At 47.1% G+C, this 71,728-nt stretch overlaps 1 protein-coding gene across 1 annotated transcript; it reads left to right on the top strand.

Moving 5' to 3' along the window:
* Positions 1-1,070: 1,070 nt before the first annotated feature.
* TRMT61A (tRNA methyltransferase 61A) lies at positions 1,071-58,084 on the top strand. The gene is made up of 4 exons (XM_048483308.1): positions 1,071-1,160; positions 4,390-4,742; positions 27,270-27,536; positions 57,553-58,084. Exons 2-4 carry the CDS (start codon positions 4,412-4,414, stop codon positions 57,882-57,884), a joined length of 930 nt encoding a protein of 309 aa, XP_048339265.1. The 5' UTR covers positions 1,071-1,160; positions 4,390-4,411; the 3' UTR covers positions 57,885-58,084.
* Positions 58,085-71,728: the final 13,644 nt, after the last annotated feature.

Consider the following 71,728-nt stretch of genomic DNA (forward strand, 5'->3'; position numbering starts at 1 on the left):
AAGACAGCTCAGGACCTCTCGGTCAGCTTTCTCAACTTGGGTTTCTTGTTAAAAGGAAAAACTTTCAGTTTTCCTTTCTTCCAAGCGTCAGCAAAAGAGAATTTTCTGAAACTGCTTAACCAAAATGTTGATGCAATATTATGAAAACAGTTACATGGCAAGATAGTTATTCACATCTCCAGTTATTCACATCTCCAGGAGGATTTTTGCTCTGCTCAATTGTCATTCATTTGCGTAAGTCCATATTTATGACATTGTTTTAAGTTGCTGTCAACCAGTGTTCTTGCAGACTTTAAAACTAATAAAATGTTTTAGTGGATAACATGTACGTATCTTTACACAGGAATCCCCCCTTTCTTTATTCTGAGAGCCTGTCTGGTTCACTTCACTTCTGTTTTAACTCTGAATTTCAGCTGCGAGATAAATTGTCACAATGGTTAAATGGATGACCAATACAAATTAAAGGTAATTTCTGAGTTCTTTGCACATTAAAGAATTCTTTATGAAGAGCTTGTAACCTAATAATTTCTTGGAAATTATGTATTACCATCATTAGCTGCAGCCCTAGTAAGGGGAGAAAGGCAGGATACAAATGTTGTAAAGATAAATTAGCGTCACCAAACGCAGTGGGACAGACTGTACAATCCTATAGATGTTTCCTAAATGGCATGGGCTCACTCTCATGTTGCAGCCAACTTCCAATAACAGCGGGGACTGGATTGCAGCAAAATGTGTGTGTGTGTGTGTCCCGCAACAAAACAAAATATAGCTGAGTGTAGTAGCAGAATGAGTGCACATTTGTCAGAAAGCGGAAGGGAAAACGCCCCCGGCTTCTTAAAAGAAGGTGTTCTGTTTGCAACTCTGCAAAGAGAGAGAGACTCAAAGGGCTTCAAACGTGTTGTCTGCTCGAGGCTTTAAAGCGACACATCTCAAGGGTGCAAAACCCCCGGGGATGTCATTGATGCGGGAGCACCCAAAGAGCAGCTCTGCAACTGCGGAGCTGCAAAGAGAAGAGGAGGAGGAGGAGGCTGCAAAGCCGGGGAGCTCTTGGGCGGGGAGCGGATTGCGTGCGTCAGCAGCCTGCGACGCCAAGCAGGAAGCCGCAAGAGCACGTGGGAAAGAGCTTCTCTTCCTAGATGCGAATACAAACACTTTCAGAGGTAAGAGAGCGGACCTTCCTGTGAGGGAAGCCGGGCGAAGCTTCCCTTATATCGGACTAGACCCGTCTGGGTCGTCAGCAGTGGCTGCTTTAGCTGGCAGAGGCTCCCCGGGGTCCCGGCTTGGAAACCTTTCACATCCTCCACCTGAGTGGCGGAGGCTTATCTGGTGAACATTCCTGCTGGGCGACCTTGGGCCAGTCACAGTTTTTCCTGAACTCTCAGCCCCACCTGCCTCACAAAGTGTCTTTTGTGGGGAGAGGAAGGGAAAGGAGCTTGTAAGCCACCTTGAGTCTCCTTGCAGGAGAGAAAGGTGGGATATAAATCCAAACTCCTCTTCTTCATCATCCTGTAGTTGCACTGTGAGGCTTCTTACTGGAGACGGCGGGGATCGAACTTTGGGAGGTTCTGCCACCGCCCTCGCGCTTACTCAGCCTCCGACAGTGACTCTGAACAGCTTTTGTTCTTTAATTCCTATCGCCCTGGAAACGGATAATGGAAGTTAATTAACTCGAAGTGAATGCTCACGATGGTTATTAGCTTCTCGGAATTAACTGCACTTGGCTCTTAATTGTTTTCTAATAGAGCATGTGTTGGACGTTAGAGCTTTCCCCTCCAGCGGTTTCTGAAGCAAAGATTGGATTGGCGGTGTGTAGTAAATGCTCGGATCTTTAGGAGCGCTTCATATTCAGAACCACTGTTTGGTTTCTGGGCTTCAGCCCTGGACTGCTGGGAGGATGCAAAGCAGCCCCTGTAAAATGCTTTCTCTTTTGCTGAATGATTTCAGACTTAAACTTCACAACAGCCCTGTAAGGGTGTGATGAGCTGGGAGAGGGAGACGGGCCCACAAAGTTCCATCCTTGGATTTGAACCCTTGTCTCACATGGACTAGCCTGTCCCTGTAGCCTAAGAAGCCCTTCAGTCTGAAAAACCACCTCTGTCTGCCACTCCCTTAACATACTTTAGTATTCCTCTTGTGTGTATGTAATACACACTGTCAAGTCACTTCTGATTTATGGTGATCCGATGAATTAGAGGGGAAGGAAGGTGGCATGGTATAGCCCGAGCCCGTCAGATCGCGGGAGGTAAGTAGGGTCAGTACTTAGAAGATGATGAGTTTGGATTTATATCCCCCCTTTCTTTCTGCAAGGCTACTCAAAGGGGCTTACAATCTCCTTTCCCTTCCCCGCCCACAATAAACACCCTGTGAGGTGGGTGGGGCTGAGAGAGCTCCGAAAAACTGTGACTAGCCCAAGGTCACCCAGCTGGTGTGTGCTGGAGTGCACAAGCGAATCTGGTTCCCCAGATAAGCCTCCACAGCTCAAGCAGCAGAGCAGGGAATCAAACCCGGTTCTCCAGATTAGAGTGCACCTGCTCCTAACCACTACACCACTCTGGCTCACTTAGAAGGAAGACTTTGCAAAGGAAGGCAATGGCAAACCACCTTTGGTTGTCACTTGCCTTGAAAGCTCCTTGCTGGGGCCACCATAGGTTGGCTGCAACTGAACAGCACTATACACAAACACACTCTTTAATTAGCGACCCTGAAGTATCCTTCTATTAACAGCTTTGCTCAGGTCTTGCAAACTGAAGGTCCTGGCCTCGGTTAATGGATTGATACATTTCACTTTTGGGTTTTCCTGTTTTCCAACTGTGCCTCTTACCCCTACGATACAGCTAAGCTTAAAGAGTTTGCTTTCTTTTTAAAAGAGCTGTATTCGGTTCTAGGGCTGTAGGCTTCAGACTTCCACCATGACGCCACCCTGGCTGTCAGTGGGAGAAAGAGAACAGTGGGGCATATGGGCATTTTTTCCATTTTTAATGAGGGATGTGGACCACACGAGCTGCACAGGGGAAAGGTCCCTTCTGTGTGTGGTATTGGATGGAAGTGAGAGAAAAGCTACGTGTCAGGTCTTGGACCAACAATCAATAAGCGGACTCTGGATACAGGATCAGTAGTCTTTTTTTCTAAATAAATTTTATTTTTGCACTTTGGTAATAATCACATACATAAGTAATAGCATCAACAACAAACAATATAAAGTAATCAATCTGATGTATATCTAGGTTAATACAAAAAATTGATGCAATTAAATAAATTCATTCTATAATCTGGCTATATAAAGAGCGACTTCTTCAAAAGAATACATTTATTTATTGAATACTGTAACATTTCTAGCAGTTTATAATCCTTCTGAACCCATTGTTCAGTTTTTATGTCTAATCAGACTGTCTAATATTAAATTAAATTACATCTAATTTCTTGGTTATCCTATTATTATTGTTGAAAATAAACATATACCTTTAGTAATCAATTGGATGAAAATCGATATCTATCTTTCCCTTTAAATATAGTATCCAGGGTTGCCAGACAGGATCAGTAGTCTTTACTGGGTTGGAAACAAGGATTCCTCTTCAGAAAGCCAGTTCTGATAACCCTGGCTGTTACAGTCATATTTATTCCCCTTTCTCTCCCCTGGACTTCCCTCTCCCAACTTTCCAAGGAATGTGAGAAAACAAGGTGTGAAAGACTGTTTTCCCAGACAAGTATCCCGAGGCCAGGACAGCGATAGTCTCCTTCTGGGCCGCACCCGCAGCCTCCCTCCTCCCATCCGGAGTACCAAGCAGGGTCATCCTACTTATCCACATGTCTAAGCGCATAGAGCAGCCATTCTCAACCAGGGTTCCCTGGTACCCTGGGGTGCCGTGAGCATGTCCCAGGGGTACCGCGGCAACACTACCGCCCCCCCTCATTTTTGTGGTGTCTCCCACTGGCGCCAGCAAGGACATGGAGCTGGCCCATGGGGCAAGGCCTGCCACAAGGTCAGCAGCCACCCCCACCCGCACCCTGGGAGGGGAAGGTGGGGTGTGTGGCAAGCAGGGGCAATGGGAGGGGAAGGTGGAGGGTGGCGGCAGGGGTGCCGTGAGATATGAAGAGTGAGGTCAAGGGTACCCTGACCTCGAAAAGGTTGGGAAACACTGGCATAGAAACAGGTCAAACAAAGAAAAGGCCCATTAACATATGACAGATGTGGTTATATTGAAGGTCAGTGATCGAGCCCCCTCCCCAGTGGAAATTATATTCCTCTGTACAGTGTCTTTCTGAACGCCTTTTGTCTGATGCCAGGAGGAGGCAGGCGACACTCCTGACACCGTGCCATGTAGAAATCCTGGTAAGGAGTCAGGGGCATAAGAGGAAAATCCTCAAATGGGTTTTCTTCTTCTTCCTTAGCTGTGATTGGAAGATTATCACCATGAGTTTCATTGAATATGGCGAAACGATTAAAGAAGGCGATACAGCCATCGTCTTCCTGGGCCACGAGTCCATGTTCCCGGTGAAAGTGCAACAGGGCGGTAAAACTCAGACCAAATACGGTGTGATCAGACACTCCACTGACCTGATTGGGAAGCGGTTCGGCTCCAAGGTGACCTGTAGCAAAGGGGGCTGGGTGTATATTCTTCATCCGACGCCAGAACTGTGGACTCTGAATCTCCCCCACCGGACTCAGATTCTGTATTCGACTGACATCTCTTTCATCACCATGATGCTGGAGCTGAAGCCGGGATCTGTGGTGTGTGAATCAGGTAATGTTTCCTTCTGAAGACAAAAAAATAAGCTAAATGGTGCCGAGTAGGTAAAAATATGTTTTATCAGTTAAAATTCCTTATCCATTTCACCCAAGAGGCTTTTGTCATCATTGTGCTGTTGTTGTGGTTCTTTGAACTCAGAGCGCAGCCGTAGCAGCTGCCCGGACTTCTCCCCACCCCCAATTCTGCCTGATCACTGCTGTGGGGCTCAGATCAAATGTGGGGTGTGTCCCTTAGGAATGGACGGTAACCCTCTCCTAAATCTCCCCTTGTTTGAGTGGGTTAAATAGGTGATCTTTATTATTTTATCTATTTGAATTTCACACTCAGCCCCACCTACCTCACAGGGTGTTTGTTGTGAGGGGGGAAGGGCAAGGAGATTGTCAGCCCCTTTGAGTCTCCTGCAGGAGAAAAAGGGGGGATATAAATCCAAATTATTATTATTATTATTATTATTATTATTATTATTATTATTATTATTATTATTATTATTATTATTCATCTTCATCTTCATCTTCGTCTTCTTCTTCAGTAAACACCTGAAAAAACCCTTGCAACAGGTATTAAATATGTAGGCTTAGATCCTCCAGTGGTGGTGAACCTATGGCACTCCAGATGTGTGTATTGGCAGGGGCTGATGGGAATTGTAGTCCATGAACAATTGGCCATACTGGCAGGGGCTGATGGGAATTGTAGTCCATGAACAATTGGCCATGCTGGCAGGGGCTGATAGGAATTGTAGTCCATGAACATCTGGAGTGCCACAGGTTAGCCACCACGGTAGCTGTCTCTCCACTCACAGAAAAGTGGGAAGGTAACTTTTGCCTTTCACTGTAACCCTCTGCTTGATTTTCCACAATTTCCCCATTTGATCCATAGGGTAAGTGATTGCGGGAAGGTCATAGACAACTGATGATGGGGTGGGTGCTTGACAGGTATGGCTTGTTAATCATAATAATTTGTACTATCTGAGATCCAAACCCAAAACAATAAATACAGTCCAGACCACCGGTGGTCTGCCTCTCAATCTCAACTCTGTGTGCCCCGACATGAATAGAAGCAGGGCCTTTTCTGTGATGGCTCCTAGAGTTTGGAATGCCCCTGCCCCTGGGACTCACCAGACACCTACATTCATTTAGGTGCCAAGCTTCTTTGTTACTCAGGCTTTTTGTTAGGGGTTTTATGGTCTACTGTTATTGGATGTGCTGTTGGTGTACGTTGGCTTGTGTTTTTGTGAAGGCTCGTGTTTTATATTGTGGTTTTCAGTTGTACCTTACCTCCAGCAGAACTGAAGAGAGGGCATAGAAATATGCCAAATGAATAAATGATAATTGATTATGTGCTTTGATTGTGTGTTCCTGCATTGCAGGGGGTGGACTTGATGGCCCTTCTGGTCTCTTGCAACTCTATGATTCTATGAAATAAGCTGGTAACAAAAAGCATGCCCAAATTCTAATAAGAACAAGTAGTCACCAAAAGCATTAATACAAAATTTTATTAGCCTAAAACAGCCATCAGGCAATTAAGAAAGATATTTCAATTTTTTTTTAAAAAAAGCTCAGTACTGCAACATAATTACATCAATCAATAAAATGCTTTGTCACCAATGTTGCTAGGGCAGTATCATAGAGCTCATTTAGCCAGCGTGGTATAGTAGTTAAGAGCAGTGGACTCTCATCTGGATAGCAGGTTTGATTCTCCACGTGAACGGCAAACTGTTATCTGGTGAACTGGGTTTGTTTCCTTGCTCCTACACATGAAGCCTCCTGGGTGACCTTGGAGTTCCCTCAGCCCCTCCTACTTTAGAAGGCGTCTGTTGTGGGGAGAGGAAGGGAAGGAGTTTGTTTGTTTGTTTGTTTGTTTGTTTGTTTGTTTGTTTGTTTATTATATTTATATACCGCCCTCCCCGAAGGCTCAGGGCGGTTTCCATCCACAATAAAAGTTTAAAACATCATATATATAATTTATCTAAAATACATAAAATATTAAACTATAGATGGCTTCAGCTCTTCTATTCCCCTTTATGAACCCATGGGAGGCCAGATGTTCTTATGGCTAGTTGACATCATCCCGGCTGGCCAAATGCCTGGCGGAACAGGTCCGTTTTACAGGCCCTGCGGAAACTTTGTAAGTCCCGCAGGGCCCTGATCTCACTTGGTAGCCTGTTCCACCAGGTAGGGGCCAGAGCCGTAAAAGCCCTGGCCCTTGTAGAGGCCAGCAGGATCATGCTTGGGGCCCAGGGATCACCAGTAGGTCCTTCTCTGATGAGCTTGAGGAGGGGCATAGAAGAGGCGATATAGGAGAGAGGCGGTCCCTTAAGATAAGCAGAGGTAGGAGCCCATGAATAGCTTTAAAGGTCAATACAAAAGGAAACTTTAAAAACATGACCCGATTTTCGATCGGCAGCCAGTGTAGTTGGTATAGGACAGTAATCCTACAGTCCCCTAAGGTTATTTGCTCCAGAGAGGAGTCTGGCTGCCGCAAAGCAGTTTGTAGGCTGCTTTGAGACCAGGGGTGTAACAACACAAAGTGGTGCTTGGGGCAGCCATTGAAATTGCACCCACCTGGACACCACTCTGACAGAAAGGCTGAAAGTCAGAAAGGAAGACAGAAAGAAGTGCTGTGCAGGAAGAGGTGAGCAACAACAGCCTTCTTCTGCTTCGGGGGGGGGGGGGTCCACTCTGACAGAAAGGCTGAAGGGGGGGGGGGTCCCCAGCCTCTCTCTGCTCCGACTTGGCCCCCCCTTGCCAGAAATAGGGGGAATCCCCAGGTAGTTTCCTCTGAGGAGAAGGAAGCCATGGAGGGGGGTATCCCCACTCACCTCCCCATCAGAGCAGGGGAAGCGTGCCTCCTCCACTTCATGGGCATCTTGAGGAAGCAGTGAGCTGCAAAGGCAGGCAGGTGTCTGGAGGCCAAAGGGGCAGCAGCCCCAAATCAGGCTGGTGGAGGCATAGGAGGAAGAGGTGCAGGCAGCGCAAACACCCTACCTCCTTGCTCCTGGGCAGGGGGGAGAGAAGTCTCTGAATTCTTCCTGACAGCCGCTTGAAGGTGCTGCCTCACCCAGCCCGTGGCAGAAGGCCAAGTGAAGGGCGGGCGGGCGGGTGGCCAGTGGCCACAGTGACTGCAACCCAAGGACAGGAGTGGCAGAAACTGGTGGGGGAGGGGAGGTGGGCACAGGAGAAGCAGGCAGCTCAAATGCACCAGCTCCTCACTCATGGGAGGGAGGGATGGCCAAATGCACCCCTCACACGATCCCTTCAGTTTGCGCCTGGAGTTTGAACTCCCCATCCTCACTGCACCGTTGTTTGAGACTTTTTACAGGAGATAAAGGTAGGGTATAAATCCAAACTCTTATTCTTCTTGTGCATTCAAGTTTCCAAGTGGTATTTTTGGCTCTCAAGTGTGGGGCTAAGAAAGACACACACCCCCCCCCCAACTGAGAACCTGAACGGCTCTACCTAAGCAATTTGGTCTGGTTTCATGTGTGCGCCGCTTCCTCTGCTACTAAGTCCATGTTCTCTTGCTCTCAAGCAAAAAGCAGGGTTGTTTTGATTCCTTTCCTCCCGATCTGTTTTGTGTAAGTCTTGGCAGGCTTCAGGAGCGTGACCGTGTCTTTCTTGGACTGCTCAAGTGCCATCTGTCATCCTGTTTCCTTATTCGCAGATCAGAAGTGTTTTCCTGTGCGTGTGGGAAAATTTGCGCTGCTGGTAAACAGTTGAGGGGCTGAGTTACGGTAGCTTTGGGGAGCCTGATCTCCCTATTTTTTGTTATTAAGCATTTAGAGCCAACCTTCCCATGGAAAACTGCATACCTAGAGGCAGGTTTCAGTAATTGTTGTAAAAATTGAGGAGACCAGGGTCCCCGGTGTGGTGCCATTGGGCACCATGATGTCCACCAACACCTTTCCTGCCACCCACCAAGTGTTTTTAGAAAGTGGGTGGGGCCAAGTGGTTCTTTGCCCCTGCCTGGTGGAACGCTCTTCCTCCAGCTGTCCGGGCCCTGCGGGATCTTGGTGAGTTCCTCAGGGCCTGTAAAACCGAGCTGTTCCACCGGGCTTTTTGGGGAGGCCGGCCGCTGATTGCCCCCCCTTCTTTATAACATCAGTAGACCCTGCCATCCCCCCCCCCTTTTAAGGGGATTAGGATGTGGGACGCCATCTATTGTGTTTGTAATTAGAACGCTGTGTTTTAACGGGGTTTAGTTTTAAAATGTACAGAGCCACAATTTAATTATTCTTGGCTGCTGTTGATTTTACCTTGTGCTCTGATTGTATACTCTTGTGTTCACCGCCCTGAGCCCTTCAGGGGAGGGCGGTATACAAAAGTAATAAATAAATAACTAAATAAAAATAAGATTTCTGATTGGCCTTTGGAGATTTGCCGGGCTGTGCAGATTCTTTAAAATGTGGCTTTGGAAGCAGCAGCCACAGCACAAGGATCTTCATTGAAGTTCAGCTGTGGCAGCCATTTTGTGGCTGGCTTCATTTCCTGCAGCAGCCATTTTGTGGCATGGCTTTGCCCACCACATTGTGTCAGAATTCCAAATGTGCTCAAAAAAAGTTGAGGACCCCTGGAATAGACAGTGCTGACCTTGAGAGGCCAAAAAGACTTATGAGGCATCATCGTTGATAAGTTCAAGTTACTGTCTCAGAACAAGATGGTAGTACCGTCGGTTGAGGTGCAACAATTGAGAAAATTGTCTACTTCCGCATTAGAGTATTGATAAGAGTTCCAAACCAATATGAGAATTTTCATTCATTTTTACATGCTGCCTTTGTCAAAGCCATTATTATTTTTTTGCATAATTGAACATGGCACTTTATCATTCATCAAACGACTATCAAACAGATGGGGGGAGAGGAGCTTGGTGGGCACTGGGACCCAGGCAGAGCATTGTACAACAAAGAAGGTCAGGCAGAGGAATATGCAACCCACTAACATCTTTTTCTGAGACAGACTATACAAGTCAACATGGTAAAAGTTCCTCAGCAGAGTTTTCCCAAAGCAGTAGTTTCATACCTAATAATGCAAGTGAGAATATGCCAGCAAACGGGGCACAAAAGACTTCCCGAGGGAGAGCTAGAAATACTGTGCTCCCAGCTCCAGAGGGGAGGGTGGTTTGTAACCAGAGACAGAGCCTTTTCAGTGGTGGTGCCTTGCCTGTGGATTTCCCTCCCCACTGAGGCTCACCTTACTTTTCTCTAAGCACCATGTCTAAACAATTCTTTGTCCCTAGACTTTTAACTGGTTTTAGATGGCATCAGGCCAGTTTCTCTCTCAGCCCAACCTACCTCACAGGGTTGTTGTGATGACAAGATGTCGGGGGGGTGGAGCTGTGTTTACAACCCTGAGCTTCTCAGTGGAATGGCTGGATAAAAATGGATAGAGCAGTGATGGTGAACCTTTTCGAGACTGAGTGCCCAAACTGCAACCAAAAACTCACTTATTTATCGCAAAGTGCCAACACAGCAATTTAACCTGAATACCGAGGTATTAGTTTAGAAAAAACCGGTTGGCTCCGAGGCTTACGTTACTCAGGAGTAAGCTTGGTGGTAGTCGGCAGCTTTGCTTTGAAGCAACCGTGCAACGCTTCGAATGGGTGAATCATGACCCTAGGGGGATTTAGAAGCAAGCCCCATTGCCAGCAGCCGAGCTTACTCCCAGGTAAAGGATTGTGCTTTAGTTCTTCCCATGAAAATCAGTGGGGTTTAACAGCACTTAACAGGGTTACCTACACGTCGTGCCCAGAGGCCCAGGCCAGCCTTGATGTGTGTGTGTGACAAACTCTGTACATGTGACAAACTCTGTACATGCGTGCCCACAGAGAGGGCTCTGAGTGCCACCTCTGGCACCCGTGCCATAGGTTCGCCACCACTGGGATTGAGGAAGCTATCAGCTGCAGAAGCCCTTTGATTTTGGTGTGTTTGGGCGGTTTTTAGAAGTTCCATTGGGCCATTGGCTAACATCTCCCTGAAGCCTTTTAGCAAAATTAGCTCAAGGGTGTGTGACTAATGGCCAGGAAAATGGCATTGAGTCAGGTGAAACCAATCAATATTGCAAATGAATTATTGTGTTTTTGTGGCAGGGAATCATAGCACTGAATTTGGCCTAATGCTGATTTCTGGAAAATGCCCTTATCACATTGCTAATATAATCGGCCGGACTTCTAATCTTTCACTACCAAGCCTTAATAGTATTTGCTTTTTATTTGGGAGTGGTTTACTGGCAGACAAACTGAATGTTTTGCTCCAGCTTGGCTTACATGGCTGCTTTTATGTTTTAAATCACTCGGAGGTACATACTGTCAAGCGGGGATCGTTGGTTTGCTCAGTGAAAAGAACCGCATTGGAAATACACACAAGCCCTGTGGGAAGGAGCTCATTTACACATTTTCAGTAGGCTGTATTATAATATGTATGACATGTTTTATTTGCTTGTGTCGCACATGCCAAGTTACAACTGAAGGTCTTGCTGCTTTTCGGCTGTGCCAGCAGACACTATTAGCCCCTAAATTATCAGGTTTTAAGTCAGCCCCTCAAAAATCTTGAGAAGGTGATAGAAGTTGTATGCTTTGAATATGTGCCTGAACAAAAATTACTTAAGTTATGAAATTATTAAAAATATTTTCTGGCCTCATAGAATCACACAGTTGGAAGAGACCCCAAGGGCCACCAAGTCCAACCCCCTACAGTGCAGGAACACACAATCAAAGCACTACTGACAGATGGCCATCGATCCTCTCTTTAAAAACCTCCAACAAAAAACCTCCAACAAAAACCTCCACTGCACTCCGAGGTAGTGCATTCCAGTGTCAGACAGCCCTTACTGTCAGGATGTTTTTCCTGATGTTTAAGAAATTAACACAAGGGTTACTACATCTTTCCTCTGTTCTCAGTCTTCTAAGGAACCCGTTCTTCTGCATGGAGTTGAGACATTGACCAACTGCTATTTCATTTACAAAATTTATAGTCTGCCTTTTTTTGCCAAGGCAGCTAGCATTTAAAACAGAACTCCATAAATATATCATTCGATTTCGATTTCGAATACCTTTAATGGCATATAAATAGTTTATATAAATATATCATAAAACTACCCTGTACAGTAAAAGCACGTAAAACAGTAATTGAAACATGGGGCACAACGGAGGGATCCTTGAGGTAACACCAAACAAAACAAGTCTTCACCCGCTGGCAAAAGACAGTGACAGAAGGTGACAGATGAATATTCTGGGGAAAGGGGGTTCTATAATTTTGGTGCCATAGGCAAAAAAGATGTGCTCTCAGGTTTTGGGGTGGTGGTTGTTTTTGGTGAAATGTTTCCTGTGGTTTTTTTAAATTATTATTGCTTTCACCACAGCTGCCACCACAGCACAAAGCTCTTCACTTTAGGACTGAAGCTAAGGCTCAACAGCCTTGTTGTGCCAGGCTGTGCCTCCAAAGACAGCCATTTTGTGGCTGTGCCCGCCATATTGTGTCAGAATTCCAAAGGTGCTCACAGGGATCCTTGTTCTATAGGATGTGTGTAACGGAGTCCTTATATTCCGGGCGAGGGAGAGATATTATCCCACCGCTAGCCACCAATTGTAACGGGACATGTAGCCTACAATCGAGGTTCCCACTAAACTGACCAGTGGGGTTTCCTTTGCCACCCAAAATATCCCAGACTAGTGTTCAAGGATCTTCCTTTCACTCTGCTGCCACCATTGAAGAGAAGGAACTAGGAACCCCAAAACTGCCGCTGGCTGCCAAATATAATAAAGGATCCCACCTCACATTCGTTCTTGGTTTGAGGGGAATGTCCTTCAGAGTCCCTTAATCAAAAAAAATGGAGGAAACTCAAATTGGTTGAGATTCTAGCCACACAAACAGGCACTCTTCAATCTCTCACACACAAATGCAGGCTGGCACGAGGGTAACTTGAACACAACTAATTAAATTTATTTTAAAAACAAGAGAAAGGCTCCTTAAACTGGCTCAGAGAGGTACTAAAACTTGATTGTTTCAGAGAGGTTCTTTTCACTTAAAAATTACAGAGTTTCAGATGTTACTTAGGTTTCACACAGACACACGCAGGTGTCTCTTCAGGAACGATTTTGCTTTAGATCTACTAAATTTCTTCACAGACAGACACTAGTCCTTTCTGAACTACAACCCACTGAATACACGCACACACAGCCAATGCCCAGTGAGATTCAGGCACACATAGCCTCCCTCTCTCACACTAATCCCAATTTGGCTTCACTGCCTCTGGATCGGGCTTTTCCCAGACTGGTGTTACACAGGGGTAGGGCAGACTCTAGGTCTGGTCAGTATTCACTGTCAAGCCACTGACTGGCGCGTCACTTTGCACCAAACTCAGGGCCTCCTTTCTCAGACAAGCCTCCTCAGCTTGTAGAGTGACTGGACTTCTGTCAGCTAACTCGGCTGAGACAGAAACTATGGCCCCTTCTGCACATGCAGAATAATACTCTTTCAATCTGCTTTCAATGCTCTTTGAAGCTGTGCGGAATAGCAAAATCCATTCGCAAACTGTTGTGAAACTGGATTGAAAACGCATTATTCTACATGTGCGGAAGGGGGCCTTCAGCTTCAGACCTGACAGACCGTTCTCTGTCAAACTCTGGCTCTTCCTGAATCTCTCTCCCAATCTTGACTCAACTCTGACAGGCACTACACCAGTGATGGTGAACCTTTTCGAGACTGAGTGCCCAAACGGCAACAAAAAACCCACTTATTTATCGCAAAGTGCCAACACAGCAATTTAACCTGAATACTAAGGTTTTAGTTTAGAAAAAACAGTTGGCTCCGAGGCGAGCGTTACTCAGGAGTAAGCTTGGTGGTAGTCGGCAGCTTTGCTTTGAAGCAACTGTGCAACGCTTCGAATGGGTGAATCACGACCCTAGCGGGGTTTAGAAGCAAGCCCCATTGCCAGCAACTGAGCTTACTCCCAGGTAAAGGATTGTGCTTTAGTTCTTTCCATGAAAATCAGTGGGGTTTAACAGCACTTAACAGGGTTACCTACACGTCGTGCCCAGAGGCCCAGGCCAGCCTAGATGTGTGTGTGTGGGGGGGGTGATTTTCCACCACCCCTCCCATGTGACGAACTCTGTGCATGCGTGCCCACAGAGAGGGCTCTGAGTGCCACCTCTGGCACCCGTGCCATAGGTTCGCCACCACTGCACTACACTGTCTATTTATGCTGCTAGCACTTTGGCTCCCCCTAACCCTGGCCATAGACAACTGTGCCTCTGCTCGACCAATCAAGTGGGTTCTCTTGTATAGTGGAGCCTTCTGTATAACTCTGGCTGTCACTAAGGCCTTTTCATTAGGCCTTTCACACACACCAGCCCTTCAGTGTGGGCGCATCCGTTACATTGTGCACACAAAGAAACCTTAACACCATAACCTGCAATGCAAGGCTTTCTCTCTGCCCCAACGAACATATCCTATGCTTTTTAAACATCTACCCCACAGAGATCAGGTCTGCTAGAGAAAATGGGAGCTTCAGAGATTTTAGGTAGAGATACAAAATTTCTGGAAATATTGAAGCCACAGAAAAAAACGTTTCCCCCCAGATAGAACCCCCCCCCCCCGAAATCTTGGTGTGAGGAGGGAATAAAATATGCAATGCTTACTATCCTGTCAAACCTAAACTTAATCATTGTTTTAACAGCATAAAATGCATTATCTCTAACATAGGATATAAAGTTGTAATATTTGACATGTTTATGGAATTTAACACTTAAAAATGCCTCAGTTTTCTATGAGCAAAACTGCAAATATACCTGAGAGAGAACTTCAAGCTGATGTACCTTATACTCCCTTAGAACATGTATCTTAACTTTTTCAGTGGGTTTCCTCCCCCCTTTAGATTGCACTGTGAGAGCAGTATATGTCATGCCCCCCTTATTGTCTTTGAACAAAAGATTAAGGGTAAGGTACACCCACAATGATGATAAGAGAAAATTTGTACCCACCAGGCTGAAGATTAAAAAATCACAAAGGATTTTTATAGCATCATAGCAGTGTTGAAAAATTATTTCAAAGCAATTTTGAACAATACAGGTACATAGGAACACAGTAATTATTTTTATCTTTTTTTAACACAATAACAGCAACAGCTAGCCAGAATCTAGATAATTGCTGGCCTCGTGAAACCTTCAAGGCTGTTCTGTAAAACAAAATAAAAAAACATGTTACACAAAACATCACTATATACAAGGAACACCAATTCCAAAACATGAAAATACTTAGAAGCAAAGAACAGGGATTTTTTTCAATGCTCTAACATATAATCTACAGAGAATGATAAGACATTATTTACAATATGTGTAACTTGTTTTTTTATTTTGTTTTACAGAACAGCCTTGAAGGTTTCACGAGGCCAGTAATTATCTAGATTCTGGCTAGCCGTTGCTGTTATTGTGTTAAAAAAAGATAAAAATAATTACTGTGTTCCTATGTACCTGTATTGTTCAAAATTGCTTTGAAATAATGTTTCAACACTGCTCTGATGCTATAAAAATCCTTTGTGATTTTTTAGTCTTCAGCCTGGTGGGTACAAATTTTCTCTTATCATCACCCCTTGTCTTTGAAAGCATTTCACTTGTTCTAAAAGAGAAAATATCTAATGGGCGTGTTCAGTGGTGGGATTCAAATAATTTAACAACCGGTTCCGGTGGTGGGATTCAAATAATGTAACGGCTGGTTGTTTACAAGCACCATTTTAACAACCGGTTCTGCCGAAGTGGGGCGAACCGGCTGAATCCCACCGTTGGCAAGTGTTTTTTCCCAGTTCTCCTCAAAATTCCCAATTTTTCCCTTCAGAATAATTGAGGGGAAAGTAGCCTTTTAAAAACACCTTTTAAAAAGGGATTTTTTTCCCCCAGGCCATAGTTGGCAGCCCAAACATTTAGCGTTCTGGAGGTCATTAAAATTTCCACACTGGTGTTTGTGTCTTTTCAGTTGGTCTTAATGAAAGATATCAGGCGACTTTTGTGTTCGGATTTTCATTCGCACCAGTGCAGCAACCCTCTTTCCCTTTTTTCCCCCCTCAAAAAATCCTGTTAGTTTTAATCCTTGGACTTGCCTTGCGTGGGCAGCATTTGAGCCAGCCGTAGCTCCCAGTCCATTCTGATGTGCATTTCGAGAAGCCGAAGGAAATGGTCATGCTGCTGACCCAGGAGTACATCTGTCAAATTTGATTACAACGGTGGATTATAGATTAAGGGACGGAGCGCTTTATGTGAATTGGGCGGAGAGCTGGAGCAACTGGAAAGGACACGGCAACACAACTAAAAGAGAGCAGCTGTTTATCATACGGGAGGAGATCAGTTAGTCACACACACCTGCCGAACTTGAAAACGCACTATTTAGAAGGCAAACATAGAGTCCGGTCATAGAGGACATGGCACCAGGACAGTTTTGAGACTGCCCAAATTGCAACCCAAACCCCACTTATTTATCGCAAAGTGCCAACTCGGCAATTTAACCTGAATGCTGAGGTTTTAGTTTAGAAAAAAACGGTTGGCTCCCTCTTCCTCCGCCCCACCTGCTCGAGCAGGGGCCAGCCTGCTCTAGCCTCCAGCAAGTCCCGCACACACCGCTCTGTGCCTCTCTAGCATCTCTGCCTCCTCTGCCCCCCCACCCCCACCCCCGGGCAGCAGCCACCCAGAGCACAGGCACCAGGCCCGCCAGCCGAGTCCTCCCTGCTCAGTGGCCCAGGCCAGCCTAGATGTGTGTGTGGGTGTGATTTTCCACCCCCCACATGACTCGCAATCCCTCTGTGTGTGTCAAGTCCCCCCAGAGAGGGGCTCCTGAAGGTCTACGCCTCTGGCACCTCGGTGGACAATTAGTTTCGGCCATCACCGTACTGCGCTAAGGATATTTGGTTGAAGCGAAAGGGTGTCCTCTTGGAAAGATAGGTGGAAAACGGGGAGATCTGTGTGCCCTGCCCTTTTTCATTTTTTATTTATTTGTAAGATCACGTGTGTGGCTGTGGGTAAACGCTTGCAGTATTTTGTAGAAAAATAAGGTGGATTAAGTCATGGTTGGTCTTGGTGGGATGTGCCGGCAGCTGTTTATGTGGCATTTACGTTTTGATGCATCCCACTCCTTTGTTTTTTCCTTCTCTCCTTATCCCACGTCCTACTTGGAGGATGCTTTTCAATTATTTCTGCTTGAAGCCAACTCGTTTGAACTGAGAATGCAGGCGGATTTCCCCCAGCATCCCTTTGCCCCAGGAGTCCTCCGTGATGTTGGGGGATTCCCATGGCCAAGATGGCCCCATGGCACAGGGGCTACAGTGAGGAGAGGGAATCAGGGGACCAGTTCCACAAAGATGGGTGAAAAGAGGGTACCTGTTGGAGGAAATGACCCAGAACTTAGAACACAGGAAGACATCTTATAGCGGGTCAAGCACTTGGTCTGTCCATTTATTTACTTCATTCATAGTCCATCTGTCCCCTTGAAGGGGCTGGCATCATTCTCTTCTCTTCCTATTTTTCCTCACAATAACCCTGTGGGGAGTTTGTGACTGGTCCAAGGTCGCCCAGCAAGCGTCAATGGCAGAGTGGAGCTTAAATCTGAATCTGCCAGATCAGGGGTAGGGAACCTGCGGCTCTCCAGATGTTCAGGAACTACAATTCCCATCAGCCCCTACCAGCATGGCCAATTGGCCATGCTGACAAAGGCTGATGGGAATTGTAGTTCCTGAACATCTGGAGAGCCGCAGGTTCCCTACCCCTGTGCCAGATCCTAGTCTGACCCTCTAACCACTACACAACACTGTCTATCAAGGCCAGTCTTTGCTGCTCCAACTGCCACTGGCACACCATCTAAAACCTGATCCTTTTAACTAGAGATGCTGGGAATTTGGCACCTTCTGAATGCCGGTCAAGTGCTTGACCACTGAGCCACGCCCTAAGAGCTATCCAAGGGCCCCTCCGCACAGCAGAGGCAACTAGAGTTCGACTCGTGTCTTCGGAAATCGTTACCTGAGCTCGACTCCTCTGTTACTCTGCATAGCAGCTGACTCGTGTCTCCGGAGCTGAGTTCAGAGGGCGGGATTACCTCCTTGCGGTCTTCCGCTCCTCATTCCCCATTGCCTGCCATTCTATGTCGGGAAACGTGAGTGCGTGTCCCTTTTTTTCGTTTACCGATGTGGGAGCTAAGTAGGAGGATTTTTTTAAAGGCGCACTTCTCGCTGCCGCCACGAGTCTCCTGTTCTGCGCATGGCCGAAATACTGCCCTGTGATTGGCTGGCTGGCAGAGGCGAGGCGAGGCGAGGGAGATTCCGCACTCAGGCTTCAGCTTGAGTGCAACCCGAGTTCGCCAGGAAGTTGTACCTCCCAGTCGAGCTCGAAAATTTAACGGTGAGAGGGGTGGGGGGAGCCGAGACAGACACGAGTCGAACGCTACGGCTGTGCAGAGTACCCGGGTCGGACTTAGGTCGAATCCTACAGTGCGGAGGGGCCCTAAGAGAATCTCGCTGTGCAAAAGGCTGGGGGGAAAAAGGTGAGGTGTTGAAGGAAAACTGCTACAAGCTGGAATGGAAGGAAATCAATATTCCAAGCTGTCAGTAATGGAGATAGAATTAGAAAGGAAAAGAAAACAAGGAGAGAGAGAAAAAATGCCTACACATATTTTTTGGAAAAAAATAGATGTATTTTTGGAAAAAAATAGATAGGAGAGGGAATGCATTCACCAAACTGAGCTGACTCAGTGCAGAAGGTCAACAGAGAAATGTTGCCCTAATGAGAGAAGTCATTAGGAAAGAAGAAAATGGAAGCAACTCCCGCCCCCCTCCCCTGGCTTTGAACAGATATTTTTGAGCTATGAAGATGGTACATCTCTAAAGCTGGGCAGCAATACGGAGGAGCCAAGCCATCGTTCCACATCAACCTTGACCTTTAGACACGGGAATGCAGTTTTCATGTATCGGGCTTCTTTGCGCAGAGAAAAATTGCCTGCTTCACCGTGAGGCAGTCGTTGGCTTGTTAGCAGCGAAGGCTGTTCTACGTGGATCCGTTCTTTGAGACTGTGCAGTTCACAGATGGCATTTGTATGCATAGCTGAGTCTCGAAGATGCTGTGGAGGCAGCCGAGAATGTGTCTTAATAATAACAGTGTAAAGTAACCTAGATTTTTGCTCTTGTTCGCTGCACCGAACACATCCATGATTAATGTGTTCCAGTTAAGCTGCAGAGCGGGTTTACTTTTTTAAGAGAATTTAAAATGAGGCGACCTAGCAAGCCACTGGATTTTTCTCGCTCTTTATTTTTAAGAAGGGTCTCTGGAATTCAGTTGCTCGGGTGAAGGAACTTGGTTTCGGGGCTGGCTTGCACCAAATGGGCAACATTTTGTCCTCCGTCAGCCTGGGTGTATCCAGGGTTATAAATGCAGGCGGTCCTCTGAACAGGAATAGAGTTGAAACACCGTATTGTTTTGCTCAATTTCTGCAATATATGTCACTTTTTGATTCTGCATTCCACCTGCGTGCATTTTACCGGGACGGATGCTGGCTCTCACGGGGCCCTACTGAATGTGACTTCTCAAGGAAAAAGAAACTCATGGAGCTGGTGGTGATGAACATTTGTAGGTGGGAGGCCTAGGCCGTTCTGTAAAGCCTCTTCTTTCTTGCCCTCCCCCCCAAAAAAACCCATGACAGCTAGAGGGCAGGGATGATCCAAGGGGCATGGGCAGATTTTTAACCCAAAGTCCTCATCCTGAATCTCTGCCTGCTTTTGAGATCTAGGAGAGAGCTTTTGAGACCCTGAAGAAGAAGAGGAGTTTGGATTTATACCCCACCTTTTTCTCCTGTAAGGAGACTCAGGGTGGCTTACAAGCTCCTTTCCCTTCCTCTCCCCAAAACAGACACCTTGTGAGGTACGTGGGGCTGAGAGAGGTCTGAGAGAACTGTGACTAGCCCAAGGTCACTTAGCAGGAATGTAGGAGCACAGAAACGCATGTGGTTCACCTGATAAGCCTCTGCCACTCAAGTGGAAGAGTGGGAAATCAAATCCAGTTCTCCAGATTAGAATCTGCACACTGGATGCCAGCTTTCAGGGTAAAAAATCGGAGCCCTCAAAAGCAGGCAGAGACCAGATCCCACACTCCCACTAGATAGGTCCCACACTCCCACTTTGCTACTGGCTGATGGGAAGGGAGGAAGATCTCATTTGCTTCTTGCCAGCAACAGATGCTGAGTTCCACCTGGGCCAAGCTTGCCTTCCTCTTCCTGTAGCTTGGCCGTAACCTCAGGGCACAAGCCCTCAGGTGGGAGTTGAAGGGTAAGAGGCAAACCCCTCAGGCTCGCAGACACTACAGGTGAACCAACAACTGATTCCTGGTCTGTTAAGCCCCATCACAGCAGTCATTCAGTTTCTTCATATTGTAACCTGCTTTGGGTCTCCTTCAAGGAGAAGAGTGGGTTGTAAATACCTAAACAAATTTATTGATCGCCTTCAAGCAGTCAAATAGTTTTTGGAAGCACCAGTCTGCTCTTCCGATTCTGCAGTCTGGTGGGCTAATGTTCCTGGCAAATTGATAATAATGAAGAAGGAAGTGGATAAGAAAAAGAATACAGTGGAAAAAACCAAACAAAAATCAGAAATAACTGTACTCAAAACACAATGCAATAAAGGCAATGCGGAGCTTTTTAATAAGAGAAACTGCAAGGGCAATAAGACAGAAAGCAATGTGGAGTGAACAACAGGATCACAGCAGTTACTGGTTGAATTATATTTGCAGCGTTATTCATATATGGATTCAAGTGGAACATGAAATACCAACTGTACACGATATTGTACACAATATTGTACAATATAGCACTCAAGCACTTCCTGTTATTGGCAGGATCTTGGAGGAATGCTAATTTGTATGAGGTTGTGCAGTTCAGGTGTTTTATATAATGATATTGATATAATGATATTTACTCCAGGTTCAGTGATTAGGTCTGGGGCCTGGCAAATAGATAAGCTGATTAAAGGGGGGCATGTGCCCACCAGGTGTAATTGGAGCACCTCTCCTTGAGACCCAAGGCCACTAATATTGAAATAGTCCAAGGCAAGGGTCGGCAACCTTTACCACCCAAAGAGCCATTTGGACCCGTTTTCCATGGCCCCAAAGATCTACTGAGCTGGAGAGGCATCTCCACATGGAGCCGCCTCTGGTTTGGCCTCTCCACTCACCTTTCCTTCCAACGCTGGGAGGCAGCGGCGCCAGGCAGGGAAACCCCCTCTGCCTAATGGAGCAGGCAGCGCTGGAAGGAGAGGTGAGTGGAGGGGACACGAAAAGCGGTGCCCTCATGCACGGAGCCGCCTCCGGTTCGGCCCCTCCACTCACCTTTCCTTCCAGCACTGCGCTGGAGGGACACGCCCATGCTACCTTCTGACCTCCAGGCCACGCGGAGCCGCAGTATAAGGCTGAAAGAGCCACATGCGGCTCCAGAGCCGCGGGTTGGAGACCCCTTGTTCCAGGGACAGGGCGACAATCCTTCTTTTTGGTCCCATTAGCCCCTCACTTTGTTCCAAATACAAGTTCAGATGGGCTCCCTTTCCAAACTGGATTGTGATATGGGAGCGCAAGGGAGAAATGCATAGAGACCAGCCCAAGTCACCCAATTAGATTCTGTAGTGGCGTCGGGATTTAGACCTAGTCTTACATTCTAACCATTGCTCCATGCTGCCTTCTCCTGATGCACTCACTGTTCTCCGGACGATGCCAGATCTGTGCTCTTTTCTTACAGGTGGCTCTCCTCAATTGATTGTAATGACAGATTTGAAGTTTTTCTGCAGATTCATAATGTACTATATATTTTTGCCTTGACCATGCCAATCACTTGACTGCCGGCTTGTTTACGCAGCCCAGAATTCAGAGGATGTCCTTCTCCCCAGATCATGTCCCTGCATTCACAGATAAAGCCCTGCAGGGTCTTGGATTGCTGGCTGTGATCTCAGCCTCTGCCTCTGCTTGCATGAGATAACATCCCTGTCATTGTTAAGTTGGTGGCATACCTTTCCAGGAGGAGGCTGAAATCAGATCCTGGCCAGAGTTTACTTTGAGCTGTTCGAATCTCATTTCCTGTACCTGCACATTGAATTAGGAACTTGTAATCACCTTCTGTCTTATGTGGCTTGGGTTGAAGCTAAGCTGAGTGAAGAACTCCTACTTCAAATGCATACACAGGAGAAATATTATTAGCTGACAGCCCCCGGGCGTGTATTTGCGTATGTCTCAGAAAGAGAGTGAGTGTACATAGAATCATAGAGTTGGAAGAGACCCCAGGGGCCATCATCCAACCCTCTGCAATGCAGGAGCATATGACCAAAGCACTCCTGACAGATGGCCGTCCAGCCTCTCTTTAAAAACCTCCAAAGAAGGAGACTCCACCACTCCCCGAGGCAGTGAATTCCACTGTCGAAAAGCCCTGACAGTCAGGAAGCTTTTCCGAATGTTTAGGTGGAATCTCTTTTCCTTCCCCTTGAACCCATTACTCCTGGTCCTAGACTCTGGAGCAGCCGAAAACAAGCTTGCTCCCTCACCAACATGACATCCCTTCAAATATCTAAACATGGCTATCATGTCACTTTTTAAACTTCTCTTCACCAAACTAAGCATCCCCAGCTCCCCAAGTCTCTCCTCGTAGGGCATGGATTCCAGACCTTTGACAATTTTGGTTGCCCTCCTCTGGACCCGTTCCAGCTTGTCAATATCCTTCTTGAATTGCGGTGCCCAGAACTGTACACAACTCTGTCAGGAGTGCTTTGGTTGTGTGTTCCTGCATTTCAGGGGGTTGGACTTGATGGCCCTTGGGGTCTCTTTCAACTCTATGATTCTGCACATAGTAATGTTGAGACTGGAAAGTTGCACATCCTCAGGTTCTTTCAATTGCTCCCTTAATGATTCCTGAGAATTTCAGCCTAGTTGTGCAAAGTGCAGTCAAGTCACAGCTAACTTATGGTGACCCAGTTGGGGTTTCAAGGAAAAAGATGAACAAAGGTAGTTTTCATATCTGGATTTTTTCCCCTGTGGATTGGGCCCAGGGGAAGTGTCACTGAATTATAATGTTGCATACCTGGTGGGTGGTAGTCATTTAAAAGTTAAGCAGCAACTTAAGGATTTAGTACAGTGATTCCCAACCAGGGTTCCGTGGTACCCTGGGGTGCCGTGAGCATGTGCCAGGGGTACCGTGGCAACACTATCGCCCCCCCTCACTTTTGTGGTGTCTCCCGCCGGCGCCAGCAAGGATATGGAGCTGACCCAGGAGGGCTTGCTGCAAGGTCAGCAGCCAATTCCTCCCCCCCCCCCCGCCCAGTGCTTCTCTTCACCCTGGGAGGAGAAGGTGGGGCGTGTGGCAAGCAGGGGCACTGGGAGGGGAAGGTGGGGAGATGGCAGGGGTACCGTGAGATATGAAGAGTGAGGTCAAGGGTACTGTGATGTCAAAAAGGTTGGGAAACACTGATTTAGTACCACATGGAGGTTAGGTCTGTCTGGATTTTTGGCACAATAGCTCTATGGAACCTTCACCTTCAAAGTTAGTACACCTTTGAATACCAAGCGCCATACTCTGTTCCACAGAAAGATGATAGTTTGGTCAGTTGAGCTTCAGCGGTTGAGAAAATTGTATGCTTCCATATTAGAATATAGTTCCAAATGAATAGTAGAATTATCAATCATTTTTACATGCTGCCTTTGTCAAAACATTTATTTTGTGCATGGTTGAACATGATACTTTGATACAAGAGCATTTATGCCGAAATGCAATTTTACTTTCAAACGGATGTGGAGAGCAGGGCTAAGTAGGCATTAGGACCCAGGCGCAGCATTCTACAACAAAGAAGGTCCAGCATGCTTTGTTTCTGTGGTAGAGGAACATGCAGCCCTACTATCATCTTTCTGTGGAACAGAGTATAGAGAGTTGCCTTCATGCTTTAGATGTGACTAGTTGACCATTGTTGGACTCAGTACATCAGGGGTCCCCAACCTGGGGTCCCCAACACTGTGCCCACAACCCATTTCCTGGCATCCACCAAGTGCTTTTAGAAAGTGGATGAGGCCTTCCGACTGACCAAAATCAGCACAAGGATCTTGACAGTTACTGTGTGTCTTTATAAGAGGCATCTTGTTAAGCAGAGGTTCTGTCTGAAATGTTGAAGGGTTACTATTAGAGTTACGTATAACCTCACTCCTTGAAATACTGTCGTTGAGTTCCACTTCCTGCGGCAGCCATTTTGTGGTTGCGCCGACCATCCTGTGTCAGAATCCAAAAGGTGCTTGCAGGCTCGAAAAGTCTGGGGACCCCTATTTTCAGGACAGCGTTTTGTTTTGTTTTATTTAGTGTTGATTTAGCCAATTACATTCTGCTGCCAAAAAGATTTGTCCTGTTCCAAAGAACCACAAGTGCCTGCCATTGAGACAAACAAACAAAACATCCCACCATTCAACTCTGGGCTTGGCATCACAGAATTTACGATTAATCCCTGGAGCCCGGCAGTGAGCCAAAGTCCATCTTAATGGGGGGTTCCTCGAAAGGGAAGAACAGTCTCTTCCCTGGTGGTTTGGGAGCAGGCTTTCAAAAGGAAGGCTATTAAATATGTACAAGAATATCGAGTGGGAAACTAGATCCGTGTGCCAAGCTGTTGCCTTTAATTTCCCCCTCCGCTCCTGCTGTTTTGACATCCCTTCTGTTTGCTTCTGGGGAAGGATGAGAAGGAGCCCCGAGCGAGTGTAACGTGAACCCTCTTGGGAAGCAAAATATGATGCTCTGAAGGATGGTGGAAGTCCCCAGCCGTGCATTTGTGCTTTCTGATGAGAGACTTTATGGCTCAGTCTGCTGATCCCATGAGCTGCTGGCACCGTGCTGTTGTTGGCATCGAATGCGATCGATAAGTGAGATGGTGCAGTGTGAAAGCAACATTACAGAGGCCTCATTGTTACCTCAGTAGAGCAGGGAAGTGCTTGGAGGCAAAGGTGAGAATTCACATGTGTGAATTCAGCATTGCTAACAGTACTGGCCTACAGGGGAACAATGAAGAAGAAGAAGAAGAAGAGTTTGGATTTATATCCCCCCCCCTTTCTCTCCTGCAGGAGACTCAAAGGGGCTGACAATCTCCTTGCCCTTCCCCCCTCACAACAAACACCCTGTGAGGTAGGTGGGGCTGAGAGAGCTCCGAGAAGCTGTGACTAGCCCAAGGTCACCCAGCTGGCGTGTGTGGGAGTGTACAGGCTAATCTGAATTCCCCAGATAAGCCTCCACAGCTCAGGCGGCAGAGCTGGGAATCAAACCCAGTTCCTCCAGATTAGATACACGAGCTCTTAACCTCCTATGCCACTGCTCCTCACTGCTGAAGAGAAAGAAGAAGAGGAGGAGGAAGAGGCAGAGGAGTAGCAGCAGCAGCAGCAGTTTGGATTTATATCCCCCTTTCTCTCCTGCAAGGGGCTTACAATCTCCTTTCCCTTTCCTCCTCCTCCCCCACCACAACGAACACCCTGTGAGGTGGGTGGGGCTAAGAGAGCTCCGAAGAACTGTGACTAGCCCAAGGTCACTCAGCTGGCTTGTGTTGGAGTCCACAATCTAATCTGGTTCCCCAGATAAGCCTCCACAGCTCAAGTGGCAGAGTGGGGAATCAAACCCAGTTCTCCAGATTAGAGTTCACCTGCTCTTAACTACCACACCAAGACGCTTTGAGGCCATGGGATTTTTTTCTAGTTATGTGGAGTGCAAAACAAAAACAGTAGGGGAATGTATTCTTTTTGTTCCCCCATATCTCAGTAGATTGATATATTTTTAAATTTTTAAATTTCATTGATGCCATACCTTTCCAATATTGAAAGGTTCATTCTTCTTTCCTCCATTCTGTCCTTGCAGCATTCCTAAGAGGACGGTTAGCCCAAGAGCACGTGACAAGCCCAAGGTCACCCAGAAAGTCTCCATGGCACAATTAAGAACTGGACCTGGATTTCCTCGTTCCGAGTCTGAAACTCTAACCATCCCAAAACATTAGGGGCAAAAACCACCAGACCACAGCCACACAGTCCAGAAAACCCACAACAGGCCATTTTTTTCTTTTATTTTGAGCTGCAGCCAAGATAGGCAATTGACCAAAAGCAGAAGCAAAGTTACAGTAAAAGTTTAAAGATTATATAGCAGTGGTTCTCAACCTGTGGGTCGCGACCCTTTTGGGGGTCGAACGACCCTTTCACAGGGGTCGCCTAAGACTCTCTGCATCAGTGTTCTCCATCTGTAAAATGGATCAATATTAGGGTTGGGGGTCACCACAACATGGTAGGAATCCCGTGTCATTTCAGCAAGTGGTCATGCTGCATTTCAGGGAAGTGTTGGAGAACCTTTGCAGACTATAGAGCTCATTTTACTTAATGATTGTAATATTTTAATGATCTGAGATTTATTGATTTTATTTTGTGCTCTATTTGTATATTCATGTTCACCGCCCTGAGCCCTTCAGGGGAAGGCAGTATATAAATGTAATAAATAAATAAATAAATAAATAAACCACTGTTATATAGGCATACAGATGTCAATCTTAAAAACATCATTGATTAGATAATTTTTAGCCAACCTTTTACATAGGATAACAAGCAAAGCCCCTTTCAGGCAATTTCATACATCCCATGACCAGGAAATGGCAACCAAGAGGGTCTGCTGGGTGGATATATTGCTATGCAACATTCCAGCAAAGTTGCATATGACCCTTTTCCACTGCCGAGTTGCATAACATTGAACTGGTGTTTTGGCAAATATCTTTATCCATTATCCTGGAGGAGGAAGAATCTAGTTTGTGGCTTCTCTGAATAGTTTGTTTTCCTCAAGTACCCTTGATGTCTTGTAACTCAGTAGTCTTATAACTCCCTACTGAGTTATTTCCTAGGTCAGGAGGGGCCATCAACACTTCAATATCTTTTAATATGGATGCAGTCAAAGGCCAGCACCCATAGGCTGGTTGCCCTATAGGTATGCATAGAGGGCAAAATGCCAGTAAACAAGAAGGAACTACCTTTTCTCTTTTCTGTAATTCAAAGGCCAGTTTCTTTATCAATATCTTCTATATAATACAACTATACCCCTGAAATGGCTAGGCTACTGCCACACCAGGATGTAATAGGGTTCAGATGTTGGTGTTTTTGGATTCATACTCCGCCTTTCTTTCCTGTACGGAGACTCACGATGGCTGACAAGCTCCTTTTCCTTTCTCTCCCCACAACAGACACCGTGTGAGGTAGGCGGGGCTGAGAGAGTTCTGTGAGAACTCTGACTAGCCCAAGGTCACTCAGCAGGAATGTAGGAGTCCAGGAACACATCTGGTTCACCAGATAAGCCTCCGCCACTCAGGTGGAGGAGTGGGGAATCAAACCTGATTCTCCAGATTAGAATCCACCTGCTCTTAACCACTACACCACGCTGGCTCTGTTGCCCACAATACCCACTTCAGATGTTGCCTTGTAAATGCACCAATTTTTATTTTAAGAAGCGGGTCTAATCCAGAGCTGTGCTCTCTTTGTTCTCAGGTACTGGAAGCGGTTCTCTTTCTCACGCTATAATCCGGACCATCTCTCCTACGGGGCATCTGTACACGGTGGAGTTTCACCAACAGAGAGCAGAGAAAGCCATCGAGGAGTTTCGAGAGCACCAGGTGGATCATTTGGTGACCGTGAAGAACCAGGATGTCTGCAAAACGGGGTTTGGAGTCGCCGATGTTGCTGATGCAGTGTTTCTGGATATTCCGTCGCCGTGGGAAGCTATCGGGCATGCCAAATCAGCACTTAAACGCGAAGGTAAGTTATCTGTTGTGCATCTTTAGGTAAAGCAGGAGAAAACTGTCTTGCCGAATAAACCCTCCATATTCTTCTACTGGAAGGCACAGATGAAGCCATTGAAATATAAGATGCTAGTATGTTAAATGTGCTTTTATTTATCTTGCAGTATACTTTTCAGGCCCTGACACAGATAGTCCAGGCTAGTCCAATCTCACCAGATATCAGAAACTAAGCAGGGTCAGCCTGGGTTGGGCAGGACATCGCCAGTGAAGTCCAGGGCACCTGTGCAAAGCCAGGCAATGCCAAAACCACCTCTGAACTATCTCTTGAATTGAAAACCATATGGGGCTGCTGTAAGTCAGTTGCAACTTGAACGCAAAAAAAAACACACCCCAAAACACTTTGCATAGGCATCGTTTGGTACCAGATCTTCTAAGGAGGCTTTGAAATTCTGGCAAGAGAGGAGAGAGGTGGGAAGGGCTTAGGGGAAGGTTGGTGGGGAAGAGAATATCTATGTCTGGGGAGGGGAAATATGCTGGGCTGTATTGGGTGGCATAAAACATAGATACAGGGGTTAAGATGCCTCTGGAGCAGCAGAAAACAAGTTTGCTCCCTCACCAACATCCCTTCATACATACCAGAATCGACCCTACTTTGTTATCTGCTGAGCTCAGGCTAGCTTGGACTATTCAGATCAGGCTCTAGCCCCCTATTCTTTGTTAAATTTAGATCAGCATGGCATCATAGACACATTCTGGATGCAGAGGAAGTTTGAAAAGTAGGCTGCCTCTCCTCATCCAGCTACAGGGAGGTCAGCTGTCAAAACAGTTTTGAAAAGTAGATGGGAAAGAGGCTGCTATTTGTAAAAGGGATGTGTGGATTCTTGCCCTGGAACGACATAATTAAAGAATGCTTTGTCTTGCTTAAATTATGCAAATTATAGATACTTGTACAAGAAGAGAGGGGACACAAGACCATGACATTTCATCTTCTGTGTGCTGCACCCCTGCCATCCATTTTCTGAGATATCCGTTGGCACTGCCCACGTGTTCTTACAGTCTTGAGGACTTTGCGTTTTTGAAAAGCAGGATTCTGTGCCAAATAGTAAATTCCAAATAGTAAATTTGGGGAAAACATACAGATCTGTGCCAAATAGTAAATTTGGGGGAAACATACAGATCTGTGGAATGCGTAGCTGCCTATGATCACTAGTAGAAGCATTTCTCAGGAACGAATGGGAAATTTTCAGTGGAGAAAACAGAAGGTAAGTTCCATCTCTCTTTGAAGGCGATTCTTGTCTGCCTAAGGGGAAAGACCAGAGCCTCTGTCCTGTGCTCCATTCTATTGTCTGTGCATACGTGAGGGCAAACCCCTGCCTTTGTGTGTTGGCGTATTTGAATGTCTGTGAATGCGCCCATGTTTGCATTCTGGTGTATTATATATACTGGCATTGTTTATGGTGACACCGCGTTTGGAGGAGCTGAACAAAAGGGGCTGTGACTCAGTGGCAAAGCATCTGTTTGGTATTCAGAAGGTCGTGAGTTCAATTCTCAGCATCTCCAGTTAAGAAGATCCGGTAGTGGATAATGCCAGTTCATCAGATAATGCCTACTCGTTTTTCAACCAATATTGTAACTATCAAGAAGAAGACGAGTTTGGATTTATATCCCCCCTTTCTCTCCTGAAGAGACTCAGGCTCATTCCGCACATGCAGAATAGTGCACTTTCAAACTGCTTTCAGTGCTCTTTGAAGCTGTGTGGAATAGCAAAATCCACTGCAAACAGTTGTGAAAGTGGTTTGAAAACGCATTATTTTGCGTGTGCGGAAGGGGCCTCAAAGAGGCTTACAATCTCCTTGCCCTTCCCCGCTCATAACAAACACCCTGTGAGGTAGGTGGGGCTGAGAGAGCTCAAGAAGCTGTGACTAGCCCAAGGTCACCCAGCTGGCGTGTGTGGGAGTGCACAGGCTAATCTGAATTCCCCAGATAAGCCTCCACAACTCAAGCGGCAGAGCTGGGAATCAAACCCGGTTCCTCCAAATCAGAGTGCACCTGCTCTTAGCCACTGCTCTTAGCCACTACGCCACTGCTGCTCCAGACTGAATTTTTAAGGTAAAAGGAAGCTGCAATTAAAAAGAAAGATTGCCAGGGCAGAAAATATGTAACTACCAAAAAAGCAAGAGAAATTAAACACCCGCTAGTTTCCTCTGTCGGGAATGCCGCTGTTACTTGACTGGGCTCTTATCTTTTTGAGTCACAGCATTCTTGTGCTAAAGCACTAGGCATGTTGTTGCTAAGGTCCATTAAGACTTTTTTTAAAAAAAAAATGGGGATGGGGAAAATGATAGCTTCAGGTTTTCAGTAAAAGAAAGGCAAGAGAGATCTGGAAGCCGGAAAAAAACATATTTTTCCTTCAGGTTTTTCCTTTGAAGGCCGCAGTGGTTGGCATGTGCCAAAAATAAAAACAAGCTTTTTGAACTTCTGTCAAGCGCATTCTAGCTGAGCAGCAAGTGTGTGGGAGGCATAGTAGCATAACTGGGAGGGAGGGAATAAGTGCCGTCTGACATTTTGTCGAGAGAGGGTGTGTGCGTACGTGCGTAGAGATTTACAATATTCAGAAGCCTTTCGTGATAATGACCTTGGAGCTGGAATGGAACGCTGGATACCCTGTTACTCAGTTGTAGGAAACTGTAGAAATGTGCAGTAGAAATGCTTGGGGGCTTAATTATACCATCAGGGTTGAATTGGCCATTTAACTTACAGGCAGATTTTCTAATGGCCAGAAGCAAGTAGAGCCAACCCTCCAGTACTTGCCAGGGGGATGAACTCCCGGTGAGATAACATGACAAGATATATGGCATTTTTTGTCTTTTGTGAACCTGGATGATGAGCAAAGGAAATTGCCTTATACCAATTGGACCATGGTTCTATCATGCTCTGCCTTAATCTTCTCTGAATCCAGTCCTGAAAAGTCGAGCTTATGCTTTCGCAGTACTGCACTCCAAAGGCCTCCCTTCCGCATTAATGCGCAGGCCAATGCGTTTTCAAACCACTTTCACAACTGTTTGCAAGTGGATTTTGCTATTCTGCACAGCTTCAAAGAGCACTGAAAGCAGTTTGAAAGTGCATTATTCTGCCTGTGTGGAATGAGCTAAAGCTTTGCTCACAAACTGAGTTCAACCCCAAGAGAAATCAGTTTCAGGTTTCAAATAACCAGCTTAAGGTTTTCTCAGACTTCTTTCTGAGGTTGGTGAAACGAGTACCCAGCTTGCTAGGAGTGAATGACTCAGGAAAGCAAAGCTCCCTGTAAACATGGTCTGCCTAGTAAACGTTACGATGTGATGTCACCTCATGGGTCAGTAATAATCCGGCTCTTCCTCAGGGGACTATGTTTACCTTTAAAGGTTCCCCATGGTGCAGGGTGGTAAGCTGAAGCACTGTAGTCAAAGCTCCGCTTGTGGCCTGAGTTCGATTCCAACAGAAGTTGGTTTCAGGTAGTTGGCTCAAGGTTGGCTCAGCTTTCTCTCCTTTGAAGGCTGGTGAAATGAGCACCCAGCTTGCTGAGGGCGAAGTGTAGATCGATAATTAGGGAAAGCAATGGCCAACCACCATTCTGCGTAGTAAACATCCTGATTATTTTTGATATTTGTGCTGTTAGTAAAAGCAGTAGCCTGTAGAAGCCGATATTAAGGGACAAGGAAGTCAGTCCTGGAATGCTGCTTAGACCAACACCCAGCCAACTCCTTAGCGAGGACAAAGACCCCCTTTGGATTTGCAAATTAAAATCTACTGGCAGCACCCAGAGGTCCCAGCCATTGAAAGACATGCAGGGACCACCGTTGGACAATTTGAACTCTACTTTGTTGCAGCCTCAGGACATAACTGAAGGAAACAGCCATCTGATAAACCCAGATTCTCTGAATGGACCTTATCTGCTCTCCTTTCAGCACCATTACGAGATCTCGCGGGAAGACGTTTGACAGCGGGATTTCATGATCCCATTCACAAAAGTTGTAATTCTATCTTCCTTTCGTATTGTTGTTTTCTTATTGGCGTTTGGTAAGGGACCTGCCCCCTTACCTCCCCTTTCTACCTGCCCCCTTGCCCCCGTTGAGGTTTGTGAATACAAGTTCTTGCGCTTGTTTGCAAGGCGCGATTCCCCTTACCCGAGCTGTGACCGTCACCTCCGCATAAAACCCTTTGCTTTGAAGAATACCGGCTTCTTGCGCCTCATTACGTTGCTGAGCTGAAATCACTTGTTACCCGAGCAACAGAGGTAACATGAACACAGGAAGTTGCCTTGTAGCAATCAGGCCATTGCCTTGTAGCAATCTTAATGTTATCCACTCTGAATAGTAGTGGCTGTCCAGGTGCTCTGGTGGACCTCCTATGTCACAGGTGTCAAACTCGTGGCCCTCCAGATGTTATGGACTACAGTTCCCATCAGCCCCTGCCAGCACGATGCTGGCAGGGGGTGATGGGAACTGTAGTCCATAACATCTGGAGGCCCACGAGTTTGACACCTATGTCCTATGTGATCCTTGCAACCAGAGGTGCCAGGGATTGAACTTGATGTCTTCTGCATGTAAAACAGCTCCACTACCACTGAGCCACTGTCCCTTCCTCCCTATGGGATCATGTAACATGGGAGTAACTTAAATGCCACAGGGAGCAGATGCAGAGAACATCCTACTGACAGCTCTGTGCGCTGCCTCTTTCCCCACATAGGCTGTGCACGCTGCTAATTCACATGGTGTAGCAGCCTTCCCTTATTTATACGCTGCAGCACGATAGGTACAACGGTCTTGTGATTTCCCTGCTCTAGATTCAGTTATTATCAACTGAATAATTTACTAGATCTAGCTGAGCATTTCCATGACAAGAGACACACAGTATGTGAATCAGCAACATATTCAGCCCCGGGGTGGGGGGGAGTTGACCTGGAAATGAACCCTGGGCTCGAAGTCAGGAGGTTTTACATATTTGATTTGCATAGTCTGCATACTGTCTTTTTTTAATCGCACAAGATGCCAGAGGTACCACTGGTGATGCTTCTGCGCGTATTCAGCTGTGTTCTTATTCAGGCCATGTTTATGCCTGGATCCCCACGTTCAAAGTTGATTTGCCCCTGTGACATCCACTCCTGCACTCACGTGACTATAGATGTCTTTTGACAGCTCACTTTAACTGGTGATGGAAAGTGATGTTAAATCGCAGCCAACCCTGTAGGCCGTGTCGATAACTAAAAAAAAATAAAATATATGAACTAGAGCTCGTATGAGAGGCTTCTGACGGCCATCTTGACCTCCTGTTCTCTGCTGTTTGTCATATATTATTGGCTGTTACCCAGATTGGTTGCGTCAGGAGAAAGCTAAGCATGCAAATATTTTAAACAAAAACAAATTCTGCATGAGAGGAGGAGGGGGATTATTTATATCCCCCCCTTTCTCTCCTATAGGAGAATAGGGGCTTACAAACTCCTTTCCCTTCCACCACCACCCCCACCCCCCAGTAATACCCTGTGAGGTTGGTGGGGCTGAGAGAGCCCAGAAGAACTGAGACTAGCCCAAGGTCACCCAGCTGGCATGCGTTGGAGTGTTCACAGCTCAGGCGGCAGAGCAGGGAATCAAACCTGGTTTCTCCAGATTAGAGTACACCTGCTCTCAACCACTATGCCACTTCTGCACTATGCCACTGATGCCACAACTCATTATGTATGCTTCAGGCTGGAATCCTTCTGTTGTTGTGTCCTCAAGTCACAGCCATCCTACAGCAACCCTGCAGGGTTTTCAAGGCAAGAAATGGTCAGAGGTGGCGCCGGCCTCTATGTAGCCCCCCTGGACTTCCCCTTGGTGGTCTCCCATCCAAATACTAACCAGGGCCAACCCTGCTTAGCTTCCTAAGTCTGATGAGATCAGGTTAGCCGGGGCCATTCCTGTCAGAATACCAAGGTTGTTCAGAGCAACTTGAAGTTTACTGTGCATTGCATCCCAGATGGAAAGGATAAATTGCAAACTTCAGCTTTATGGCTTTGATATGTTGTGTGTGTGTGTGTTCCTGTGTTCTCCCCGCCACCACCATCTCAAGTAGTCTAGCTTTGCATGGATTAGGTTTGCCTCCATGAAATCACTAGATGTTCTCTCTCGGATCTGCATTTTGATCTGTGATTGTTGTGTGTAATTAATGGTTGCTACAGTAGGAACACAAATTAGAACTTTGGCATGTCTACCCGTTCCCTTCTTCCTTTTTCTCTTAGGCACGCCAACGCACAGCTATTTCACTTCACTTCTTCTGTGAAGGGTTCCCTTCTCCTCTGTTTGAACTGTGTTAAAAGCTCTTGCTCAGAATAAGTTTCAGTCAGCTCCGATGACCTAAAGAAGAATTGTTAAAGAGTAGCAGCCTAGCTCAGGGGTAGGGAACCTGCGGCTCTCCAGATGTTCAGGAACTACAATTCCCATCAGCCTCTGTCAGCATGGCCAATTGGCCATGCTGGTAGAATTGATTAAGTGGATACAACAGAGCCTAGCTGATGAGGATCAACAGAATAGACACCAGCTATCCTACAGTCTTGTGAGATTTCCAGTACTCTTTGCCAGGTTAGATTTTAAAATAAGATTGGGCTGGGAAATTCCTGGAGATTTAGGGGGCGGAGCCTTGAGAGGGCGGGACTTGGGAAGACAGCTCAGTGGGGTATACCACCATAGAGTCCATCCTCCAAGGAACGGACTTGATTGTCATTCCAGAGAACTCCAGCCTCATTTGGAGGTTGGTAGCCCTACAAGGGAAGTAGGGCAAAAACTCTGCATTGAGTAATGATATTTGGAGTCCTTGGTGAGGTATGTTGTCAGTGGGATAAGATTAGAAGAAGAGTTTGGATTTATATCCCACCTTTTCCTCCTGTAAGGAGACTCGAAGGGGCTTACAATCTCCTTTCCCTCCCCCCCCCACGACAAACACCCCGTGAGGTGGGTGGGGCTGAGAGAGCTCTGAAGAACAGTGACTAGCCCAAAGTCACCCAGCTGGTATATGTTGGAGTGCACAAGCTAATCTGGTTCACCAGAGAAGCCTCCACAGCTCAAGTGGCAGAGCAGGGGATCAAACCCGGTTCTCCAGATCAGAGTGCACCTACTCTTAACCACTACACCACCTTGGTGTAGTAGTGGTTAAGATTAGCAGCAGTGCCCCCCCCCCCCCCAGAAGACTTAAGGTGCAATTTGATCAGTGCGCCATATCATCTCCTCGTTAGCCTGTCACTTCCCCCACCCCCCAGGAGATAACACAACAATTATTGGAAAGTGGGTGTTAATTTCTAATTTTCACATTCCATAAATCTCTTAACAAGTCCAGAGAGGGTTTTCTTCCCCCTTGTAAGTGACTCAGCCCCACGCTCTGAATAGCTGTACTTCATTCTTTTAATAGGCCGCAGGTTAATGGTCTGTTACATGTACATCTATTGCTGCTTTCCTGTACCAGATTGCTTTGACCTCTCTTCCCTCCCCCCCCCTTTCTTTTTAACAACCTGTCATGTTGCACAGAGAGCTGCAAGCATTTGGAAACGAAACCACAGAGCTTTGGGGTTTGCGGCTGGAGCAGAAAAGCCTGATTTGTTGCTGTTGACGTGCAGGAGTGGTACAGCCGGCCGTGTGCCTCTGGCTGGCGGCTGCCAGTGTGGCTGCCCGCTCGCACAGCAACAACCCCTGTTCGCCCGTTGAAGATCTGCACTGCAGCTCTCCCTTCGTCTCCTGAACTTGCACTGACTCCCTCCCCTCCCTCCCCTTTGCAGCATCTGCTGATAAATACATTCTGCTGCAGAGGTTCCGTACCTGGCACCTGACCTTCCGTTTCGACTGGATATCTTATTAAAGTCCGTTAGGCTGGTTTTTAAAAGTGAAGGAGAATGAGAGCCTGCCTACAGGTTGGTGGCATGTTCTTAACGGAAGACAGAAGCGCGGATTGCACGCCAGAGTCTTTTGGGGCCGCAGGGGCTGTTCCTGTGCTCCGTTAGCCTGGGGTGACAGCCCTCTGAATTTGATTTGTCTTTCCAAAAAACCGAAAAAGGGTGAACAGAACTGAAAGCTGACGCTGCATACAGAGATCACAGCAATTCTTGATCTGTGGTGGGTAACAACACAGCCATTCGCGCTTGCTGGTACCCAAGCAGTAAAAGGTCTGGAATCCATGCCCTACAAGGAGAGACTAAGGGAGCTGGGTGTGTTTAGTTTGGTGAAGAGAAGGTTAAGAGGTGACATGATAGCCATGTTTAGATATCTGAAGGGATGTCATGTTAGTGAGGGAGCAAGCTTGTTTTCTGCTTCTCCAGAGACTAGGACCAGGAGTAATGGGTTCAAGGTGAAGGAAAAGAGACTCCACCTAAACATCAGGAAAGACTTCCTGACAGTAAGGGCTGTTCGACAGTGGAAGGCACTACCTAGGAATGTGATGGAGTCTCTTAAAGAGAGGCTGGCTGGCCATCTGACAGGAGTGCTTTGATTGTGTGTTCCTGCATTGCAGGTGGAAGGGCTTGATGGCCTTTAGGGTCTCTTCCTAGGAAGAAGAAGAGTTTGGATTTATATCCCCCCTTTCTCTCCTGCAGGAGACTCAAAGGGGCTTACAATCTCCTTGCCCTTCCCCCCTCACAACAAACACCCTGTGAGGTAGGTGGGGCTGAGAGAGCTCCGAGAAGCTGTGACCAGCCCAAGGTCACCCAGCTGGCGTGTGTGGGAGTGTACAGGCTAATCTGAATTCTCCAAATAAGCCTCCACAGCTCAGGCGGCAGAGCTGGGAATCAAACCCAGTTCCTCCAGATTAGATACACGAGCTCTTAACCTCCTATGCCACTCCTACTCCATGATTCTATGATTCTACCCTTTGACTCTCCCCTCTTGCTCATGTGCATTTCCCCAGATAATCCTTTCACCGGTACAGCACAGTAGATCAGCATTATCACTCCTTTTGGAATTGAGATGGCCAGAATGCGAAGGACTTCTTGAAAGGCAAGATGACTTCAAGGAAGGGGAGACTACATGAGTGAACATTTTCCCCATTTTTAAAAGAAGCCCTCACCTATCCGTGAAAGCTAGTATATCAGAATTTCTAGTTTAGACTTTTTCCTGACATGCTAGGCTTCCGTTGCAGGGTGGGTGGGGGAAAATTCCTTCATTGCTGCAGTCTGAAGTGGACAAGGAGAAGTCTATTGTGTGTTTTTCTGACCATGTATGTTAAGTTAGCTTCCTCCCAAGTGACCCAAGATAGTTATTAAACATGTAAGAAAGGGTTACGTTAGTTCCTGCGGGCTTGGAGCGATTGTCTGATCCCACCCTTGAGTGGATAACCCCACGGATAGTTTTAAAACAAACCTTGTGAATTCCCCCTTTCCTGCAGATTTCTGCTTTTCGGCTCATCCATGCGCTTCCTTTATGACTAATGTCCTCTAAAACACTTGATGTTGGGCGGAAGCATGCTGTTTATAATTGAGTTTCAGAAAGGTTTTACATTTTCATGTTGGGAGATGGGGAATTGAATGGTAGAGAAGAGGGTGGTGGGTTTTTTTAAAAAAAGGAATCAAGCCTTTGCGCTGCTTAGAGCAGGAAGCCGTGGGAGCCCTAGCTGGCTTTTGCAACCTACTCTCTCCTTGGCTTTCTTGTAGGGCTAGCACAGCTAGAAAAGCTGGACACTTCTGTCATTGAGCAGTGGTTTAAATCCTTTCTTCTGGGAAATCTCTTCCAGGAAGAATTTCCCTACTGAGGAACCTCTGCATGTTTTCTGCAGGGATGCTGAATACTTCTGAGGGATAAACGTAAGAGGTTCGTGTTGGATCAAAGCAATATGACATCCTGTTTCACATAAAAGCCAATCAGTTGTCCTGGAAGGCCAACCAATTGGACAGAGTCCAAGGCCTCCCCTTGCTTCGACGATGCCTCTTAGTACCGGTATTCATAGGCTTGCTGTCTCTAGAAATAGAGGTTCTCTTTAGTCACTGTGGCTAACAACCATTGATGGATCTTTCTTCCATAAATATTGTCTGATCCTTTTTTGAAGTCCTCTGTTTTGATGTCCATTAATATGTATTCTCGGTGCACTTCGAGACTGAAGAACACTAGAGTCCCCAACATCTTGCCTGGGGCACCATGATAGAAGCAGAAGAGTTGGATTTATATCCCCCCTTTCTCTCCTGTAGGAGACTCAAAGGGGCTTACAAACTCCTTTCCCTCCCCCCCCCAACCAATAAACACCTTGTGAGGTGGGTGGGGCTGAGAGAGTTCCGAAGAGCTGTGACTCACCCAAGGTCACCCAGCTGTCATGTGTTGGAATGCACAAGCTAATCTAGTTCTCCAGATAAGCCTCCACAGCTCAAGGTGCAGAGCGCGGAATCAAACCAGGTTCCTCCAGATAAGAGCACACCTGCTCTTAACCACTACGCCACTGCTGCTCCCCCATGATTCATGCAAACACGTTCCCTGGGGCCCACCAAATCTTTTTAGAAGGTGGGTGGGGTTACGTTAGGATCCTGATTGACAGCTGGAGATTGGATTGGATGCCAATTAAATAATCTTGTTTCGGTGGCAGCTTTCACCATAGCCTTGGTTTTATTCTCACCCCTCTTTCCCAGTGTATTTTTTTTTAATTCCTCTCTTCCAGCACTTGGGTTTCCTTTGTGGTTGGTTGTACTTCTGAAGGCAGCCATTTTGTGGTTGGGCCCACTACCTGGTGTCTGCATTCAGCACCCGGATGCTGGAAGGGTCCAAAAGGATTGAATTTACCCTCTGGGGATTCATGGGAGACAAAGCGCACTGGGGCCCGCGGAAAGTTGTGAAAACTTCAACTTGAGGACGCAGACACAGAGAACTCCACCCTGCAATGAGTTGTGGCATCTCATGTGGAGATTGTTTTGCTTAAAATATTTGTATGCTCTGCTTTCTCCTGACGCATCGAAGATGGGTAACAACCAAACAATATATGTCAAATGAGCAAAGAACATGGGGTTAAGAGGGCGGCTGTCAGAAGCTTCTGATACAAGCGCGAGTTCGTACGTTTTATTTTTTGTAGTTATCGGCACTGCCTGTGCTGTAATCTCTCATTTATAGGAATGTCAAATAAGCATCTGATTACCTTTTTAAAAAAATCAATTCAAAACAGACCAAAAAGAGTTAAATAACTTATTGAACCAAACTCTTCCGAAGTAACTGTTTTATAGCTCTGCTGGAGACCTGGGAAGGTGGACGCTCTCTTCCGGGAGGCTTGGAAAGGATATTGACTCCAGTGGTGCAGCCATGTTAGGCTGTTGCAGTAAAAAAAATGAACAATTGGCTCTTTAAAGACTAACAAAATTTCATTCCAGCTTAAATTTTTGTGGATTAGAGCCCACCAGGCAGTTTTGCACATCAAAGCCAGCATGATGTAGTGGTTAAGAGCAGGTGCACTCTAATCTGGAGAACCGGGTTTGATTCCTCGCTCTGCCACTTAAGTTGTGGAGGCTTATCTGGTGAACCTGATTAGCTTGTGCACGCCAACACATGCCAGCTGGGTGACCATGGGCTAGTCACAGGTCTTTGGAGCTCTCTTAGCCCCACCTACCTCACAGGGTGTTTGTTGTGGGGCAGGGGGAGAAAGGAGATTGTAAGCCCCTTTGAGTCTCCTTATGGGAGAGAAAGGGGGATACAAATCCAACTCTTCTTCTTCTTCTTCTTCTTCTTCTCCTTCTTCTTCTTCTTCTTCTTCTCCTTCTCCTTTTTCTTCTTTTTCTTTTCTTTTTCTTTTTCTTCTCCTTCTTTTTCTTTTCTTTTTCTTCTTTTTCTTTTTCTTTTTCTTCTCCTTCTTCTCCTTCTTTTTCTTCTTTTTCTTCTTTTTCTGCTTCTGCTTCTGCTTCAGTTCTTTCAGAATTCGACATACCCATGCATGCTTCTGTCTTCCACGGTAGATCAGAGGCAGGTTTTGCTAATCCCTGCCATTTCCCGAGGTTCTTTCACCAGTGGTAAGCCACCGTCTGCTGCTGTGAAAAAAAACACCAGAGAGCTCTTCTCCTTTTCTCTCTTTCATAATGAGTCTGCTTAACCTAGGAAGGCTACAGAGTTTTGCAGAGAGGTTCTTTGCAAGAGAAAGGCAGTGAACATCAGATATCTAATACAATCCCTCCTTAATTCAGGGCAGGAAAAGCCCAGCTGCTACGCAGAGAATGAATTATGCAAAATGTAATTTGCATAACAGGCTGACTGCGGTCTTTAGACTCATGAATAATTAGGAATAGCTTTACACAGTGGTAAGGTATGGAACAAAGTGGGAGAAGGAAATAGACGGCTGTACGAAGTCAGGGAAGAGGAGGAAGAAAAAGCAAGTGTTCCGAACTTGGTGTGTGTTTGTGCTGTAGACTTAGACGGGCTTGATAGTTATTTCCTCTCCTAGAAAACTTGAGTTCTGCATTCTAGAAATGGAACTGTTAGCAGCATCACCAAGATTTTTTAGAGATAGCCACGCCAGTTAAAACAGAATAAAACTGATATGCACTTGTAATGTAAATATGACACAGGCTAGCCCAATTGCGTCAGATCTCGGAACCTAAAAAATAACAACAGGCAGAATATTAATTTGTTAATGATCAAGATACAAGAAATTGTTAAGTAACGATGCTATAAAGTCAGTGAATTTTAAGACTGTGTCACCCATAGCAGTGTTACCCAGCTAGGGCAGGGTTACAGCAGTGTAGGGATTCGAACTTGGCTCCCCCAGATCCTCTCCAGAAACTCTAACCACTTTATCACACTCACTCTCCAAAATCGCTATTATTGGAAAAGCAGATTTTGTGCCCATTAGGTTCCCCTGCTGACTTGCATAGAACGCTGCGTCCTTTTCTTTCAACCATACCACCTTCTCTGAAAGGAACAATGGTTTCTGCTGGTTGTTGTGGTGGCATAAGGCAAGAAATTGTCTGTCACCTCAACCTGATGGCTGCTGCTGTGACTTCACAATCACGTGTGTGTGTGTGTATGTGTGTGTGTTTGGTAATGGATCAAGTGCCTCCAGCTTCCTCTCAGAACTGTAAACCCTCTCCCCAATTTTCCTTGTCCGGCCGAAGAGAATGGCATCAATATCACGTTCTCCCTGGCTTGAAGGACATTCTATCCCCCCTTTCCACAGGCAATATTTTTAGCATCCTAGTAAGCAAAGAGTAAATGCTGAGGAGGATACTGCTCTCAGATGTGGTTGCCTCACCCCCACAAATCACAAGTGCTTCCCCACCACCCAAAATCAAGATCCTGGTGGTTTACTGTTGCTGTTGAGATGCTGCCTTGGTACTGGAACACACAGGGAGGGGGCTGTGGCTCAGTGGCAGAGCAACTGCACGGCATGCGGAAGGCCGCAGGTTCAATCCCCGGCATTTCCAGTTAAAGAATCTGGCATAAGGTGAAGTGAGACCCTGGAAAGCAGCTGGGATGGACCAGGGGCCTGATTCAGTATGAAGGCAGCCTCATATGTAGTTCACAGTGGATTGGATCCTTCCCCCTCCCCCATAACAGTATATGAAACCACATAGAATGCTGTGCTTCTGAAACTTAGAATTTATTTCTTGGGGCTTTCCGCACTGACAGAGTTGTACTGGTTTCTATCTAGGTTCACCTCTCAGGTGTAATTACGCTTTCTGCAACTGATCTCAACGTTGTTTTGTCTCAGTTCCCCCCCGCCCTCAGAACTGCGACATCCCTGTCGCAGTTATGAACTGCACCTTTCTGCTGGAACAAGGTCGATACCACCCGAAGCTTGAAGTCGCGGGGCCTTGTCGAAATGACACCTCATCCGTTCAACCAATCCAGGAAGGCTGCTTTTTTGTGGCATCATAGCGCCAGAAGGAGAGTCGTCAGGGGCGGGCATGTAACTGTAAACTGTAAAAACTGTAAAAAAAAAAAGAATGCTTCCGTTTCCCATGGTAACACAAGCTCCAATCATGATCGAGGAGCGAAACAGGCACCAAGATGATCCATACGCCCATAGCTTGCGGTTCCGGGGGGGCCAAGAGTAGAAGTTGCTTTCAATCGCTCGGACAGCCTGGAATCGCCCCCCACTGAAGGGAACCGAGTCGACCTTAGCTCCCTTCTGTAATGCGGAAGGCCCCCTTGTAGCCATGACCAAAGGCAGAGGAAGAACTGGAAGAACAGGGGGGAACGGATAGTAGCGGCTTCATATCCAGCCTCTCTTTTAAATCGTCAAAAGTAAGAAAAACCTCCAAAGAAGAGTCAGAAATTTCTGAAAAGGTCGAAAGACACTGAATTCACATGCCGGCTTTGGGGGCTTTTTCAAAATTTGTTGTTGTTTTTTAAGCCAGACCCTAAAAAGTTCCGAGCCACAGAGCTGAATGCAGGAATTGGCTGAGCCAGTCTCTGCATACAGCTCTGCTGACTGCTTTTGCAACCTGTGCTCCAACAAACCAAAAAAGGTAACAGCTTTATCGTCTTGTAAAATTTCTATAGGGAAACACGTAGTGGCAATAAAACTGTCACCTGGCACCGTTTTAACTTTTTTGGTTTGCTGGCACATCGTTTCGTGCAGCCTTATTTTTCCTTTCTCTTTTGGGCCCTGAAAAATCTCACAGTGCCGCACGTCCCCTGTTTCACCTGCAAAGTGCGAACCTCTACAAAATGCTCAAAAAAACCCCTCTCACCTGCAAAGTGTGAACCTCTACAAAATGCTCAAAAAAACCTCTGTCTCACCTGCAAAGTGCAAACCTCTACAAAATGCTTGAAAAAAACCCTGTTTCACCTGCAAAGTGCGAACCTCTGCAAAATGCTAAAAAAACCCTGTCTCACCTGCAAAGTGTGAACCTCTACAAAATGCTCGAAAAACCCTCTATCTCACCTGCAAAGTGCAAACCTCTACAAAATGCTCGAAAAAACCCCTGTCTCACCTGCAAAGTGTGAACCTCTACAAAATGCTCGAAAAAACCCCAGTTTCACCTGCAAAGTGCGAACCTCTACAAAATGCTCGAAAAAACCCCTGTCTCACCTGCAAAGTGTGAACCTCTACAAAATGCTCGAAAAAACCCCTGTCTCACCTGCAAAGTGTGAACCTCTACAAAATGCTCGAAAAAACCCCTGTCTCACCTGCAAAGTGTGAACCTCTACAAAATGCTCGAAAAAACCTCTCTATCTCACTGCAAAGTTATAAACCCTCTACAAAATGCTCGAAAAAAGGCCCTTCATCTCACCTGCAGAAATTGTAGACCTCTACAAATTTTAACAGAAAAACCTCAGTTTCACACTGCAAAGTCGCAAAAACCTCTACAAAATGCTTGAAAAAACCCCTGTCTCACCTGCACAAAGTGTGAGACCTCTACCAAAATCTTTCGAAAAAAACCTCTGTCTCACCTGCAAAGTGCAAACCTCTACAAAGTGCTCGAAAAAGATCTGTGTTTTTATTCTTTCTGTTGCTCCCCTTTCCTTCCCTTCCCATAATGCCTTGTTAAAAACCTCTCCAACCTGAGCCGGGCTGTGACCTGAATAAACTCTTGATCCGCTGGCCGCTTACAGCGGATCTTGGCTTTCGAGACTACCCCTCCGCCACTTCCTACGGAGCAGGGCGAGCTGACATCTTCGGTTGTGACAAACCCTTTCGCCCCCCTGCTTTGAGTGGACAAGGGGTTAGGAGAGTTTCTACAAACCCTCCTTTTGTTCTCAGCCTCTCCTCCTCCTCCTCCTCAACCGTTTCGGATGAATTATACATGCGTGCGCTAATTTTTCGAGACAGCTTCCCTGATCAAAAACGTTCGCTCAGCTTCCCCAGTGTGAGCAAGATTAATCTGGGATAATTACTGTATCAACTCTGAGCAACACACACACACAGCTCTCATTAAACAAATTGTGCGCCTGTAGTTTTTTTTTAAAAGAAAAGCACTTGGATGGAGCCACCTGGGGCGCGGGGTTGGGGGATTGGTGCCTTCAGACAATGCTTCGTTGCTCAGTGGGGGATTGTGCCTGAGCTAATACTCTCTTGGGGGAACCAATCTGTGGAAATCCTACATTCCAGGAGCCCCAGAAGCATATTTAGCATTTACAGAGAATGTTCTGAGCTGTCATTACAGCGCTCCTGTAAGGTAGGCCAATATTAATAATTACCACCTACTTGGCTGACAGTGGCTTAAGAACATAAGAACTAGCCTGCTGGATCAGACCAGAGTCCATCTAGTCCAGCACTCTGCTACTCGCAGTGGCCCACAAGGTGCCTTTGGGAGATCATGTGCAGGATGTGAAAGCAATGGCCTTCTGCTGCTGCTGCTCCTGCCCATGCCCTGGAGGAAAGTGGTTCATGTGCCGGTGGCATATATTGAATCAGAATAAGAAGAGTTTGGATTTATAGCCCACCTTTCTCTCCTGTAAGGAGACTCAAAATGACTTACAAGCTCCTTTCCCCTCCTCTCCTCTCCTCACAACAGACACTTGTGAGGTAGACAGGGCTGAGAGAGCTCTGAATAACTCTGATTTGCCCAAGGTCACCCAATCAGACCCTTTGCCCATCACCCAATCAGACCCTTTGCCCTCCACTCCTCGGAGGAGGACCTACTCGTGATCCCTGGCCCAAAAATGATCAGGCTGGCCTCGACAAAGGGCAGGGCCTTTTCAGCCCTGGCCCCTACCCGGTGGAACAGGCTCCCTAGGGAGATCAGGGCCCTGCAAGACGGACCTGTTCCGCCAGGCGTTTGGCCAGCCTGGTTAAAAATACATCTACCGTGTCATCTGGCCTCCCGTGGGCACAAGGGGGGTAGCCAGACGCCGTCCACATTTTTAATGGGTTCTGTTTTTATGTAGTGATGGTACTAGAATTATGTAACGATAACGTAACTTTAACCTGTTGTGAACCGCCCTGAGCCCTCAGGGGGAGAGCGGTATAGAAAACTAATAATAAACAAACAAACAAACAAACAAATAAATAAAATCATTGTTAGCATTAAGTACCCAGACTGGCAATGGCTCTCCAGAGTTTCAAGTTGAGGCCTTTTACATCATCCGGTGCTTGGTTCTTTTAACTGGAAATGCCGGGGATCGAACCTGGGACCTTGTGCATGCAAACCAGAGGCTCTGCCAGAGAGGACTGTCCCCTTCCTTTGAGACAGAAGAATGGATCCCTGTTTGCAGAGGAAGAGGTTGTAAATGCTCTTCATATACTCCCATGCACCAGCTGCACTCATCAGAGAGCCTTACCCTTGTGAGATCCCCCTTAGAATTACCCCTCTGGCCTAATTCAGGTCTTGGCGGTTTGCCATAGCAGCCCAGCCCCCTGGAATGGATTGCTGGAGTAGGTCTAGAGAGCACCTTCATTCATTGCATTCAGGAAGGCCCATAAAATGGCTTTTAAAGGGCATTCAGCGGAGAGTAAACATTAGGCTGATCTGGCTGTGTTTATCGTGTGTGTTATTTCTGTCTCGTCACATCTTTTTTTAATACAGCTTCTTGTGGCTTTGTTCCTCGCCTAAGGTGTGATGTGAATCTTTGAAATAAACAAGCTACTGCAAGATGCCAACTTTGTTTGGGTCACTATCCAAGATTTGCGTGTTGTAGAAACGCATCTGTAAATACATATATACATGTGTCAGGGAATATAGTTAAATGGTATACATCTTGTGAGCAGACAGATCAAAATGATCTAAATGACAGCTACTGTTTGAAGAAGCACCAGATGTAACTGTGCAGAACCAGTTCAGTCCACATCACTGACCTTCACTGTGATAGGCTAACCGATGTATAAAAGTATAAAAGTAGAGCCTGTACACGTATGCTGTGTCTAGGGAATGTTGGAGTTGCTGCGGAGCATGCTGTCCAATTGTTTGCTGATTTGTGTCTACACTGTAAATATCTGCACCTAAGATAAAGTCTTCTTGGAAGTACATTCAGATCGTGGTGTGGTGTATTCCTTTGCTGTTCCAAGCCTGTGTCAGGTTATGGGCCCAGGATTCGGCTGTTACACGAGAGTAAGGCAGTGCTGAAGGCAGTGTTACACGAGAGTAAGGCAGTGCTTAAAACAGTGGTTCTCAACCTTCCTAATGCCGCGACCCTTTAATATAGTTCCTCATGTTGCGGTGACCCCCAACCATAAAATTATTTTTGTTGCTACTTCATAACTGTAATTCTGCTACTGTTATGAGTCATAATGTAAATATCTGATATGCAGGATGCATTTTCATTGTTACAAATTGAACATAATTAAAGCATAGTGATTAGTCACAACAACAATATGTAATTATATATTGTGAAATATTTATTTCTAATTACAAATAAATGAAATATGTGTTTTCCGATGGTCTGAGGCGACCCCTGTGAAAGGGTCGTTCGACCCCCAGGTTGAGAACCACTGCTTTAAAAACACGCACAACCTTGCTTGTAAGTGTGATCAATTGTATCCGTTCTGGATTAGGCCCAATAAAGAAGTGACTGGAACCGGAAATGATATCTGAAGTGACCCGGAAATGATATCTGTTACTGGGCTCCTGTAAAGAAATAAGGGATGGGTTGTAGGATAACGTTCTTAAAAATTGCCCCATAATTCAGATCCTACCATCCTGCGAGATTTGGGGATTCATCCCTCTGCTTGCCGAATTAATCTTGTTCATACATTCAGGAGAACAGAAGGGAACAGACTATACTATTTTCAGATTGCAGATCATGAGGATTCCAGTTGTGAATATTCCTTTGCGTATTTAAGAAGAAGAATTTGGATTTCTACCCCACCTTTCTCTTCTGTAAGGAGACTCAAGGTGGCTTACAAGCTCCTTTCCCTTCCTCTCCCCACAACAGACACCTTGCAAGGTAGGTGGGGTTGAGACAGTTCCCAAAAACTGTGACTAGCCCAAGGTTTGCATGCAGCTTTGAAAAGAGGGGAACGTTGTGTAATGTGATCCACCTCTGGTTCTCTACCTGGAGTCTGAAGTGACGCCATCCCCTCCGCCATTTTGTTCACTGCTCCGTGCAAGTCGGGCCTCATGCATCCCTTTTTAAAACAAGGAGGAAGAGGGGGAGGTAGTTAGGGATTTGATTTCCCTTGAAGGAGGGCACCTTCCTCTATTGCCAAACCAAGGGTCCCCAACATGGTTCCCGTGGCCTTCGTGGCACCTGCTGACACCTCTTATGGCGCCCACCAAGTGTTTTTAAGAAGTGGATGGGGCCACATAGGACTTTCCCCCAGCAAGCTTCCGATTGACTCTTGGAGATTTTTTAGACTGTTGCTTTGGCATCAAATAGCACCACAGTATGAGGATCTGTATACTGTATTACCAAAGATAAGTTGTGGAATCATTTTGTGGCTGAATCAGCCTCCCGTGGCAGCCATCTTGTTGATGTACCTGCCATTACATGTCAGAATTCCAAATGTGCCTGCAGGCTGAAAAAGTTAGACACTAAACCAGTGTCTAACATGGGGCTAGGAGAGCAGCCCAGACTTCTTAATAAATGAATATTGAATGGAAGAAATCTTCCTTTCCTTTAAACAACTGTGAGTCAGCCATTCTTATTAGTGCTTGAGCACCTACCTACTAAAAACGTGTGGGTGTGTTAGGGTTGCCCGTGGCCAGTAGGAGAAAAATAAAATAAAATGTAGCCATTGTCGCAGCAGTGTTAAAATAATTTCTGGTGACAACCTGGAAATGACATAACACCACTCTAGGAATCACTGGTTTTACCAAAGAGCAATTTGATGCCATCACACCGACAGTACTCCCCCATGTCGCCACCCTTCCAGATTCCTACTGATTGTATCTGTATCGTGGATAAAAATTGATCTGATTGTCCTCTCGTCTTTCCAGGGAATTCTGGGAGCTGTAGTTTTGGAGGGTTCTAGGGGAACCTTCTGCAATTACAGAGATTTCACCATGATTCCCAGGCTATACTTCCCAGGTTTTGTGGGGTGGGGGCCAGGGGGACATGACAAAGTTAGACATTATACACAGTGGTGGGATCCAAAAATTTTAGTAACAGGTTCCCATGGTGGTGGGATTCAAACTGTGGCGTAGCACCAATGGGGCTGGAGTGCCGGGAGACCCTGGCCAGGCGATGTCCAGACATTCTGAAGTGGTGGGACTTACGATTCCTGGGCGGGGCTGTGGCAAGGCCTTAGCCCGGCTGTGTAGTACTTCCGGTCCTTGGGCGGGAAATGAATACATGCAGGCGCAGGCTGCCACGCACGCCGGTGCACCTCCTGCTAGACTGCTTCAAGTTCTGCGTGCTACTGCTGAGAGGAGAGGCATCACTAAGGCAAAAATCACGTGGCAAATCACCAATTAGTAACCCCCTTTCGGCACACACAAATAATTAGTAACCTACTCTCGGGAACCTGTGAGAACCTGCTGGATCCCACCTCTGATTATATAGTGCCTCTTTTATTGATATGCCACTGTTCTCCTCCACATTGCTGCCATCCTTCAAACCGAGCCTGGAGATCTCCCTACTACACTGGTCCTAGTTGAGATCCCTGGAGAAAATGGCTGCTTTGGTAGGGGGACTACATGGCATTAATACCCCAATGAGGTTCCTCCCCATCCCAAACCCTGCCCTCCGTAGGCTGAACCCTCAAATCTCCAGGAATTTCGAAGTTGGCAGTCCTAGAACTCAAGTGGCTTACATTTTTCCGTCCTCCATTTTGTCCTTGCAGCAATTCATTTTAGTCAGCACGGGTTAGACTTGAAAGTATTGAAGGAATTGAAGAGACTCAAACGGGCTTACAAACTCTTTTCCCTTCCCCCTGCCCACAACAAACACCCTGTGAGGTAGGTGGGGCTGAGAGCGCTCTGAGAAGCTGTGACTAGCCCAAGGTCACCCAGCTGGCGTATGTTGGCGTGTACAGGCTAATCTGAATTCCCAGATAAGCCTCCACAGCTCAGGCGGCAGAGCAGGGAATCAAACCCGGTTCCTCCAGATTAGATACACGAGCTCTTAACCATTATGCCACTGCTGCTCCCACTGCTGGGGTGACCTTGGCGACCGGGCCCAAGGTCACCCCGGCAAACCGCCCTGAAGTAGTGTGGGTTTGAGCCTGGGTATCCCAGATACTTGTCTCACACTCTAACCACCTCTACACCTCATAGCAAAACCTTTTTTCAGGTCTGTAGCATTGATTATGCCCAAACGGGTACAAAACCAAAGTGCTTTTGAGAAATTATTTCTAGAACCAGCCTTGGGCAAGGCTGTCATGTGTGTTTCTTCCTGCTTGACAGGGGTTAGTTTTGGCCATCTTGGGCCGCTGTTGTCATTTGTTTGTCCTTTGCTTCTACCATCAGGTTCCGTTGTACTGTCAGCGCAACACTTTTCATCCTTTTATAGCAGTTTGGTATTAAAAAAATCCTGTCAAACAAAGACTCTCAAAAGGCTGACTACAAACAATAGCAATCTGTTCTCCATGTCTCCCGGCCTCCCTCTCTGAACACAAAGCAATTATTGTTAGGTGACATTTCACTGTGCTTTCCTTGAACGCTTAGAATTAAAACGTCTCCATTTTGTTTAACATCCTCTCGCTTAAAAAAAAAAAGTCCTTCCATTGGTGACAAACGTCTGGAATATATTTTGCGTTCGCTGTGATTTACTGATTACGTTGCCCTCCGGATTCTCCTTCTGTGCTGTTTTTAAAAAATGTACTTGGAGCAGCAGAAATGCAAACAGTTTGAGGTTGGGAAGAAATCCCTGTTCCAGATGTTCAGTGATTCTGGCGACTGATGCGTGATGCACGGCATCTCTCTCACTCCCTGGATGCTCGGATTTTAAACAGTGGCTTCATGCAGAGTATCTGAGCAACGGTTGCAGGTGACAGATTACTGTCCTTAAAAAAAAAAAAAAGCTTGCAGAAGAAGACATCTTTGGTTCCAAAGATACTTTGATAAAGATGGATCAGGGTTCGATTTTGATTTTCTGATTGGACTAAGGATCCTGCCTGCAAGACCATGTCTAACAGGATTAGCAGACACAGAATTAACTATTTGATCGCTGTTGTTTTTAGTGGCTGCAGATGCGGAATCCGTCGTATGCCGTAGCAATCCCTATTTGTCTTGTTCGCTGGCATGAGTGTTCGTGTGTGTGTGCGTGTGAGTGTGCGCCATCAAGTCACAAACAACTTATGGTGACCCACAGCAAAGAGTTTTTGTGTCAAGTGAGAAGCAGAGGTGGTTTGCCATAGCCTTTCTCTGCAGTCTTCCGAAGTAGTCCTGCATCCACATACCAAGCCTGCTGACGAGATTGCGCTATACCAGTGGTGGCGAACCTATGGCATGGGTACCAGAGGTGGCACTCAGAGCCCTCTCTGTGGGCAGTCGTGCACAGAGTTCACTATGTGGGAGGGGGGTGGAAAATCACCCCCACACACACATCTAGGCTGGCCTGGGCATGATCCTTTACCTGGGAGTAAGCTCAGTTGCTGGCAATGGGACTTGATTCTGAGTAAACCTTCCTAGGATCGTGATTCACTTGCTGGAAGCGTTGCACAATTGCTTCACTAAGCTTACTCCTGAGTAACGCGTGCCTCGGAGCAAACCGTTTTTTCTAAACGAAAACCTCAGTATTCAGGTTAAATTGCCGTGTTGGCACTTTGCAATAAATAAGTGGGTTTGGGGCTGCAATTTGGGCACTCGGTCTCGAAAAGGTTCGCCATCACTACGCTATACCATCCCATTCCCTCTCCATTTCCTGGCATCTGCCTCTGGTAAATCACTGTTTTTGTGAGGGGGGGGGGGGGATGTTTTGTTTTTCAATCCTGACCTTCTTTACAGAGATTTGAAGGTGGCATACATGAGTCTCCCTCCACATTTTATACACACAACAACCCTGCATGGTAAGTTATGCTGAGAGAGAGAGAGAGCCCTATCAAGAAACTAAATATAGATTTGAACCCAGACCTTCCTAATCCTGTACTCTAACCACACTGTTGTTTTGCCACTGAAGGATATTTGGAAGATACCTTTTTTAAAATTATACTAATACAAGTTCCTAGAAGGTAAATTTCTGGTAGTTAGAGGTATGGATGTACCTTGGCTGTAGTGCACAGGTGTGTATGTACGTGGACAGTAAACGACAATGTGTTGAATAGCTTATTCTTTTGCGTGCCACACCCACTGAGATGCATTTTGAACTGTGGATTAATGTATTATAGGGCAATTCTATTTTTCACATATAAATTTAACCATGCCCAGTTAACTATAAGGAGCCCCACACATTGCATGCAGAAAGGCTCAGGTTTGATCCCTATCTTCGCCAGGTGCAAAGGATCACAGGTACAAAGGAAATGGTGGGGGGATACCATTTGCTTTTAAAACCCTCTTAGCACAGGTTGCTCTGAAATAAATTAATGCAATCTTAGAGAAGAATCTTCAGTAATGTGTGGTTCATGTGCTCCTTTGATGCAAGAATTACAGATTCTACACATAGAAGAGACTCTGTACCTGTACAATATTGGAGACTATATGCATTTAAAGTTCTGCAAGAAGCCTGTTCCTTACCCACGGTGGTAGAGGCGACTGTACTGCTTTAGGATACAGGTATGGAGGTAACATTTTTGTCAGCCTCCCAAGTAATACCGCAAACCTCTTAGGATTTATATAATTCTCATGGTGAAAAGTTTGATGTAGCCCTCTTGCTGTATTGCATAAAGATTGTTTGAGGTGGCCTATTAAAAATGTGAGCTTTCTTCCATAGGGTAGAAAGTGCTGTCAGATCATGACCTTGGAGGTTTTCAAAACCAGGGACAAACAGTGGTGGTTTACCATTGCCTGCCTGGACATCTCCCATCTAAAAACTGACCCTGTGTTAGGTCTTGAACCTTGAAACAATAAACAGACTCTGTGCTGTTGATCAGTAGTGTTTATTGATAGGCATTGAAGCACCCAGTTTGTCAAAGCCAGTTCTAGCGAACCTGGCTTTTGCTACCTTCTTTATTCTGGTGTTAGTCCCCCCCCCCCCTCCCATTTTTCCAAAGAATGTGAGAAAGGGTTAGTTTGGAGCTAAGGTGCCTCAAGGTCGCTGATAGATAGAAATAAAGCCGCCTGCACCCTGCTCCCACAGGACAGTGGAAACATCCCTTTTCCCATGGGACCAAAAGTGTCAGGGGCCAGCCTAGTTATCTATTCAGCATGAGAAGCCATAAAGCAAAGATCAAGGAAAGCATGTCCCAAAGCACCAATGGTAACATATAGCAGGCTGGTTGCATAGATCTTGTAGCAATTGCATTCAGCTAGGAATGCATCTCAGTCAACTAGATCCAATCCCTCTGACACCCTGCCTAGCTTCCAAGATCTAATAAGAGTGGGGCATTCGGGTCACAGCTTTTTTTCACATACACTCCAGAACTCTACCGCTGCGTTCTGCCCAACTTGTGAACTGGCTCGCAAGTTTGACACTTCTCTTTTCTTGGGTACAGAGGCCTTTTTTTAAAAAAAACCCTCCATCACTTGTCTTAATGGAATTTGGCATGAAATGGGCCTCTCTTTTGTCCCTGTGGCTTTCTGTTTTCAGCAGGCAGATTGCCTCCTTATCAGTTGTGAGGCTTACATAAGAGACTTTGTTAGCCTCAGCAACACCCGGAGAGAGAGGTAGAGGTGGAGAAATATGGTGCAGATCAGCAAAAATGTTTTGGTTCCCTCCAAAAACCTATCAACACAGAAACTGTTTTCCTCATGCTCGTCCTCCATTCCTCCAAACCCGGTTTTAGACGTCGCAGCCTTCCTTGGGAGGGACTTTACATCATGAGTTTGACCACATGATCACTGCATTTCTAGCAGCCAGCCAGCCAGCGTCCTTTCTTTCTGTTAATTCCTTGATCTGATTTGGCTGGGTCTCTTTCTGGAGCACATCGGAACCCTTCGTTCTGTTCCCAGCAGCAGAGGTGACACTTGGAGAGGCGGAGCGCCCCCTAAGATGCTGGGTGGCCCTTTAAAAAGCCCTGAACTCTTTTCCAGTGGTGTAGATTGACTCACAGTCTTGTGGTGTCCATGCCGTGGAACAGTTTTGTTAGACTGAGTTCCCCCTCGAGGGATTTTCCTTTCTCGTCTCTCCTGTCAAGTTGATATGTTCAGGAGACGTGAGCCTTCTTGGCTCAAAGGATAAAGTCCTCGGAGCTCTCCATCTACGGCCTGAAGATTATGCTATGTACACATACCATCCCTTTTAAATAAACACTGCCAGTTCTTTCTTTCTCTCTATGTATCATGCAAGCAGCCGAAACAGAGAAGTTGCATCCAAACGTGTAGAAGCGGGAAACAAACCTGGTTTACCAGATTAGAGCCAACACTCTTAACCACTACACCACAATGTAGGTAGTTTCTGAATAGGATTTTGTACATGAGGAAGGAGATCAATACTGAGGCAGGATCGTGCACAATCCCGGCTTAATACTGGCTGGAAGGGATGCGTGAATGCCCTGAGTCACTATGTGTGAGTGGACCCACTGTGTGAATGAGGGATTCACAGCCTCTTAGAAGAAGAAGAGTTTGGATTTATATCCCACCTTTCTCTCCTGTAAGGAGACTCAAGGTGGTCTTCCTCTCCCCCCAATAGATGCCTTGTGAGGTAGGTGGGGCTGAGAGAATTCTGAAGAACTGTGACTAGCCCAAGGTCACCCAGCAGGAATGTAGGAGTGCAGAAACACATCTGGTTCACCAGATAAGCCTATGCCACTCAGGTGGAGGAGTGGGGAATCAAACCCGGTTCTCCAGATTAGAATCCACCTGCTCTTAACCACTACACCATGCAGCACTGAGGCATTATCAAGCACTATCCTTGCTTAATGCTGACTAGAAGGGATGTGCGAATGCCCCAAGTCACTATGTGTGAGCGAACCCACTGTGAGAATGAGGGATCCACAGCCTCTTACATGGGGTGGTGGTGGTTGTTTTGCCATCAAGTCACAAGAGATGTTCAGAAGTGGTTTGCCATTGCCTGCCTCCACATCAGAACCCTGTTAGTCACTGGTTCTAGCTAGGGTCAGGGTTGAAAGTGCGCGGCTGGCCCAAGGTCACCCAGCACACTTGCATGACACGAGTGTGGATTTGAGTGTGGGTTTTCCATGTCCTAGTCCAGTGGTGGCAAACCTTTGGCACTCCAGATGTTATGGACTACAGTTCCCATCAGCCCCTGCCAGCAATTGGCCATGCTGGCAGGGGCTGATGGGAAGGCTCTCAGTCCTGGAAGTCTCAAATTCCTCCCCTGATCTAATCCGACACCTCAACACTTTATATGGTGTACTGAATAAAAATTAACCAGGAACAGAAGCTGTACCATCTCTACAATCCATGAGATATGTCAACACTGCACCACATTTCCATTAGGTCTTTGGCCCCTTCCACACATGGAGAATAATGCACTTTCAATGCACTTTGCAGCTGGATTTTGCTGTGCAGAATAACAAAATCTGCTGGCAAACAATTGTGAAAGTGAATTGAATATTCACTAATAAAAGGAAACACTAATAAAAGGAAACACTTCTTCACACAACGTGTGATTGGCGTTTGGAATATGCTGCCACAGGAGGTGGTGATGGCCACTAACATGGATAGCTTTAAAAAGGGCTTGGACAGATTTATGGAGGAGAAATTAGATCTATGACACCACCAATCTTGATCCTGCTGGTCCTCCGATTTACCAAGTACTGTAACAGACCAGGTGTTCGGAGACAGCAGGCGGCGAGAGAGGTGTTGGCTTACGTGCTGAGGCACTGGTGGTGGTGGTTGGGTTGAATTCGATTGCAGGTCAGCTTGAGGCTGGTTCTTATGTGCCAAGGAAAAATTGCATTTTTAGGAGGTTGGTTTGCAGAATGTCTTTTGGCTTCTTGGGTTGTGGTTCCTTTGTTTGGGGTAGTGATAATTAAGACAAAAAGTCCCAGACATGAAGAAAAGCCAGCTGTGCGGCATTCAGCTGATAATATAGCTACAGAAAACAGCTAAAGCTGTGCAAAATTGGAAGGTTTGTGCGTTCAATTTTTTTCCATGTGCAAAAGGTTTTGTTGCAATTTTAAAAAACAGTTACTAGAGAGGACTGACTTTGAGTGGCTGGCTGGAAGGAAGACATTTCCTGTGTTCTGCATGGAACAAACAAACAAACTTTTGGCCCAAGAAAATTTGCACAGCCAGGTGGACATCAAAATATATTGTCAAAGTATTAGTTGCTGATTGCACCAATCTAGTGTTAAGAGCTAGGTTTGTCCAGAAAAGCAGTGAACAGGATTGTGGAAAAGTTAGTATGTTGTTCATGGGCCATTAACTTCTATACAAAGGAATTAATAGGTGGAGTATGAACCAGGATCATAGAATCAGAGTTGGAAAAGACCACAAGGGCCATCAAGTCCAACCCCCTGCAATGCAGGAACACACAATCAAAGCACTCCTGACAGATGGCCATCCAGCCTCTCTTTAAAAACCTCCAAAGAAGGAGACTCCACCACACTCCGAGGTAGCGCATTCCACTGTCGAACAGCCCTTCCTGTCAGGAAGTTTTTCCTGATGTTTAGGTGGAATCTCTTTTCCTTCACCTTGAACCCATCACTCCTGGTCCTAGTCTCTGGAGCAGCAGAAAACAATCTTGCTCCCTCACCAACATGACATCCCTTCAAACATCTAAACATGGCTATCATGTCACTTTTTAAACTTCACCAAACTAAACAACCCCAGCTCCCTAAGTCTCTCCTCGTAGGGCATGGATTTCAGATCATGGATTTTCAGATCTCTCCTTATAGGGCATGGATTTCGGGTCCTCTGGACCCATTCCAGCTTGTTAATATCCTTCTTGAATTGTGGTGCCCAGACCTGTACACAGTATTCCAGGTGAGGTCTAACCAATGCAGAATAGAGAGGTACAATTACATCCCTTGATTTAGACACTGTACTCCTATTGATACAGCCCAGAATCGCATTGGCTTTCTGGGATCAGCCAGTGATGAAGCATAGGCCCAAACTGTCTCATGCATTTCTTGTTACAACTACATCTGACTTGTTCCAGCTACACTGGCTCGCAGTTAGCTTCCAGGCTCAATACAAGGTGCTGGTGTTGACCTTTAAAACTCTATACAACTTAGAGCCAGCATACGTTAAGGATCACCTACCCATCCTCTCCAATCATCTTTGAAGGCTCTGCTTCAGGGGCCTCTGCCATCTGAGACTAGCCGAGTTGGGGGGTACAGACTGACAAAGGGCCTTTTCGATCATGGCACCAAAACTTTGTAACTTATTCTTCCCGTTGAGATTTGTTTGTCCCTTTGGATGAAGACTTTTTTTATTTTGTATGTAGAGCATACCTCCATTAACTGTTATTGGGCCCTGGTTTGGGTGTTGTGTTTTTATTGAATTGGTTTATATATTATTTGAAATGCTCTTTTGGTGTTTTAATGTTTGCTGCCTTGGTGACCATTTCAAGTAGAAAGGCGGCATAGATATTTTTAAAATAAACAATAAAATAAATATTCAGTGTGCAGTGGCAATTATATGAATAAAAAAAGAAATTCTGAGTTCCATATTTTCATTCTTGGAATAATGGAGTACGTATGTCTCCTTCTGTCTTAGTGTATGGTTGTAACAGATAAAATCAGTTCTGTTTGGAGTAATATACCCCTTTAGTGTGTTTACAGGCTAGTTTTTATTTTTAGGGTGAGTGATTTTTTTTATGATGCTTTATACGCTTTTATTGCATAGTACTTTGGGATCAGCAGATGAAAGGTGGTTTAAGAAAAATCTTGTAAATAGATCATATGTTGGATCGGTCCCTCTCTCCCCTTTCCCCCCATTTTGTATAAACCAAATGTTAAAACTGAAATACTCATATAATTTACTTCTTAAGTAGCAACCCCCTTGACTGCGGCAAAGCTGATTGGTGGAGGTGAATGCAGTGTAGACTTTTATCTATAAGAAAGGAAAGGCATATTGGTGCCAATTCACTTTCTAAAGAGCTGCTATGGAGTGCCTGAAGAGTGGACAGGGTAGGCCACTAATGTGAGCACATTGTGCCTTAACATTAGAGGAGTGGGGCCCACTGACTGTTGTCATTTACAATTAAGGCAAGACACATGAAGACTCTTTTTTAATGTGCACAAGTGGAACGGGGTCTACATCTCTTGCTCTGGAAGGATTACCATCATGCAAACATCTCTACCAGCGTGGTATAGTGGTCAAGAGCAGGTGCACTCTAATATGGAGAACTAGGTTTGATTCCCTGCTTTGCCGCTTGAGCTATGGAGACTTAGCTGGTGAACTAGATTAGCTTGTGCACTCCAACACATGCCAGCTTAGTGACCTTGGGCTAGTCGCAGTTCTTCAGAGCTCTCTCAACCCCAGCCACCTCACAGGGGGGTTGTTGGCGGGGGGGAGGGAGATTGTAAGCCCCTTTGAGGAGAGAAAGGGGGGATCGAAATCCAAACTCCTCTTCAACATGCTGGATTTTAATATTTCCTGAACACTGGCAGAAATGACCAGCAACGTTTTGATAGAGCTCACTGTATTTTCTCACACAACCGGCTTTATTGCTAGTTTAAAATAAACCTCCTATCCTTTAGGTTTAGTGTACACATTCCTGAGACATCAAATCAATAATCCAGCCATGAATACATCAATAAATTTTGCATGTCTTATCATAAAGGCAACACCTATAAAACAGGAGCTAACACAGTGGTTCTCAACCTGTGGGTCGGGACCCCTTTGGGGGTCGAATGACTCTTTCACAGGGGTCACCTAAGACTCTCTGCATCAGTGTTCTCCATCTGTAAAATGGATAAATGTTAGGGTTGGGGGGTCACCACAACATGAGGAACTGTTATTGAAGGGTCGTGGCATTAGGAAAGTTGAGAACCACTGAGCTAACAAATTAAAATTGAACTTAGGCAAGGGAACTGAAAAAGTGAGGGAGGGAGGGAGGGGGGAATCCACAGCCTGGGAGAATAAAAATCTTCTCATTGATACAGAACTGAGCTTAGATGGGATTACTGAGGCTGCCAGCTTTTCATTCATTCATTCATTCATTCATTCATTCATTCATTCATTCATTCATTCATTCATTCATTCATTCATTCATTCATTCATTCATTCATTCTCTCTCTTTTTTAAGGTGGACGCATCTGTTCCTTTTCTCCTTGCATCGAACAAGTGCAGAGGACCTGTCTGACTTTGGAAGAACATGACTTTACTGAAATTAATACCGTGGAGATTCTGCTCAGAGTGTACAACGTTAGGACAATTAGCTTGCAAATCCCTGACCTTGGTAAAGCAGCCGGGGATAATGCAAGCGCAGACTTGGACGGAGGCGACCAATCAAATCCAGATGCCTCCTGTGCTAATCTGCAGCAAGGAACCATGCAGTTTAAAAGCGGCCGCCGAAATGGTGGCTTACCTGGATATTTGTGCTTGCTGCCAAGCCTGTTTAGTTGCAGGCAATGCTGAGGGCCCTCCGCGTCCGCCCCTTCTCCATCCCCCCCAGCATCCCAAGCTTTTCAGTCGGCAGGCAATTCCATATATAGTCAGATTGAGTAAAGATTATGCTTTGTTTAAATAGCACACAGGAGCACTAACCAGATCGGCCTTGGCAAGAGACTGTCGTTTTTGAGCAGTGCTTGGCTTGCTGCGAGCGAGGAAGACGGATTACCAGCCCCAGCTCATGGGCGGTCAGGTTCAAGTGATTAAAATTATATCTGATAGATCAATCAGTCAAAGCCTTTGACTCTTGAAAGCTCACACTCTGGAAATCTCGTCGGATTCTCAAAAACCTACACCCTGGAAATATTGTTGGACTCTCGAAACCCTAAACCCTGGAAATATTGTTGGTCTTTAAGGTGCCACTGGACTCATTCCTCTTCTACTACAGACCAACCCATCTGAAACCGTCATTATTCTTCTGGGGTGTTGTGTGGTTTCCGGGCTGTATGGCCATGTTCTAGTAGCATTTTCTCCTGATGTTTCACCTGCACCTGTGGCTGGCATCTTCAGAGGTTCCTCTGAAGATGCCAGCCACAGATGCAGGCAAAACGTCAGGAGAGAATGCAACCACACAATATCCCAGTGATTCCGGCCGTGAAAGCCTTCCATGACAATACATTCTTTCTTCTATTTTCTTGTTCTGTGAGTCTCTTAATAACGATATATATCCAAAGAAACTCACTTGTCTGAGCAACGACTCGGCAGGAAGGCTCCTGAGCATTCAAACTGGCCCGGTTGTTATTTTACTCTGTTGCATCTGATTCTGGATAGGTTTGATTTTTTGGTCTCCTGGAATGTTGTAAATGGCAGGCCAGAATCATCTGTCTTCATGCTGTCAATCATGTGCCTCCCTTCCCCATTAAGAAAGAGAAGTCATTTAACCAACTGTGGCTAATCAATAATACATATCTCTCAAAGAGATGCGTTGCTTAATAGTGGATAGTGCCTGACAGCGAACAATTCCATGTGTCATTCAAATAATGGGAAATTTCTAACTCTCCTCCCCCTAATGGGATTTAGTGTCCTTTTTCTTTTTGTATTACAGTGTGCATAGAAATTCTTGTACGTGCAGACTTGTTTAATTGGAGAGACCCAACCTTCACTTATTACCTCTTTTTGTGCTTTCATAGTGGGTCCCTTCATGGGATTGAATGGAGGAGTGCTTACAGGGCAAGAAAAATAATGCATGGATTGTGTTCTTGCATCTATTAGCACATGATGTATTAGGTAATCGGCCTGAGCTCAGACTGCAGAGGAATCCTGCTCACTTCCATTTATCCTTGACAGTGTTTTTGAGTGCGGTTACCTTAGGTTACTCCAGCTACGGTATCCTGAGTAATCTTGCGTTTCTTGCAGTTATTCCAAAATAAATGGATGTGAAGATTAGAATTTATCACCATTTGACTCCACAGACTTTGAGCAGGCAAACTCAACTCAGTGGAATTAGGTTTTGAGTAAGGCATTTGAGGACCACAGCTTCAGACATCATACAACTCAAGGACAGACGAAGACTAGGTGGAATTCTCTCTGTTTCCAGTGGGATTCAGCTAACCAACTCAAACAGCTAATGGATAGCTTCATTTGAGACTTCCAATGCAGGACCGAAGAGGCCTTTAGTAATTATTTCCTGTAAAACTATCTGTAAAACTAGCAAGGTGGAGGTAAATTCCTCTTCCGGACACTGAGATATCACAAATAAACCGTGTTTTCAATAAACTGTGGTTTTGTGTGACAAATTCTGGTTCGTCTACCGCTGTAAGAAACAAATTTCAGGTTGTCTGTTTCCGGTCCCTTTCTTTCCACTACTCTTCATATATGGCCAGGGCTATTCAGTAACCACAGCTAATACAACAACATTTAACAAACCTTGGTTTGAAGGCTTGGTCTGGTGTCACTCAACAAACCCTGTGGTGCAGTCATAAACAGAACTACACCCTTCTTGAAGTCAACAGACTTTAAAGGGTGAGACTCTTTTTGCTCTGACCTGGATGGCCCAGACTAGCCTGATCTCACCAGAATTCAGAAGCTAATCAGGGCTAGGACTTGAATGGGAGATGACCAAGGAAGTCCAGGGTTTCTATGCAGAGGCAGGCAACACCCATCCACCTCTGTTTCTTGCCTGGAAACCCTTTGGGGCCATCATAAAGTCACAGCTGCAACTTGAGGGCACTTACTCTGTACGCATACAACTCTAGTTAGGATTGAACTGCCAATCTGTTAGACCGTATTCAAACTGCACAACTAACCCAGGTTGGAGCAAACCGTAGTTTATAATGATGTCTGAAGGTGGCCCTTGCCTCTTATGTGGAAGGAGTTCAGTTTTTTCTCAATTTTATAAAGAATCATTCAGTCTTGTCACCAGTCACTCTTTGCACAGGACCATGATTTCTCATCAGCTGTTTGTGTAAACCAGGGGTAGGGAACCTGCGGCTCGAGAGCCGCATGCGGCTCTTCTGTCCTTGCACTGCAGCTCCATGAGCCGAGTCGCTGGCCCCATCCTTGCCCGCCCTGCAGGCAGCAGGGGCGGGGCAGCAAATCATCTTGCTCTCAGAATGGCCGAGGGTAAAGGTAAAACCCAATATACAGTGTTATCTTTATTTTAAATGTCAAAAATTATTTGTGACTCCAAGTGTTTTCTTTTCCCATGGAAAACGGGTCCAAATGGCTCTTTGAGTGTTAAAGGTTCCCTACCCCTGGTGTAAACAGTATACTCTGTCTCACAAAAAGATGTCAGTAAATTGTGTACTCCACCACAGAACTCAACATTCCAGGCCTTTTTTCTGTTGTAGAATGCTCCACCTCGGTCCTAATGCCTACCTAGCACTGCTCCCCCCATCTGTTGATAGAATCATAGAGTTGGAAGAGATCCCAAGGGCCATCACGTCCAACCTCCTGCAATGCAAGAACACACAATCAAAGCGCTAATGTTTCATTATAGTTGTTCAGTGAGCTATAAATGCTCTTGTATCAAAGTACTGTGTTCAATAATGCGCGAAATAATGGTTTTGACAAAGGCAATGCGTAAAAATGAATGATAATTCTCATATTCATTTGGGACTATATTCTAATGTGGAAGCATACAATTTTCTCAGCTGCTGCACCTCAACTGACCATGCTAACATCTTTATCTGAGACAGAATGTAGGGCTCAGCTGAAAAGGGTTTGGTTTATCTCCTTTCCCCATCCTTCTAAGGTGATCAGCTTTGACTGATTACCTGGCAACATGGAAGTACATCAGTGCCTTAGTACGCTGACTTTGGGTGACTTCAGCGTGGAGTTTCAAGGCAAGAAGTATACAGAGGTGGCTTCCCATTGCCTTCTTCTGCAGAGTCTTCCTTAGCATTTCAACTCCAATTACCTGGCCTTCTTAGCTTCTGAGATTGGACTATACCATGTGGCCTTCCCTCCCCCAAAGCTTAAACTGCTATAAATAAACAGGCAATAACATTAAACTCAGTGCCCAGAAATTCTTCACCTGCATAATAACCTTCTGTTAAAGTAACAAAAGCAGCCCGGCTGGTTTTTCCCTTTTGTTATTGGAAAAGAAAATGCAAGTTCTTTCCAAGGGGGAAAAAACACACCTTCCTGGTTTATTCTTTCCTGTACCTGAGAACCGAACTAGCACTTACAGATGTCAAATGTTATAAATATTTCGAAGAAATAAATTCTCTCCCATGTTTCTCAACAGGGCACTTAGCTATCTTATCTGGGCTTGGATAAAACACAGCCCGCGAGATATCCCTTTTATCAGCTCCCAGCGCGCAAGCAGTTTCGTACATCTGCATGGAAATGTGCACCCGATAGCGTCCTTTCCTTGACAGAAATAAACACGGCTAAGCTTTTAACGGGTTACGGGCTGAGCGCTAATCTATCAAAGTTTAACCAAAAAAGAGATGGTAAAGATAGACCGGCTGAGCAGATTAATAAACAGGGAAAGAAACTGGTTAAGCTGACACGGTTGCATAAGACGTTTGGCAGGTGGCGGCTCGCCTCCGGGGAAGGATGTGAAAGTCCTTTGCCCACTGCTCTAAAGTACCTTTTAAGGGAAAGTCACATGGAAGCTACTACATTATGAACTGGGAAGATCTAAGTGCACACTGGGGAAGGACAAGAGAGCAAGCATGCAAATGTAAGGCCTGCCAAATTAAATGTTGGCAAGAGAAGCTGGTTGCCCCCTCCAAAGAGGGAGGAAATGATGTCACCGGTCTGTCCTTAAGGCTCCTTGCCCTGAGTTTGACACTTTGGGACACGTACTAGAAGAGCTTGGCTCACAGTGCCAAACTAGAACGTGGAATCCCATTCTTAGATCGTATCTGCAGCCCAGAAGGAAGGTGCAAAGGATGTTGACAGTTGAACGGATATCTGCTTCTGTATGCAGAAGCCAGGGTGGTGGTTTAGCTCTGGTTGTTTCCAGGACTATGGAAATCGGCAACTCACAGTTCCTCGATCTAAGGTGCATTGGTTGCTAGACATGCAAATAGATCTGAGGTGGGGGCAGAGATTGGCCTAATGGCCATGCTACGAAAACACAAACAATATATTCCAAAAGCTGGGGGAAGTGGGATATTATCCCATGCAGTTCCTAGGAGAGGTCTCAGCTTTCCAAAACACTGGTCGATTCCGCACTGCAGAATTGACTAGGTTCGACCCGGTTCCCTGAAAAGGAACTGACCTAGGTCAACTCCATTGTTACTCCCCTCAGCAGCCGAGTTCGTCCCACCAGAGCTGAGCTCAGAGGGCGGGATCACCTCAGCACCTCTTTGCTCTTTGTCCCCAATTGGCTGTCGTGTTACCATGGGAATGTGCATCCCTTTTTTGTTTTTGTTTTTTACATAGCGTGGCATTAGCCACAAAGCAGTTGCTTTTATGTAGCTAAAAAAGCAGCGTGTAGCGTGTACTTTCTGTTTATATGTATGGCCATTGCCGTGCCAAGAAGGTTTTTTAAAGAGGCGCTTTTCCCTGCTCGCCGATCTCCCGTTCTGCACATGCCCAAAACACTGAACTGTGATTGGCTGACCGGAGGGAACAGTTCCTTGACGATTCCCCACTTTACTGGCTTCAACCTGAGTTCGACCCAGGTTTGCTGAAAAAGTTGTACCTCCCTTGTAGTAGTGCACTGCCGACCCAGCAGTGCCGTAGTAGAACGTTGGGGCAGCCAACCGGACCCTGCGGTGCTGCCGGTCGCATCGCACCCCCACTCCCTCATCCCCATGAGTCGCAGATTAGAGTAGACTGTCACAGCAGCTCAATCACGAGGCGCCAGGGACAATGGTCTTGCCCCAGGTGAAGAGATTGAGCTCAGGCAGCGTGCGCTCCTCTCATGCATTAACCAGATGAGATCATGCATCACCTGATGATCTCCCGACCTCCATCTCGAACTCCCCAGTCCTCCCTCTGCGCCCGATAGGTAACAATAAAGGTGCCAGGAACCGGCAGGCGGGAGACTTCGCTAGGAACCGCGGACCTCGGTCTCCGCTGCTGGCGATCTCCACCAGGTGTTAATCTCGGCGTCTCGTCTGCGTTCTTCGCTGACGAGTGGGTCAACTACAAGCTGGTGCGAAACCAGAATCTCGAACCTCCACCCTGCTCCTGATGCGCCTGGGAAGGGCGATACCGAAGTCCGGCTGGTCGGCATCCAGGGACCACCCGTTTGATATCGCCTGTCCTCTGGTCGGCGCGTCCAGGGTTTCCTTAGCGTCCTAGGACACTCTCATCCGGCCGGAACACCCGGTGGTATGGGAGCTTGCAAAAGCAGGGCTTATGACAAGCGTTGGCGAACTGAAAGCGTTAGCAATGCGGCGGGATCCCGTAAAGAAGGGAGCTGCATAGGTGGTTGAGGAGATTGAAGCTCAGTGTCCATGGTACCCAGGGGGGGGACGTGAATCTTAAGGACTGGGGAAAACATCGGGCGCCGCTGCAGAGCCCCTGCAAAGCTGGCGCCCGATTATGCGGCTGCTACTTTACCCAGCGTGGAGACGGTGTTTTGTCGCCATCAACCTGCAGACCTATGGCTCCCTTGCTATAGGCCGCCCTCCTTCGATCTTTTCACCTTCAATTTCAACCCGAATTTCTCTATCCACTTCGGTGGATACCTGTCCTCCTTCTGCCCACCGTTCCTTAGCCCAATTCAAACTCTCCGGCTTCGTACGCCCCTCCTGCTCATGCTTCTTTCCGACCTGCACCTCCGTCAGCCCGCGTAATGGCCTTGGGTTTCGCTCTTGCAGAGCATTATTAGCCCGCGATCTGCAGAAGAAAACCCTGGCGGAGGAAGGCGATCACCGAATTCTTACATTGTGCCCTCCACTCCACAGATACCGTGGGGAGGGATGGCATAGTTGGCGGGTTGTCGGTACCGCCCTGAGCTATAAAATCCTCACCCGAGCTCCGCAAAAGCGATTAGCGAGTCACCACCCCTATGTGAGGAAGCATGCTTTCGAGGCCCGATTGAGGAGCCACCAATAGTCGGGCGACTGGAAGGCCATGCTTCGCATGCTCCTGAGCCCAGCACAATTTGCGATCTGGAGGCGAGTTCCATCAACAATGCCTTAACAGGGCAACGCTACTCCGGCGCCTACACCGCCCGCGCAACTTCACGGCCGATGCCTTCAGTAGCTTAACAATCCAGATTGTCTACAAACCCACCCTACGGTGCATACTCTGGAATTAAACACAGAACAGGATTGCTGTTCCGACGTACGGGCTTTGCATGGGCGGGCCAGAACTTCAGTTTGAACGTTGGGGCTCGAGGCAGGTTGAGCCGGTAGAACTCCGCTAATGCAGGAAGCCTCAGCTGGATAGCAGAACGTAGACGGTAGGGACCTCGGGCGGCGTGACTTGCCGGATATGGGTCCGTACCGCGCGGACTCCGACGTACTTTCCGTAGCCGGAAACAGCCCGAGGCAGATTGAACCGAATTGCCACCAGTCGGACACTTCGTAAAGATTGCAGGCTGCCAGTGGGGCCTGCGACCCGCACCGAAGGGGTCTCCCCAAAGGGAGAAGACCCTCCGGGAGGCCCGTCCCCGAGCCTTCTCCACCCTTAAGCAAAAACTATCACTTGTTACACAGAGGACGCGGACCTGCGGCTAAACAGACGCGCACCCCAGTATTAGTGAGGGCGGCATCCTGCAGGAAACTGACCTCGAGGGGCAACCCGCCCGGCTTCTGGGGCTCCTCGCCCCAAGAGAGCATCCGTAGCCCTCCACACAGCTTCGGAGGCCCAGGTGAACCCAGGTCGAGGAGCCCAACACGACCATCGACGAAGTGTCGAGGCGGCCTGATCAGTGGCCCAGCTGGGACACATTTGGAAGCCGGGGAGGAAGGGGCGGAGCGCACCAGAAACCCCCCTAGAAATCGGTGACAACTCCTTCGCCCTCCCCATGATCATGGGGCTTCGAGAACTGAGTGGCCAGCCACCCTCCCCTCCGTGGACCACGAAGACCCCCCGAGTATGGGTAGAACAGTGGCGCTGCCAGAGAAATTGATTGCCATGCACCAACTTCGTGGAGGAGCAGCTGACCGCGGGCCACAGTGAGGTCTCAACATGCAGCCTGGAACACCTGTCTTTGTAATAAAGAAGAGTGGCGGTGGCGATTACTACAGAGATCTCCAGGCAGTGGCATACCATCCAGCCCATGGGCCCCTCTTCAATCACGGTTTACCCAGCCCCAACCACTTATCCCCTCAGACTACCAGGTCCTGGTTGTTGACCTGAAGGATTGTTTCTTTTGTATCCCCCCTCTCCCCTGAAGACCGAGTACATTTGGCTTTCCGGTTGCGGTGCTTAATCATCAGCAACCCGACCCGAATGCCAATGGAAGGTCTTGGGGGGTGCTCAACAACCCACCTTGTGTCCAATTCTTAGTCCATCCGCCTTAGCCCATTTTATTGGCCGGAGCTATGATCATCCATTACATGGATGATATCCTAGTAACCCATACCGACCATCCCCGCGGTGGTGGCGTACTAGCCGTGCGTAAAACAGTCAGGCCTATACATACCGGCTCGAAAGTGCAAGAAGAAACGAGCCATTTTGTATCTGGGGCATAAGCTCCTCCACTCTACTCACGCCCTGTCATACGGAGATTCAAATCCCAGACGCGCTGCTCCTCCAGCTGCAGCGGCTGCTGGAACCCTCAACTGGGTCCGTCCCGCTTCGCCATCTCCACCACTTGCCAGCAAGCCCCCTGTTTTTTCGCTACTCCCTTTCGCCAAAATCCGGGGACAAGATCCAACTCACCAAACTGGGACACCTTTAGGAGCAGTAAGGAGGTCCTAGCCCGCCCGATAAGGTGGATCGGAGTCCCCATCGAGATCAACCTCTCTCCTCTTCCTCTTGAACCCCCCCCTCTCTCTCTCTCTCTCTCTCTCTCTCCCCGAGGTCCTAGGGTACCTGCGGCCGCCACAAACCTTCTTGGTCGAATGGCTTTACCTGCCTCATGTGCCATAAAATCTCTCCACCCGAGACCCGGCTTTACGCCGAATCTCATCAACCAAGGGCGTCCAGCACTCTGGTAATGGTGGGATGGGACCCGAAAAAATGGTCATGCCTCTAAACAGGGCAAATTTCCAGCGTACCTCTTGAATGCCTCCTCACCCTCCAGCTGGCCCTAGAAATTTAGGTGGGGGGAGATCCTCTTCCTCCCCAGACCCTCGCCTCACTCTCCTCCCACTCTACCCCCTGTCCCATTGACCTTTAGCGGCCCCTGCCCCACTCAAAGGCCCCCACCATCTTAGCCGGCCGGAGACTTGAAAGCGGCGTCGGCGCCATTGCATTTTCTTGAAATGGTCAGTAACCAGACCGGCTCTACGCCGCTAACCTCCGGCTCAGCGGGCGAACTTCCTTGTGACCATTCTGGCCTTTCAAACTTTCCCCAACCCTTCCAACCTTCTGAATTACCGATTCCCAATACATTAGGCGCGTAATTGCCCACCTACCGAACCCTCATTGGCCCCGAATCGACCCAAACCTCATGAGAGTCTCTTCCTGGCCTTCACCGAGACAGCCCTACAGCATCCAGAACCTCCCAGTACTTTTAGCAGGCCATATGTCGCAGCCACCGCGCTCCCAGGCCCCTCAGCGAGGGGAAACCAACACGCGAACAAGCGCTACCCACATCTCCCACCCTCTTTTCCGACCCTTCCAGTCACGATTTTCCCGCAGGGGCAAAAGCACTCGCCCGATCCGCAGCATCCCCTCAACCGAAGCAGTCCATCGTTAAATCCCATAAGCTCAATGCTCGCGCCTGGCCCCTCGTCAGACCCGGGGTAAGCCGAGAGGGCCTGGCAAATGACTTGTGGCAAATGGGCGGTAACCCTGGTCCCTGCCTAGCCCCTGGAAGCACCTGCGTAACCATAGATACCCACTTTCGAGGAATGCGTCTGGGCTACACACACTCAGCGAGACCGCCAATCCGTCATCCAGCACCTCTTTGCGTGCATAACCGTCATGGAGCGCCCCCCCTCCGTTTAAAAGCGGACCAGCAGCGCCCGCGCATATTCTTCAGCGGCCATGCTCAGTTTACCGCCAACTGGGGAATCGTGTTAACACCACGGGATTCCCTACAGCAACACCGAGACGAGCAATGCGTTGAAGAGCAAATCGCCCAGCTTCAAAGGGTGTGAACAAACTAAAGAAGGGTAGCCCCATTTAGGCCACATGCAAACAAACGGTCTCAAAAAGTTACTTTTCTACCCACATTAATCATCACAAATTTGCCCTGCGCCCTGCCACTCAGGACAACGGGTCAGTTCCCCATAGAAAGACACTTCTAGGCAGTCAGACCCCCTCCCCGCTTGGCCAAGGTCTTACTTCACCGCCAACTCCCAGATGTCGAACCCTGGCGGGGACCGGGCCCCTCATAACCTGGGGGAAGGGGTATGCTTCAGTCCTTCTCCCTACAGGTCCTCTATGGATTCCAGCCTCGACATGTCCGACCGGCTCCCAGAGGAGCGATGCCAAGCGAAGCCAGGCCACACTCGACTTAGAGCCGAGGAACAGGCCTCGAGACACTCCCATCCCACAGCCGCCTCAACAGACTTACAAATCAGCGTCGGGCGACCGAGATTCAGATCCCATTTCTAACCGAAGACTCCCGCGAGCAGCTTCGACCATACTCCTAGAGATCGGCCCAAGAGTCCCCAAAGCTGCGGCCTTTACATTTTATCACTGTGGGATTTTACAGCCATCAGCGTGCTACTATTACAACTACCCCCACCGGGTGACAATTCGGTCGCCCCCCCTGCGGAATCCTCATCTACAGCCAGCCATCCTCGCTTCCCTTTAGCGCCCCGGCGGTGAATTCTGTCCCGTGCACGGCGGGAGTCATCCCCCGAGTAGGTTAACTCTTGGAACTCTCCGGCTGCCCTCAGCCATACGTATTATCGTGGAACCGCGCCTTCTTCCAGGCTAATCTTGCTGCATGAGAGTCACCGAACTTATAGCTTTGGTAAACCATGTCTTATTGTTTAGATTTGTCGCATGCTCCAGTTTCGAAGTTATGTTTATTACCGTTATTACTGCATCTCCGGGCATGCTGCCCATCTGCCGGGACTCTCTGCCACCCTTCGCCGTCCACTCTACCCCAGGCTCCACCCCAGGAGTCCGGACACCCGCCGCCATCAGCTCCCACTCCATGCTTTCAAATCCTCTCCTGTGGTCGGATCGATCGCGATGGATGTCCTCTCGAGCCGAGTCTGCCTCCTCTCAAGCGACTTCCCTTTGTGGGAGCCTCCCCTGGACTTATTTCCTGTACTATTGGCCAGCTGGATCTGTGACTCCTGTGAAGTCCATCCAACTCCGCCATTCTCACTGCCCTGGATGCTCCTGGCCTCCGAGGCAACAAGAACTTCGTGTTAAGCGGCTCCTAGATAATCATGCAGCCATTAACTGGAAATCACTGCAAAGCGGTGAGCAGTGTACCATAATATGTATTGTTTAATCTTCCTAATGATTCCCAATTGTTTACGTGAGCTGCAAGAAACGTATCTAATCTGAAGTTGATGTTTTGCCCCATTGGTGGTCAGCCCTCTGGAGCTGGCTGCCGGGAGGATGGGTTGAGTGCCAAATACGGCTCTGCATTGGTCTCAATTATGTGTGCCTTGTTATGGGATTCTTGTTTTGGATTCAATGCGTTATTCCACATGTACCTGTAGCGTGTGTAAGAAGTCTCCTACAAATTTCATACCCTTGTAACCAAGTTCTCAATGCCGTGCTGGCAGCTTGGTCAACTTGACCCAGCGGCCCGGAGGGAAACAAGCTGTCCTTTAAATCGCCCCCCTTAAGCGTTGACTACGTTTTTTCTAAAATGTAAAAGGAGGAGATGTAGTAGTGCAATTGCTGCGACCCAGCAGTGCCGTAGTAGAACGTTAAGGGACGCTTCCAGCAGGACTCCAAGGCGGCCTTACCGTCGGTCGCCATACCCCCCACTCCTCATCCCCCCCCATGAGTCACCAGTGCATTGAACTGTCTGGCTCAATCACCCGGCGCAGGGGACAATGGTGGTCTTGCCCCCCCAGGTGAAGATTAGGCTCAAACGGCGTGCGACTCCCTCTCCGCCGCGTAGCCAGATGAGATCATGCATCACATGATGATCTCCCCTCGGACTCTCAATACTCAGAACTCCCCAGTCCTCCTCCCACCACAGCCCCGATAGAGTAACAATAAAGGTGCCAGGAACCTGACAGGCGGAGACTTCGCTAGGGGAACACGGACCTCGGTCTCCCGGGCTGCTGAAGCGACTTCCCCACCAGATGTTATCTCCGCGTCTCGTCTCGTTCTTACGCTGACCGCGTGGGTCAACTACACTCCCTGGTGGAGTCGGAAATTTGACAGTGGTTCCCATGTGGGCCACATGACTTCAGCCACTGTGTTTCCTTCTTCTCCAAAGCTGAGAGCCAATTCAGGCTTTGCTTCACTCAAACCAGGAAGTGCTTCAAAAATCCCAGGATTCAAAAATTCACTTTTGGGTCTGCAGGGAACACCCCTTCAGCTGAAGCTGCCTCTCCTGGGAAGATGCTTGACTTGGAACCTCCCAACATTTTTGTGATTCGCTGCAACTCCTGTGGCATCCTTTTTGTGTTGCAGGTTGCTGTGAGCACCAGCAGTAGAAAGCCTTCTAAGCAACAAATGTACAGTCAAGTGGGGGGTGATGCGGGTGGGTGGAAAGGGGAAGCATGATAAAGTGATAAAGCAATGGCTTTGTATGCATGGAATCATAGAGTTGGAAGAGACCACAAGCGCCGTCGAACCCAACCGCCTGCCATGCCAGAACACACAATCAAAGCACTCCTGACCAACGGCCATCCAGCCTCTGTTTAGAAACCTCCAAAGAAGGAAACTCCACCACCCGCTGAGCCAGCAAGAGGTCCCCAGTTAAATCCACAGCATCTCCAGAAAAGACCAAGTAACAGGTGACGTGTAAACTCCCTGCCAAGACCCTTGAGAACCACTGCCAGTCAAACATTCATACACCTGTCACAAAGCAAGCTCTGGTGTTCACTGTCAGGCAGACGCATGGATTTATTATTTATTTGTTTTAATTCTGTACAGTCCTCCTTTCTCACTTGGACTCAAGGCAGGTTACTGGGAAGGTATGACTGACAATATGACTGACAAGGCAGGTTACTGACAAGGTATGACTGACAATATGACTGACAAGGTAGGGCATTTAATAAGCAATTCACTAGGATCAGGGCAGCAGAGTTATACCTCGCTGAAGTCCCTCCCCTTCCCAAACTCTGTCCCCCTCAGGCTCCCAAGCCTCAAGAAATTTCCCAACTCAGAGTTGGCAACCCTATTTAGTGGTGGGCCCTCCCAAGGCCTAAAGGTGCTAGCCCCACCTCCATCACACAACACACACCTAAAAGCACATGCGATGTAGGTGCTTTATGCAGTAACCTGCAAGTACCACACCATAATTTGAGCAATTCTTCCTTGCTTAAAAAAAATGGAGGGAAAGGATAGAGGTCGCAAATCAGACTGTTATGCACAATGCAGGCCTCCTTGGAATGCCAACTTCAAGGTGGGACCTGGGGAACCCCCTGAATTACAGCTCATCACCAGATTGCAGAGTCCAATTCTCCTGGACATGGATGCTTTGTGGTTCTCAACCTGTGGGTCAGGACCAGAGGTGGGATCCAGCAGGTTCTCACAGGTTTCCGAGAGTAGGTTACTAATTGGGTGCTGTGTGGTTTCCGGGCTGTATGGCCGTGTTCTAGCAGCACTCTCTCCTGACGTTTCACCTGCATCTGTGGCTGGCATCTTCAGAGGATGAAGATGGTTCTTCAGATCCTCTGAAGATGCCAGCCACAGATGCAGGCGAAACGTCAGGAGAGAATGCTGCTAGAACATGGCCATGCAGCCCGGAAACCACACAGCACCCAAGTGATTCCGGCCGTGAAAGCCTTCGACAATACAGGTTACTAATTATTTGTGTGTGCTGAGAGGGGGTTACTAATTGGTGATTTTGCCATATGATTTTTGCCTTAGTTACGCCCCTCCTCTCAGCAGTAGCGCGCAGAACTTGAAGCAGGCTAGCAGGAGATGCACCGGCGTGCGTGGCAGCCTGCGCCTGCGTGCATTTGTTTCCCGCCCAAGGACCAACGCAGCAGCCGCGTCCTTGCCACAGCTCCACCCAGGAATGCCCCACCCCCAGAATGCCCGGCCATGCCCCTATTGTGCCCCGCCCAGCCCCATTGGCGCTACACCACAGTTTGAATCCCACCACCATGGGAACCTGTTACTAAAATTTTTGGATCCCACCACTGGTCAGGACCCCTTTGGGGGTTGAACGACCCTTTCTCAGGGGTCGC

Source organism: Sphaerodactylus townsendi, linkage group LG02, assembly GCF_021028975.2.
Source record: "Sphaerodactylus townsendi isolate TG3544 linkage group LG02, MPM_Stown_v2.3, whole genome shotgun sequence".
Taxonomy (NCBI): domain Eukaryota; kingdom Metazoa; phylum Chordata; class Lepidosauria; order Squamata; family Sphaerodactylidae; genus Sphaerodactylus; species Sphaerodactylus townsendi.

What these genes read in the sequence shown, in the direction of transcription:
- TRMT61A (XM_048483308.1), top strand. Translation starts at nt 4,412, where the DNA reads ATGAGTTTCATTGAATATGGCGAAACGATTAAAGAAGGCGATACAGCC. An exon ending in ATCTGTGGTGTGTGAATCAG is followed by an intron (nt 4,743 to 27,269) that starts GTAATGTTTCCT and finishes CTTTGTTCTCAG; the next exon opens with GTACTGGAAGCGGTTCTCTT. An exon ending in ATCAGCACTTAAACGCGAAG is followed by an intron (nt 27,537 to 57,552) that starts GTAAGTTATCTG and finishes CTCTTTTTTAAG; the next exon opens with GTGGACGCATCTGTTCCTTT.